The sequence below is a fragment of the Curcuma longa genome, unplaced genomic scaffold, assembly GCF_044706935.1.
Source record: "Curcuma longa cultivar G26 ecotype Majalengka, Jawa Barat unplaced genomic scaffold, ITB_CL_G26_1.1 contig_17489, whole genome shotgun sequence".
NCBI classification, from domain to species: Eukaryota; Viridiplantae; Streptophyta; class Magnoliopsida; order Zingiberales; family Zingiberaceae; genus Curcuma; species Curcuma longa.
Genome location: NW_027430599.1, coordinates 1 through 61,450, shown reverse-complemented (window position 1 = coordinate 61,450; position 61,450 = coordinate 1). Strand labels below are relative to the sequence as shown.

Genomic DNA, 61,450 nt, shown 5'->3' with positions numbered 1-61,450 from the left:
GGAACATGCATGGCTTAATTAAACATAAACAAGTTGCATGGCTAAATGTTGGATGGAGATAAAATACACAACGCATTAACGTTGCATGAACGTTGGATTAAAGAAAAGGATAAAGTTTATCCTTTTATCTCCAATCAATGTTTAAACATTGCATGGCTTAAATCAATGTTTGAGATTTAAGGCTATCTTCGATCAAAGATTTGGATCGCATCAATGGATCAACGGTCAAGAGAAAGTTCATCTATAATCAACGATCTAGATCTATTCTCTTGGGCTATAAATAGACTTAGAGTTTTAGAGTTAAGGAATCAATTACTTTTGTAAATCTTCTCTCTAAGTCTCAGTGCTATAATTGTAAAGGCTTCTCCGCCTAAAGGAGTTTTTGATTGAGCATTCACTACCTTGGAAGCAACGATCCAATTGCAACCAAGTTTTTTTAAAGACGAGTGTCATTCTGCTAAACCGTCTATTCACCCCCCTCTAGCCGGTCCAACCCTATCCTACATTTAGTTTCTCTCCCTTGTTGAGTTTAGCTATGATGTTCTTAGTTGCCATGATCTACCATAAATAAACATATTATTTAGTAATTCAGTGTAACTTATATGTATGTAATTTATAATTGACTCAATATTAATTTGAGCTGGTCTACAAAATCAAGTGATAACCTTGTTACCACTCATCATTCGTATGATCCAATCAGAAAAACATTGATCAATACATACATTCTATTAAATGAACCAATCATTTATAAATATAAACTAATCATATTCTTATGAACTAATCATAACTGTTTTTCTTAATAGATAACACTGTTCGTACATAACAACAGTTTTATTACATTATTATATGAGCTTAATATTGTCCTTTGTCATGACAGTCATAACAACTGAACTCTAAAACATGAGACAAGCTAACACCACTCCCACTAGGATAGACACTAGTATAGTAGTAATCAATATGTGTCCAATCTGTCTAGGCTCAACTAATGCACTTTCTGCTAGAACACTTTGAGGTGGACCAATTGCAAAATTTTGTACAGAATGCACAAAATGATCCTCCTCAGGTTCTTCCTCTGTATCTTTTTCAGAATCTTCTTCCGGGAACTCAAGGTGAAGCAGCTCTATACACAATTGTGCATATGAGATTCTCCCTTCGAAGAGCCCCCATATTTGGTGTGCTATCACCTTTGGACTTCCTGACAATGAACGCATCAAAGCCCAGATCCTGTAATTATCGAGGATGGGAAAACCTGTTTGCTCTAGTTTCCAGAATAGTCGATCGAGTCTTCCAATATGTCCTCGAACTCCAAGAGCATAGTCATACTCAATATACTGAATCTCCTCCCTTAGTTGGTTCTGTAGCACTTCGCGACGAGTTAAGGTGGTAATGATCCTTGGCATCTGGAATTGAAAATAATAATGTCAGTACAAAATCGGTTAAATTCAATTCACATCTAAGTAAAATATTTTAAGCAATAAAGAAAAATAATTTTTTTTTATTCAAAGAGTTTCAGTTAATAGACAGATTAATTCCCTTGTCTTTATTAGAACTAATCTAATTAGAAAGTCTAAAAATTGGTCCAATTAGAAATCTGACCCAATTACCAAGAATCTAACCCAATTAACATAATCATCGCCCAATTAATTGATCACTTTTTAAATGAAATAAATTCATATGCATATCATGGTTTAGACTATTGGTTAGTTTCTCTTCTTGTGATGGTGAAAATCATGGGTTCAATTCCCACCAGTAATAATCTTAGCCTTTCTTTTTATTCTATTCCCAAAATTGGGCTTACCAATTTAAAGGTTGTTGGATTTAATTGGGTTGACCCAATTAATTGATCATTTCCAGCCCAATTAAAATCACAAAATTAGGAGTGGTATTTTTTTTAATGGAAAGAGAGAGAAAAACATAATGCCCTACAAAAGAAAAAACTCTTCCTACGATTTCTGTTGCCGCCGAACTCCTTCCCCTTTTTTTCACTGTTCATTCCCAAAAGAACGCCGGCGCTGGCCTCGCCGACACCATCCTCGCCGGCGCTAGCCTCACCTGTGCCAATCTTGCCGGCTGTTTTGAAACAAAAGCCTCCCGCATCATAGCCTCAAACGGATCGAGATTCAGCCGTGCAAAGACGGCGTCAGGGCCTCGCTCACCGTCGACGCTAGCCGGCTGGCTCAAGGGGAACACGTCCTTGGCTGAGACAGAGACGTCGTGTGCATCGCCGACCAAGAACAGAGATGGTCTGATGGTTTCGTCGACACAAATACGAGAGAAATTGTTGTTCTTAAGCAGCGATTTTTCCAACAGAAATAAGACGGAACAGGTAAAATTCTAACTAGGCTCTGATACCAATCTTGTTGGTTTTTCCTGTTGTAGCATGCCTCGCTGGGATTGCTTGCTTTGGAGGAGCGATCACGAAACGGAAAGCTTCTCAAGTTTCTCCACAAACCAAAACCCATCGATACCTTTTTTCTCACATCTTTCTTATGGATCTTGGACGCTCTATATAATACAAATCAAGAAGACGAAGGGGTGGTTTTACCCCTTCGTTTTATCAACTGCAGGTGGAAGATGAAGGGGTGACACCCCTTCATCTCTGAACGTTCAACAAATATAGTGTATCACATTTTTGTTTGAGGATATGGATATATTCAGGAGCATTAGATGAATATATAGGTCTTCGTTTGAAATCATTCCAAGTTCTCTAGGTCTATCAACTATTCTTGAATGAAACTTATTGATGGACATTCACTATTCAAAAAATAAAAAATTTGATATCTTTGAAAAAAATAGAAGTCCAAGAACTCATTTGTGGTATCAGTCATTGAGTATGATCTATTATATTGAGAGATGTCCTATGACAATCGCCTTATGGTTGTACTATTTATTTGATAAATAAAAATTTACTATTTGAGTGCACATCCTCTATATGTTTAATTGGATCTTAAACTTATTTACTGAATGTTCGCAATATGATTCATAACATGAGAGAATTTGTGATTGGATCACAACTAGTGATTATCTCTAAATGTGAAATTATGAATGTATTAAAATTATTCCTAGTCGATAAATTGATGAATGCAGATGTCATTGGTTCTGTTGAGACTTGCATGTTTTAAACTCCTTGGTTTTCTAAATAGAGTTCTCAATAGTTGGAGACATTGGATGTTGAGAGTTAAACATAAATGCTAGTTAGACGTAACTAGTTCATTGAAGTGACCTGCCATAAGATTTCATATGGTTCTATGCATATAGAGATATGTCAATGAAGATCTTAATGCAGCTTAAGTGTGAGTTTCCTTTGACTTACAATATTCAAGTCATCTTGGTCATGAAGGCTTATACTTTGACATCTTAAGCAAATATCTCCAAGGAGGTGTGAATTTGGGATGATTGGATGTAAGTCGAAATGATCGAAGGTGTTTAGATAGCCTACAGAAGGTTCACCGCTCCTTGAAAAGGAGATGTATACACTGTAGGCGTTTATCAAGATTGTTACTTGAAGTCTTTAACCAAAGCATTGCATGTCAAGAGTATAGTACTCTTGGACATATATATAAATAACTTGAATCCACAAAATAAAAAAGCAAGCTTGGGCTAGGTGTGACGTAGTCAGCCTAGTGGGGACTGATACATATAGACCATGTCCTGAACTAAGCAAGTATAAGACGGTGAAAGGAACAAGACATATCTTATTGTAGCTGCTGAAAGGTTCAAAGATGGTTCTAGAATCAATCGTTGATTTTTCGATCAATTGGGGATTCATAATGTACTGCTAGGTGTCACTTATGATTATTCCGTAATTAATGATTAGTTGTGGACGGTCAAAATAGCTGAGAACCTATTGGGTCACATACATTACAAGTTTCTTCAAATGATTTAAAATGAGTTTGAGAATTAGATTCTCAGAACGAGAGAAATATAGTACGATTAGACTAGACAAAGGGCAAAGATGATGGAATTCATCTTATAAAGACAAAGTAAACTAAATGGTTTATTTCTGATGGAAGATATTTGACAAATCGAAAGCGATGATGGGTTTCATCTTATGAAGACGAAATAAACTGAATTAGTCCGGCTTTGATCAGAGGTGCTTTGGTTATTGAACCTGTTAGTGCCCGGTTGATTTTGATGTGATCGACCAAGTTAGGTTAAGTCATATTGTGGTCTGATCCCTTTGTCTAAGTGTGAAGGAGCTTAGGAGTAGAGGAAGTCGAGCGAAAGATGCAGCAGTCAAGAAGGATGGCACGGGGGAGTGAGCCGACGGACTTGGTGCATCCGAGGGACGCAAAAGCTGCGGAAGAGTACATCGGTGGAGCGAGAAGGACGTGCGTGTTGTCTGAAGAACTAGAAGCCGAGAGGAAGGACGCTCGAGGGAGGAAAGGCCAGAGTTAGGTTTGGGTGAGCCTAACTCTGGTTGGCCAAAAATCACCCAAACGATGTTTGTAAAAAAAGTCAACTTTGTTGACTTTGACCAAGTCAAAATTTGACGTGGCTTCAACGTGCGCTCCAGCTTTTAATCATCGGTTAAATTAAGGATAAAGATTATCCTTAATCAAGGATGATTCAAACGTTGATAAACGTTTATTTTTTAAAGGATAATATTTATCCTTTATCAAAGATCTACGATCAACAGTCAAGATTAGTTTGCGTAGGTTATAAATAGGCTTAAAATTTAAAGAGAAAAATAACACTTCAATTATAATATTTTTCTTAGCTTCCGTCTTGTGCTACAAGCATCTGTAAGAGGCTTCTCTACCTACAAGAAATTTTTGATAGTAAGCTTCAACCACCTTGGCTTACAACCACCTAGGTTGTAACCAAATACATCTATTTGTATTCACCTTTAACTAGGTTTATTTCATTTAATTTATGTTAGGTTTATTTAATTATTGAAACTAACATTTATCCTTGTAAAGTTGTGCAAGAGATCCAATTTTATTTACAGGGGCAATTCACCCCCTCTTGCTGGTCCACACAATCCAACAAGTGGTATCAAAGATGGGACGCCGCAGAAGGACTAATCGTCAACTACAGCAAATTCTATGAAAATGGTTGGACCAATGATCTACCCGTTGAAGTTTGAGGGGGAGTTCGCAGCATGGAAAAGGAAGATGAAGGTATTTTTTTATAGATTATGAACTGTTACTAACAATGAAAAATGATTTTTCAGCTCCTGAAGATAGCGAAGGCAAAATCAAAAAGCCTGATTCCTGGACCAAGAAGGAGCAAGTGGACGTCATTGTAAACGGTAAAGCAGAATTTCATCTGCTAACCGTCCTCCTTGAACAAGATGTCAATCGGATCGGGAAGTACAACTCGGCGAAGGAACTTTGGGAAAAGTTCCTGGAACTGTACGAAGGCACCTCAGAGGCAAAACTAGCACGACGAGATATCCTTCGAAGCCAACTGACCAACCTCCGGATGGAAAATGGAGAATCAGTTGTCAAGTTGCATGCCAAAGTAAAAGAGTTAATCACGAGCCTTGAAATCTCAAAGAAAATGTGACAAATCGTGATGCTCAAAGGTATGCCCTAAACGCGTTCCCGAGAACCCCAGAATGGACCTTGATAATCGACGCGTACTATATTTCAAAAGATTTAGAGGTGAGTACGTTAGAGCAGTTGTTTTCTACACTAAAACTTCGTGAATCTCGATGTGTAGAAAAGAACAAGAAAATCGACGCGTACTGTAGTTGTTTTTTACAGCAGTAGATGCTCCATCCTCATACAATGTTATTCTTGGAAGACCTGCACTCAGTGCTTTTCAAGCAGTAGTCTCTATTTTTCATCAAAAAATAAAGTTCCCTATAGACGATCAAGTCAACTCGGTTAGAGGAAATCAAGCTATTTTTTGGAGATGCTATACAACCATGTTTCGTACTGATGCTAAGAAGCTAAGGAGGACTCCCCAAGAAGAAGCACATTCCCTACAAGAAGGTCCTGTTATTCCGCTACCTCAAACACAAGAAAAGGAGAAAGTACAGATTGTACCCGAGCTGGCCGACAGAGTCTCCCAGATAGCCGCCGACTTGACAAGCTGAAAACTGAGCTGATAGCCTGTCTCATTCAGAATAATGATGTATTTGCTTGGATGCCTTAAGAAGTCACAAGAATAGCCCCCAACATCATGGAACATCATCTTAATGTTCTTCCGAACGCCCGACCTATTATGCAAAAGAAGATACATTTCAGGCTTGAGAAAGATAAAGTGATACAGGAGGAGATTACCAAGCTTCTAGAAGCCAGACACATCAGAGAGGTTCAATTCCCCACTTGGCTAGCTAATATCGTACTGGTCCTGAAAGCAGGAGGAAAATGACGTGTCTGCATTGACTTCCAAGATCTCAACAAAGCTTGCCTTAAAGATTGTTATCCTCTGCCACACATAGATTAACTGATAGATTCTACTTCAGGACATGAATATATATGCATGTTGGATGCTTATCAAGGATATCATCAAATTCCATTAGCTCGGGAGGATAAAGAAAAGATTAGTTTTATCACCTTGGGAGGAACTTTTTGTTATACAGTTATGTCTTTTGGGCTGAAGAATACAGGAGCAACATATCATAGGCTCATGGATAAAGTGTTCAAACATCAGATAGATCATAATGTGGATGATATTTTAATCAAGTTAGTCCGAGCTGAAAATCTAATCGGAGACATCAATGAAATGTGTAGCACTCTTCGAAGGTATAATCTCAAACTGAATCCCAATAAATATTTATTTGGTGTCAAAAGTGGTAGGTTTCTGGGGTACATAGTAATTGAAAGGGGTATAGAAGCTAATCCTGAAAAAGTACAAGTCTTGTAAAATATAGTCTAACATCGGAATACCAGAGAAGTACAGAAGTTAGTAGGTCGGATCCCTGCATTATCACGATTCATATCACAGTCGGCTACCAAAAGTCTGCTCTTCTTCAAAATATTACGAAAAGCTGCCAAATTCTCTTGGGACGAGAAGTGTGAGAAGGTCTTCAATGACTTAAAGACCTACCTAGCCACCTTACCAGTTCTGGCGAAGCCGATCTTTGGAGAAGCTTTATGGTTATATCTATCCTCCTCGGAAGTTGTTGCGAGTTCAGTTCTAGTCAAGCAAGAAGAAAGTTTTCAGAAACTCATTTACTTCTTCAGTCATCTTCTAAAGGATGTTGAGACAAGATATACCACGTTAGAGAAGTTGGCTATGGCTTTGGTTTTGACAGTACGAAGGCTGCGTCTGTATTTTCTTTCTCATCCAGTAATAGTACTAACTAACAACACTTTGGGGCAGATACTAACTAATCCCAAAGCTTCAAGGTGATTGATCAAATGGACTACCGAGCTAGGGAAATATAATATACAATATCAGCCGAGGACAGCTATCAAGGCACAAGTTTTAGCAGATTTCCTAACCGAGACCTCGGACACCAGTGAACCTGATGTTAGATTTGAGAGGTGTCTTAAGGCATTCGCCTTACGATTATACTATTTATTGGATAAATAGCAATTCACTATTTGAGTGCACATTCCATATGTGTTTGATTGGACCATAAATTCGAATACTGAATATCCGCAATATAATTCATAGCATGAGAGAATTTATGATTGTATCACAACTCGTGAGCATCTCTACATGTGCAATTATGAATATATTGAAATCATCCCTAGTCAAAGAATTGATGAGCACGGACGTTATCGATTCTGTCGAGACTAGCACGTTTAAACTCCTTGGTTAGCCAGGCAGTTGATCTCACTGCTAGAAACATTGGATGTTGAGAGTTAAACGTGGATGCTAGTTAAAGGAAACCAGTTCATTGGAGTGACTTGTCTTGAGACTTCATATGGTTCTATACATATGTCAATGAGGATCTCAATGCAGCTTAAGTGCGAGTTTCCTTTTACTTGCGGTATTCAAGTCACCTTGGTCATGGAGGCTTATACTTTGACATCTTAAGCAAGCATCTCCGAGGAGGTGTGGATCTGAGATGATTGGGTATAAGTCAAAGTACCCGAAGGTGTTTGAATATCCCACAGAGGATTCACCGCTCCTTGGAAAAGGAGACGTATACCTTACGGCCGCTTGTCAAGATTGTTACTATAAGTCTTTTGCCAAAGCATTGTATGTTAAGAGTATAGTACTCTTAGACACATATACAAGTAACTTAAATCCACAGGACAAGAAAGCAGCTTGGGATAGGAGTGACGTAGTCAGCTGACAACCCTAGATTTGCAATGTGTCACGAGTAGGATTGCAAATTAGAATTTATAAATTTATCGAAAACCCACGAGGAATACAAACAAATGTAGTTTAGGGGTCTCGAGTCGTATTTTTCCAAGGGCTAGTAGAAACTTATTTAAACTGAGCTATCGTGTCGTTCTTTTTGGGTTTTTCGGATAAAAATGGATTTTGAGGTTTTGAAATGAAATGACAATTAATGGAATGAAACCTGTTCTTGAAGCTGATACTATCAAGCAAGAAAGCTAGAGTGGCAAAACCTAACAGTGTAGTAAATAAGAAGCAATTGCATCAATAACAAGCAAGAAACATAAAATCTAAGATAAGGTCTATCAAGCATTCAATCTAAGGCAACAATGCAAGTAATAAAATTCAAATACTAATGCATGAACTCAACACGCTTACCACTTAAACTAGCTAATCCTAATCTGATACTCAACCAAACACTGGCACAGAACAGTGATGTCTAGGAATGAAATCAGAGTTTCAGTTGATCAAATTGAACGAAATGTAAAACCAAGCTAAGCAATTCCTAAAGCCAATCTAAATTCAAACAAAAACTAAACATTAACCACATAACCAAGTTAACAAGATTTCTAAGAAATGAAGTTCAGAAATGAAATTTTAGAAACTAAGTGTGCAGATACAAAATCAGAAACATCCCCCAATTCTTCTTCCTTGTTCCCTCAATTTGGCGTCAACAAATGGTCTAATCCAACAATGTGGCTTCGACAATCCATATGGAGTCTTCAACGTGGTCTTCGGGTGGTTTACTCACTACCCAAATGCTGAAAACCCCTGAAGAAACCCTCTACGGTACAAACAGAGCTCGACAGTAGCTCCTTGAAGCTGCAAAAATCGGATTCCATGCTTCAACTTGCTCTGATCGATCAGATAACTATATAGGAAAACTCCACGCTCTTCAGAGAACCCCTCGAAGGATTGCAGTGTCGGATTGTGCTGAGGTTGGCTTGAACACGCCGAAACAGGGTCGCTGCCCGCCAGAGAAACTCTCTCCTTTGCGCCTCATCCAGCTGCTGGAATTCACCCAATCAACCGGCTAAAGACTCCTCTAGGATCAAGGAACGCCGTGGAAGAGATTTGGGACGACGAGAGCTACTGTAGACGTACGTCGCTGAGCAGAGCTTCGTCGCGGGCGAGAAGATGAACAGTGGCGCAGCCGCTGTTCATCGATTAAAGCCTTGGTTAATCATTGAATCTGGACCGCCCATTTTGAATATGATGGTCTGGACTTGATCTAGGCTTTAGGGCAGTCTAGGGCTTCCAAAAATTTGAGGGATGTTGATCAGATCTGAGTTAAGTCATGCCCTCCATGTGGGCTTGATCAATTTGGGCAAATTGACTCGATTTGATCGCGATTGAGCTCGATCTTGATCCGATTTGAATCCTAAAATCAATTAAAACCCAATTAATATAAAAATTACCATTAAATCATGAAAATTATAATCAAGCTTTAGATTATGCAATATAAGACAATTACGATCAAATCTATTCATTTAACAATTTATTTTCATGCAAAAATCTAAAATTGAATCGATTAAAAATGCATAAAACCCTAACTCATCATCAGCCTAGTAGGGACCGACACATAGACCATGTCCTAAACCAAGCGGGTATAAGACAGTGAAAGGAACGAGACACGATTCAATGTAGCTGCTGAAGGGTTTAAAATTGTTCTAAAATTAATCATAGATTTTTCAATCAATTGGGGATCATGATGTATTACTAGGTGCCACTCATAATCGTTCCGTAATTAATTGTTAATTACAGACGACCAACATAACCGGGAACCTATTGGGTCACATGCACTATAAGTTCTCCGAAGGACTTAAAACGAGTTTGAGAATTAGATTCTCAAAACGAGAGAAATGAAGTCTGATTGGACCGGATAAAGGACAAAATGATGAAACTCGTCTTACGAAGATGAAATGAATGAAATTGATTTCATTCAAATTAGATGTTGTTTGGTTAGAACTAAATGATTTAGTTTTGAATAAAAATTGAACCAACTTGATTTGATTCATGATGGAAGAGATTTTGGCAAAACAGATGCAATAAGGAGTTTCATCTTGAGAAGACGAAACAAATAAAACTGATTTAGGTCAAATCAGAGTTCGTTTGATTAGTGAAATAAACGAACCAAAATAAATCCGATTTGCTACAGTATTAATCTGAATCGAACCCGATCTAAGCTTAAATCCTAATTGGTTTGGTCTGATTGATTTTCAATTGTCGATTTAGTTTTGTGGGTTTTTAGGGTTTTTACCTTTTGATTATTTTGGGCTGTGGCGGCAACATAAAAGGACTGAAAAATCAAAAAAATAGGGTTACTCCTTAGATCGCGATGAATAGCAGAGATTCCCTGTTCATCGTCTTCCTCCCTGCGCCTCTTCCTTCCCGCATGAGCGCCGACGTCTTGCACTCCGTCCGACCACTTCTCCAACAGTGACGCACCCGTGACACCACCCATCCTCGCGAGTCCCCTGTGGATTGGTGATGTGCTCGCGACGCCGCCTGCTTCACACGGTGAAGACGGCTGATTGAGACTTGGGGTTTCCGGTTCATCCTCCCCGTCGAGCACTTGCTTCTGCCCTGCATCGTCTCCGCGATGCCTCCTACGCTCCGGCAACACCATCCGCAGCCACGACGCCGCCCCAAGCCATGACATCGCCCATCCAGCTGCCATCTCACCTTCGGCTGGCCACGCCTCTGAGCTTCGGCGGTTGCGCTTCTCTGCACGATCGCGATTGTGGATCGCATTTCTTCCTTTCTCCTCTTCGGTTCTCTGTGCAGGACACATGGGAGAGTAGGATGGAGAAGAGAGGCTCTACTTCTTGCAAAGGAGAAGTGAGGCTCTGGTTCAGCCGTGTGGGAGAGGAGGAGGAGGTGGCGAGAGAAACTAGAGATCTGCTGGTTCCTTTGTTCTGGCCGCGTGGGAGAGGAGATAAAATTGTATTATCTATTTTGGCCGTGGTTGTACGGGAGAGGAAAGAAGAAACCTGTTTTGTTTTTCTTTTCTCGAAGTGATTTATGAAATCATTGCCGGAATATTATTTCACCATCGCTATCGGAAAAAGTTTCCAGTTGTTTGTCCTAATCGGTGATCAACGGTTGACCACTAATAAACTACATTGGGAATACGATTCTCGATGATAGTTAAAAGATCCAGAACAATCGCGACACACGTTGTTGCGTGGTTTCCGGAATTAGACTATTCTCTCGACTTGATTGTCATCGATCATCGGCTAGTACCGAAGATGATGACACAACTCGTGGCTTTTGAAGCCGTCTAGATGAGAGCTTGGCGTGGATCACCAGTAGAGACGGAACTCCGACAATGACGCTCGATTGATACCAATCCTGCTCAAACATCATCGGAAAGGTACGCGCAGAATTATTTAATTCTCTATAAATTCTAATTATGTATTTAGAATAATCTTTTATTATTCTAAAAATTTTAATTTTCTGCCATGTCTTGTACTTATTATTTCCTGCTTATGCATGCGTGTGTTGTTTAATAATTAGCTATAATTATTTGTTTATTTTCGCTGCGCACATTTGAGAAACGTGCAAACATGCGTATTGCATCGGGACGATCCCAACACCTGAGACATGGAAGGTATTCGTAGATGGATCATCCACCAAAAAGGGAAGTGGAATTGGAATTTTGTTATGTTCTCCTAAAGGAGACTTATTATCGATAGCCATAAAATTTTATTTTAAAGCTTCTAACAATGAAGTCGAGTACGAGGCATTGCTTGCTGGACTACAGGCAGCTCAGCATGTTGGGGCAACACGAATAATAATCTGTACAGACTCTCAACTCGCTACTCAGCAGATAAAAGGAACCTTTGAGACCCACAATGATAAGCTCCGGAGACATGCCGAGGCCTTTAACAGACTGAGAACATCCTTCCAGGAAGTTACTATTCAAAGGATACCTCGAGCTGACAATCAGAAGGCAGACGAACTGACTCGCTTTAGTAGTTTAACCAATTGGGAACAAGAAGAGCCGTTGAAGTAAATAAAATTGCTGATTGGAGAATTCCCATCATTGACTTTCTTAAAAACGGGAGCTTGCCGACTGAGCCCGAACAAGCCAGGGTTGTTAGGAAGTGTGCAGCTCGGTTCACTTTAATTGGAGATATTTTATATAAAAGGGCTTTCTCTAGACCTTTACTTAAATGTCTGGGACTTGATGAAGCTAAGTACGTCATGCAGGAAGTTCATTAAGATATTTGCGGAAACCATATAGGAGGGAGAACTCTGGCACAGAAAGTGTTATTGGCTGAATATTTCTGACCTACTTTACAAAGGGATACAACTCGGATGACTAGCACCTGTCTTAATTGTTAGAGACATCAGAACCTTCCTCATCAGCCGAAACTATTGAAAACTACCGCTATCTCTTGCCCCTTTGATCAGTGGGGAATGGATATCGTAGGTCCTTTCCTGATATGACCTAATCAGAAGAACTTTCTGCTAATAGCTATGGATTACTTTTCTAAATGGGTAGAAGTCGAACCACTGGCCAGGATCACTGAAGATGTTGTTTTAAAATTTCTATGGAAAAACAGCATTTATCGGTGTCCTTGCAAGATAGTATCTGATAATGAACGACAATTTCAAGGACACAAAATACAAAATTGGTGCAAAGAACTGGGGATCATCCAAGCTTTTACTTCCGTGGCCTATTCACAAAGCAATGGACAAGCAGAAGTAGTTAACAGGGAGCTCGTCAAAGGCCTTAAAATAAAGCTGAATTATTGGCTTATAGAACTACTCCAAGAGACAGTACCCAGATGACCCTTTCCACCTGGTTTATGGAGAAGAAGCAGTGATACTTGTAGAGGTCGGAAAGGAATCAAGCCGAATCTTTACTTATGGAAGCGACAACAGTGATAAAAGACGTACGGAATTGGATCTCATTACTGAAACCAGAGAACTTACGATTATTAGGTTGGCAGCATACCGACGAAAGATGTGTCAAACTTACAACAAGAAGGTTATACCTCGCTCCTTTCAGGTCGAAGACTTCGTCTAGAAGAAGATCAAACCAGTAGGAGATGTCGGAAAGCTAGAGACTCAATGGGAAGGACCTTATAAAGTTACTTGGCGACTCAGCAGCGGATCTTATTACCTGGAAGGCGCTAAGGGGAAAGAGCTCAGCAGGCCTTGAAATGCCACGCATCTTCATCCTTATCGTATTTAAGCTTGTGTAAATTTTCTTATCATTTTTCTTGTAAAAATAGTTTGTGGTTACTTGATATAAGTTTTTCTCTTCTAACCCGAGTCCCGAGCTTGATGACTTTGTCTTACGACAGGCTGAAACTCCGAGCTCCGAGCTCAATGACTTTGCCTTACGACAGGCCAGAACTTTGAGTCTCGAGCTCGATAACTTTGCCTTACGACAGGTCGAAACCTCAAAGCCCCGAGCTCGATGACTTTGCCTTACGACGGGCCAGAACTTCGAGCCCTGAACTCGATGACTTTACCTTACGACAAGCCGAAACTCCGAGCCCCGAACTCGATGACTTTTCCTTACGACAAGCCGGAACTCCGACCCCCGAGCTCGATGACTTTGTCTTATGACAGGCCAAAACTCTGAGCCCCAAGCTCGATGAATTTACCTTATGACAGGTCGAAACTCTGAGTCCCGAGCTCGATGACTTTGTCTTACGATAAGTCGGAACTCCGAGTCCCAAGCTCGATGACTTTACCTTATGATAGGCCAAAACTCTGAGCTCGAGCTCGATGACTTTGCCTTACGATAGGATAGGCCGGAACTCCGAGTCTCGAGCTCGATGACTTTGCCTTACGACAAGCCAAAACTCCGAGCCCCGACTTCAATAACTTTGCCTTACGACAGGGTGAAACATTGAGCCCCGAGCTCGATGACTTTGCCTTATGATAGGTCGGAACTCCGAGCCCCGAGTTCGATTACTTTGTCTTACGACAGGCTGAAACTCCGAGCTCAATGACTTTGCCTTACGATAGGCCGGAACTCCGAGTCCCGAGCTCGATGACTTTGCTTTACGACATGCCGGAACTCTGAGCCCCAAGCTCGATGACTTTGCCGTATGACATGCCGGAACCCTGAGCCCCAAGCTCGATGACTTTGCCTTACGACAGGCCGGAATCCCGAGCCCTGAGCGTGATGACTTTACCTTACGACAAGCTGGAATTCCGAGCTCCAAGCTTTACGGCTTCGCTTTATGATAGGTCAGAGCTCTGATCTCTGAGCTTAATGACCTTGACTTATGCTTGGTCATCAATTCAGCACACACCGGTACACTCAGGTACACCATATCATACACTTATAACTCATAAAGATATCTCTTTTATTTCATAAAGCCTTCTATGCATAGGTAAGTTCGTCACTAAAGATTTGCATCGCATAGAGAACATCACGTAAGGAAGCAGGTCTTTTAGATCAATGAAAATACCAAAGGGGAAATAGAAATCACTACAATTCTTAATTTGATAGAATGATATTCAAAACAAAGCATTACATAACTGAAGGATTCAAGTCTATACTTAGGATAATAGTCAAGCAAAGTAAAGTTCGAGATAACAGAGGTTACAATTTCTAAGCTTAGGGGTATCAAAACAATGTTACTGGATTAAAGAAAGTTCAAATCAATCACATCCAACAAAGTTCGATTATACTTAGAAATATTGTTCATCATCCTTGTTTCTCTGATTCTGGTAAGCTATCCCAACCCTTTTGTGGATCTAAGAAACTTAGGTCTAAACCTTTAGGTATCAGACCACACTATAGGAATTGTTTACCCGCTCCCTCGAAACCATACTTTAACATCCTGCTAGTCTTGATTCCTAGCAGCTCATAGAATTCAGGAGAGCTCAAGAAATCATCTTTCTTCTCCTGCCATCTGTTCTCATCACCCTCCTTAAGATTGGCCAGCTCTTTATTGATCGAGTCCAGTTCAGATAGTACTTCCCCATTGTCAGAAGATAGTTGTTCTCTTTGTTTCCTCTCTTTTGCTAGCTGGAGCTCCAGGTCTTGTCTCTTAGCTACTGCCTCTAGTATCCCTCGTGTAGTTCCTCTCGCTGAGCATGGGTAGCAGTCAAGTCCGTTTCCATTTTAGACCTCTCTTCCCTGCTGGACTTAGCTTCTTCTTTAGCTTGGGTGGCCTCTTCTTGGGATAACTTCAAAGCAGCTTGAGAACTCTACAACTCTTGCTCTAGTTGACGAAGTCAAGTAGTTCGAAGCTCTGCATCTTTTTTCAGCCTTAGTATTTCCTCTGAGGTCTTCTTCACCTTGGCTTGAGAGTCCTCAACATCCAAGCGAGCTTTCTCCGTGTCAGCTCGGGCTCTAGCTACCTCCACATCTAAGGCGGGGTTCTTCAATTGATTCTTCAGTTCAGATACCTAAGCCTCAAGTTGTCTATTGGTTGAAGACATCAAAGGAATGCGGCGGTTGAGCTCTTGATATTGTTTCAAGACCTAGTCATGTTGTTAGAATACTGATCAGGTAAATATTATCCTATGAAATAGTATCAGAAAAATTATAAGTTAGGCATTCACCTTGGCCAATGAATCATTCAAATGTTCGCATACAACCTCCATGGTTAGGCGAGGTAGAACCTTTGTCTCATACTAACGGAAGTCTCCCACCGATTTCGAACCTGCTCCTCGGGAATAGAACGGCTGTGAAGAACTCTGGGCGGACGAGTAGTGGTCGGAATGGTTTCCTTGTCAGACCCTGAAGACGTAGAAGGGGCTAGAGTGGTGGCAGAAGTTGTAAAGGGGATTTTCCCCTATCATGCCTGTGCTTAGTCCTGATCTCGGGAGGTACAGACCTTAAGGGAGAAATTACTAAGGGGATTTCTTTAGACAAACTACCTTGAGTCTTTGGAACTTCAATGGGAGTCTTCCTCTGTCCTGGTTCGGTTTGGCCCTCAAGAGTTTTGGTACTCTCTTCTCTACTTCTTTTCTTTGATCTTGTTTCCCTGATGGTCTCGGATGTGTTGATCTCTAGTAATAGTTTAGGGACTGAAACCTTCAAATTGGGCACTTCTATCACTTGGTCCAAGGTCTCCTCTTCCGAAGGGCCGATAGAGGCATAAATGTGGACTACTATGGCTTCAGATGGGACATTTTACGGCGCTGTTTCTGCCTCTGCTGCATCCTCAAACACCCACCAGCTGTCAGTAGTGGTGAGGTCCCATTTCAACTATTTGTTGACCGTTGCATTCAACATGGTTTGACCTACAGCCAGAAAGAAAGAATTAGTCAGTATTAAAAGTGAACTTCATAAATAAGAAAACTTACTTAGTGATTCATCCAATTAAATAGCATTTGGACTTAGGCTAGCTTGATATAGAAGAGCTTCATTATTCACCAATAATTTTACATCAAATTTTAGGTCAGATAAGATCTCAGTGGTGGAAAGAAAAGATGATTCTAGCTTATATTGACCTAAAGTGGGTTGAGAAGGTGGTGCTGAACGCCAAGAGGTCGGCTAGGTATGAGGCTGAGGTGGCTTTATGAAGAAGTACCTACTCTTCTATCTTTTATGAGAGGTCGGATAGTTAATCAAGAAATTACAATCAGGTCTCGCAGCAAGGTAAATAACTCCGAACTCTCCCCATTTAGGATAAAAGAAATAGTGGAAGAGCTGAGAATCAAGGGGAATCTGATAAATTTAGAAGATAATGGAAGCGCTATAGATTAGACGATAGGAATTCAGAACTAGTTGAGATAGAGAAAATTAAAAATATGTGGCTAAGTTTTGGAGAAAAGGGGGTAGGGGAAATAGTAAACCCCCTTCTAGCTACTCCTGAAAGAAGGTAACATAGCTAGGAGGAGGTTCATGAGGTCGCTGATCAGGAGAGGGAAGTCTAATCTTATGGTCTAAGGAGATGCCGAACTGTTCTCTAAGTAATATTTCGTCTCCTGACGATAGAGAAGACTCTTGAGTCTTGTACGAGGGGACGAATGTGGCCATAGGTAAGACACAAAACCTAAACCTCATGGATCAGACGCACTAGGTCGAAGCGGTAGAGCTAGAGTAAGAAAACTATGAAGGCAAAGGGGACAGAAAAAGCGAAAAAACCTAACACCTAAAGCTCACCAAACAGCTAGAAGAATGAAAAAGACACAAGGGGTGGAGAGAATGATAATCGGAAGGACAGAACTTACTAGATGGGAACGGAGAAGTCGAAGAAGGAAGACAAGGGCACGAAATCGAGCAAAGCGCGCAGGACTAGGGTTTAAGTGTCGGTAAGCACGGAAGAAGAAGGAAGTTTGAATGGCAAGTTAAAACTAAATGGCCATCGGATCTCCACTGTTGGAAACCAAATTAAAGGATAGAGTTAATTGATAAATAATTCAAAAAAGCATACGATGATATCTTTGATTCGACTAAGTAAGGTTAAAACTCGCCAAGTAGCCTAACGCTTTTGGTTTAACTCGAGTCCAGTCAATCGGACTTCGTCTCCTTTGACTAGACTAATTCGGGAGACTTATGATCTGGCAGGATTATTTATCGATGGCGTGGACGTTGGATAAAAAGGAAATAGAAGAAAAATGGAGTAAATATAAGTATCAATTAATTATTGGAGATTATTTCAGGAGCTAAAATAAACCCCCGACCTCCTGCTCCAGTCTCGGTATGCCTCCTTAAGCATGTGTTGGCCTCCCGCTTGGGTCTCGATATGCTTCCTTAAGCATACGTCAACCTCCCTCTCTGGTTTCGGTATGCTTCCTTAAGCATACGTCGACCTCCCTCTCCGGTCTCGGTATGCTTCCTTAAGTATGTGCCGCCCTCCAGCTCCAGTCTCGGTATGCTTCCTTAAGCATACGCCGACCTCCAGCTCCGGTCTCGATATACTTCCTTAAGCATGTGTCGACCTCTCGCTCTGGTCTCGGTATGCTTCCTTAAACATGTGCTGACCTCCAGCTTCAGTCTCGGTATGCTTCCTTAAGCATGCACCGACCTCGATCTAGCTCCGATCTCGGTAGGCTTCCTTAAGGATGTACCGACCTCCCGCTCTGGTCTCGGTATGCTTCCTTAAGCATGTGCCGACCTCCAACTCCAGTCTCGATATGCTTCCTTAAGCATGTGTCGATCTCCCGCTCCGGTCTCGGTATGCTTCTTTAAGCATGTGCCGACCTCCCGCTCTGATCTCGTTATACTTTCTTAAGCATGTGTCGACCTCCAACTCCAGTCTCGGTATACTTCTTTAAGCATACGCGACCTCCAGCTCCAGTCTCAGTATACTTCCTTAAACATGTGCTGACCTCCAACCTCGGTCTCAGCTTCCCGATTCACAAGCCAACTTCAGGACTTGGTCTTAGTATGCTTTCTACCTCGTATGCTAACCTCAGGACTCAGTTTGGCTCTGCGTCCGGGGTTAATCTTCGAGAAGTGATATTTATCTAGAAATATGATCGTTCTGTATAAACCGGAGAACAGAAAGCTAATTCTTCCAAAGAAATAGGAACACTTTCTTAAATAAAAATAGACAGAATCTTTATAAAGGAACACATATATTAGAATATTTCTTTGTTAATATCTCATAGATCAATTACTATAAAAAGGTAATACATGTCTATGGGTATAGATACACACATAAATCTTAATTTTTCTAAATCTTTTATAATAATCAATTCAATCTCATCCAAAATAAATTTGAGGGATTATCTCTGCGTAACATGTAACTTCATCCCGTTATTATTTTGTAAGGAATAGCTCTGCCATACACATCAGCAAGAATTTTATCTATTTCTGTCTTTCATTTCATTCATGAAAGAAAGACAAGACAACCGAACTGTGGACTGACCTGTTGATTAGGTTAGAGATTGCTGATTTGATTATACGTAACATGCTAAATACTAAATACTCACGAAAATTAATGAAAGGTGAAAAGGAAGTTTTTTTCCGGATAAATAGTAAAAAGAAGAGAAATATTATGAAAAAGAAATATATGATTTAATCAATTTAAAAATAGACTACGCATTCTAAATAATCCATACAATTAAATACGTGATTCGATAAAATACCGACTGTTGAAAGGTGATTGATTCAAATAAAACAAATTCGTAAATTAATAATTTTAAATATGTTAAAAAAAGATAACTTTTGAGAGGCAAAATGAAACTTGTCCACCAAGACTCGTCTCCTCACCGTCGTGGTCGCCACTGCGGGTTTTCTTTCTCCTTTTTCTACTTAAAAGGATCTCCGCACCATTCCGCTTCCGATCTCCCACCAAATTTCCTCTCCTTCTCCTCCACCCTGCCGTAGCTGCTGCTGGAACCGAAGGTCGTCGATGGCGGAGCAGTTGACGGATGACCAGATCGCCGAGTTCAAGGAGGCTTTCAGTCTCTTCGACAAGGACGGAGATGGTAAGATCTCCCTCTCCTTTCCCTCCTTTTCTTTCATTTTCTTGGACCTCCTTCCTTCGTTTCTTCGCAGTTCACTTATCTCCCGAACGGTGGCCTTGTTCCTCTTATCTTTTCGATGGACCCGCTGTTGACGGATCGCGCTTTCGCCAGCCCTGCTGTAGATTAGTTGTTTTTTTTTTTTTTTGCTAGATGAACCTCGCTTTAGGGATCTGTCTTGATGGTGCTCGATGGATCTCGCTGATGCTTTCCCCGGACTGGGTTGCTTAGATTTCGCTTGCTCTTTCTGATCGACCTGTGATAGACAGATCGGCTCGTGACCAGTTTTCTGTTTCGATCTTTACATAGTCGTGGCCGTTTCCTACACCATGAATTGACTCGGGTTAGATATTATTTGGCGCTGTTAGTAATCGTTTTATGCTGCTTGATTATGACGATTATTAGTCAATGATAAAGTTGAAAAATTAGAAAAAGGTTGAAGCAAAACAAGCCTCATCAATTCGTTAAGATACTAACACTTTTTTATTATACTTTTCAGTATGCGAGTGTCAGTCGGAGTTCCATCCTGATTTATGTTCCTTTGACAAGAAAGGATCTCAGTTGAGTGTTTGAATAATGAACGATCATGATCCAGTCTTATCTTGTCCACTCCATTTTACCTTTTTGTAGTCATCACTGTGCTATATTCTGTTGACTAGCATATCTGCTCGAGCTTGTTTTGAATTCCTTTATGCTAAGGTGGGTCCTAAAATTAGATTGGTTCTCCGTGCCTTGCATTTTTCAAATCCCTCCACTTTAGTCTGTCCGACGTAGAGTGACTGAAAGTTTGGGCCTCTCCATCAGTTCCAGATGCAAAGGATAGTGGACTTGAAAGACAGCCAAGTGTAAAAGGAATGAAATATAGTTCTGTAGAAGGTAGCACATTTCTTGCATCAGTTTTGACGTGAAATACTTAATACTCGACTGGAGCTTCCTTTGTCTTGTCTGATTCAACTAATAATTTATTTTTAGCATAGAAAATGAGGGAGTGAATATTAGAACCAGTGATTGCATGTCCATATTTGAATAATAATGATGTTATCTGGAATCTGAATGGAGTTGTCCTACTTACAGTTTCACATTTCGGTTCTCATTTTTCTGTAAAATAATAAACGGTTAGTTGATAAGGATAATATAAAGTTGAATACTACATCTTATTGTGTAATCAATGAATCTGAATTTATAACAGATGAAAGTATGGCTTGATACCTAAACAATTGTAAACATAAAATAAAACTTAGTGTGATACAAGTATGAACATCTTGTTCTTCAATACAATTTAAACCTTGAAATAGCATACTATGGATATAAAGAAAGTGCAATCACAAAATTTTTTCTACTAACATAACAAAAGAAGAGAAAAAACACATTGTAGGCCTCAATTTAGGCGTGACTGATCTCTATAATATTAATACAACGGACAAAACATAAAGGAGTACAACATGATATATTGCATGCTTAAAGAACGAGTACAAAATTCAAGTTTTATATAATAATAAGATAATCTATAACAAAATATCAAATACTTATACTGACTACATGGTTGGCTTTAATGTTCTTATTTAAAATTTGTAAGCCCCAAATTACTTGGCCATTTTGATGGTAGTAACAGAGTACATAGAGCTAAAGATACAAAAGATTTGGTCATTATTTTTTGAATTTAGAGCATCTCCAATTTCAATTTGTATCCTGTTTCTGCATTCCTGCATGGAATCATAAAGCCACTGAAAATTTAAAATCGATGTCAAAGGTCCATTAGAGCATTAGAGATATCATATCACTGGAACAAATTGTTTGTTTCCTCTTTCCTACTGCTTGGGAGGCCTAGGCCTGCGTGAGAGAGAAGTAGCCGGGTTAAGTGGAATTTGTTTTCCTCTGAAAAGCTCTACCATGATTTTACATCGCGACAAATGTTGAAAATGAGAAAAAGCTTTCCACCCAAGTTCATCAGCTTTCAGCATGCTTAGTAGCTCTCTTAGAAGATGCATCACCTTAAAGATGAAGCCTCTTTATCTTTGTTTTGAGTGTCCTCTCAAAGAAAGTTCACTTACATTCAATTTAAGTGGTCATTTATTTTTTTAAAAAAAAATTGTGCATAATACTAGCAGTAACACTTGTAATTTCTCAAGTTCACCATCCTTTTTATTTTTATTGGGTTGCTAGCTTTTATGAGCGACATATTGCTTAATTGTCATCATACTGTAATCATATAACTTCCTGTTCAACTATTGGATAGAATAGTCATGACATTCATTTTGTTTAACTAGAGCCCATAATCCTGGTTCTTGTATAAACTATTTCAATAATTTCTTGTATGGATGAAACTTATCAGGTTGTATCACAACCAAGGAGCTTGGGACTGTGATGCGATCGTTGGGGCAGAATCCTACAGAAGCAGAACTGCAAGACATGATCAACGAGGTTGATGCTGATGGCAATGGAACTATTGATTTCCCAGAGTTCCTTAACCTGATGGCACGCAAGATGAAAGACACCGACTCCGAGGAAGAACTCAGGGAGGCCTTTAGAGTGTTCGACAAGGACCAGAATGGTTTCATTTCCGCCGCTGAGCTTCGCCATGTCATGACCAATCTCGGGGAAAAGTTGACTGATGAGGAGGTCGACGAGATGATTCGCGAAGCGGATGTGGATGGTGATGGCCAAATCAACTACGACGAGTTTGTTAAAGTCATGATGGCCAAGTGAGGAGATGATTCCCATCAACGTGACTACCATATAAACCGTCCACAACTTTCATGGCAGATATGTACGTTGTGTTTCTGGCATTTCTCAATTTGTAATGTTTGTACTTGTTTGGTTATCGTTGTCCCTAGGCGCCAGGATAGACGATGCTTAATTTCTTCTTGCATTCTGTTGATGGCCGTCTTATGTCCTTGAAATTTTATACAACTTCTTATGTTTATCTGCCTTGCGTTATCCACTAAGCTTAGAAAGGACCATCTTTTTCTTTGATCCTAATAATTAGTTGTATGTTTGTCATAGATATGCGTAGATTCAAACATTTGGCAAGGGATGAAGCTCCATTATCACAATTGCTGAATTAATTCTCCAAATCTAGAACAATAATTAACTAAAGAAACTCGTGAAGTTTCTCAATAATTTGCCGTATTTTCTCTGGATAGTATTGCTTGCTCTATCCAGAGAACTTATTACAGATCAATTGTCAGTTTCTAGCATTAATAATGGCATGCTAAAAATTTATCCCACTTGGAGTTTGGATCATCATCATCCTTTGTGGTCTAGTTACTTGGAGAAAATAGGAGAAAGAAAACAAATGGGGCACTTGACGATTACAGGATAAGAGCTCTCTTCTCTGTTCGGTATCAGCGACACATATCCGAATCATCAAATGGATGCAGAAAAGATCTTATTCCTTCGTTTAGTGTATACAGGGAAGCATCATTTTAGCATAGAGAGCAAAGGAAACGTAATAATAAAAGAATTAGATAAGGAGAAAAGTGCATGGTGTTCAAGAATAAGGACTAGTTCATCTTGGTTTGCTCCAAAAAAGGGCAAAAAAAAAAACAATCGCACACTTTTGTACATAGCACAGTAGATTCTTTAGCTGCCTGAAAGTTGTGATCCTATTTAGCTTGCTCTTGCCTGTCCTCGGATATCCAAACAACATCCTTGAGGCTGCTAGATAGATTCTTGTAAAACTGCAAAGTAGAGAGAAGTGATGGTAGAGACGACCAATCTGTCGAAAGGAACAACCAAAACACATTCGTGCCAAAGGCAAAAGATAACTGGAAAAGTCATGTTTATTGACATTTAGGAGAGTTAGGGTAAGATGCTCAATTTCAGTACTCGGTGCTCTCATTCATAAGTCAATATGATTCATGATTCTAAGATTTAGAGGTATCACTGCTTTTGTAGGTTTTACTTGATGCACAATGTATATACTTATTTATACCCTTAATCGGCAGATCATGTGCAAAGAAACATTCAGGTTTCATCATCACTCTATATTGAAGTTTGTTTCCATATAGTGCAGTATGTAGATCCTCCACCACCACCATAATACAAGCTTTAACTGATGCTAAGAACATGGTGTAGGTTTGTCTTAATAATCCCAGAGTGTCTTCTTTAGCTTTTCTTGATAATTCGAGTTTGCTTTTATAGAGATTTATCTTGTGTTATCTTTGAAGAATGCAATGGCAACTTCTTGCAAGTTCAGAAAAATGCTAAGAACATAGATGAAGTTTCAGTTTGTACCTTGTGGAATTCCAAAGTGTCGCCTTTAGCTTTTCGTACCTCGACCATATGTAGAGATGGGGCGACTTGAAATACCTACAAGTTTGTTGGAACAAACATTAGCAAAATGGAATCTTGGCAAAAAAAAATGATGCATCTTTAGGGTACCTCAGTAGCAACTTTGAGATTTCCCTTCCTTCCAGCTTTTATATTTTCCAGCCTCATCTGAATAAGCATCGCTAACAATGAGAAACTGCAAACCGAGTATACTTTTTATGATGTACTTCACTATATTTCTTGAATCATAACCATATCGAACCCACCCTATTAGTCCCAATTAATTGTTTGAAGTCAGTTACACATATCATTTATGCTTAATGCTATGCTATATTACTACTTGTACGCAGATCTCTTGAATCATTTTTCTTTTTATAATACGGACCTTGTAGTTCTTCTTCTGAATATTGAATCCAAGTGGCTTTGCAACCTCTTCGATCTTAGTAATAATCTCTTTGGCTGAGCTAGTGGATGTGAATCTTGTTTCTCTTTTAAATTCCTGTTTCAGTTTAATTTCCAAATGTGTTAAGATTGGCATTGCATAAAACATAATTGAAATATGGTTCGACATCTGAACCTGCTCTTGGTTGAACAAATTGCCAAGATCTAACCCCTTTGACATCGAGATCAGTTCAAAGGCATTCATGGGTGTTGGTTCCTCCTCTTTCTTCTCGGTTACATGATGTTCCTGTAACAACAACGCAGATAAGCTTCACTCGATATGATCGTGCTCTTTCACGAAAGCACAAGTTCAAAATGTTTACTAGAAATGTCGGCGGAAGTTGCCTTCGACTCACTTCACCCACATCATCTGAATTTGCAGCATAGTTCTCCTCGAAAACAGGAGGCTCGTAATCTTTCTTGAACCATTCATCCTCCAATATCTCCGGAATAGTAACACGCTGCAATTAGTTTGAAAGAAGTAGGTGATTTTTACAACTCAAAGTAATCGAAAGTTCGAAGATGAATGAACATCTATTTCATCCATTTCATCAATCAAAGTCCTTACAGTCGATGGATTTGGGTGGAGGATTCTTGCCAACAATCTCTTGGCACCAAAGGAAAGCCAAGATGGGCATGTGAATTCAGCAGATGAGATCTGCAGGTACAATGAACAAGTGTAACTTTTCGAAAATGCAATTCGATGTAGAAATCCTATCTACAATGTAATGTAATGCTCACTTTTTTGTACAAGGTCATAATATTAGAATCCTCAAAAGGCAAGTAACCTGCAAGCAACACAAATAGGATGACTCCACATGACCATAAATCTGCAGTTGCTCCATCGTAGCCTCTGTCGTTGAGAACCTAATCACTCGAGCAAAATTGTTCTAATCAATTACACTTTTGATCTTTGAATCAGGAGAAAAAGATTTAATTGCTACAAGACAATTATCTCAACCTCAGGAGCAACATAATTTGGAGTGCCACAAGTAGTATGAAGCAAGCCATCATCCTGGAAGAAACACCAAATAGGTTCAAAGTTTCGATAAGAAGTTAGATGAAGATGAGGAGACAGTTACAAGCTTCTATATATTACCCTGACTTGCTGTGATAATGCACTTAATCCAAAGTCTGAAACTTTCAGGTTACCGCAGGCATCGAGTAATAAGTTTTCCGGCTGTGGAAATGCATTTTACACAATCTGATTATTGTTGCTTGATGACTTGAACCACTCATCATAACAAGTGTATGAGGTTAGTGAATTTACTTTCAGATCGCGATGGTAAACTCCCCTGCTATGGCAATAATCGACCGCATTGATAAGTTGTTGGAAATATCTTCGTGCTTTGTCTTCCCTCATCCGACCATGGTTTACCTTCATGATACAATTGTTACACAACATTAGTGTTGAATTCCATGGCCTTAGTGATATATCCACCTAACACTTGAAGGGAGTGCTAAAACATAAATTAGTACTCTCTTTCTTGATAGCTCAAACTTTTGTTAGCTAACCAAATTCATGGTCTATTTCAGAAAGTATATATTTTCTTTCTGGAAATTTGATCTTACTATTTTGTCAAAAAGCTCTCCTCCTGTAGCAAATTCAAGTACAATAAAGATCTTTGTTTTGCTTCCCATCACCTGAAATAGGTAAAAACATTTATTAGCTAGATTAATACACATATTCCAGTGGCAACCGTGTGTGTTTATTGCCTAGTTCTCCTCTTAGATAGAAAGGTCCAAGAACCAACCATAAAATGTTAGGTTGAGGGGGAAAATGGAACTGAAATGAGAGCATAGAATTGTTTTTTTTTGGATCAAAACTTTGTTTTGTGGCATAATTGATCTTTTGAGCATCATCTTTAAATAAGTTTCAATCACTTGAGAGATGAATGAATGGACCACAGGACCATAGTTGATGATTAACTATCGAAGAACTACAGCAAGTGTAGGAACCTAAGGGAAAATAGATGTCTTGGAAAAGGCTTTTGAAGGCAACCTCATTGATGCGAACGACATTAGGATGCTTTATTAACTTCATAGTGGCTACTTCTCGCTTGATCTGCATAAAGATTGTAGAGTTAGTAACCTCGAAATTCGCTGGATGCGATCAAGGAATACTTAGAAAGCTACTTCTGTGGTGACGATCGATATTCAGAAATACATTTAGAAGTTTTCAATTGCATCTATGCAAGCTCAACTGACTGAAATCTATTGGAATCATGTTACTGCAAAAATGACTAACACATAAGAAACTGTAAACTTTTATGACAAATTTAGCCACCTGTTCGACTAATTTGTATTTGAGAACTTTCTCCTTGTCGAGAATCTTGATAGCAACAGGCTCTCCAGTTTCGATATTCCTTGCAAACTGGACCTTGGCAAATGCTCCTTCTCCGATCGTGCGCCCGAGCTCATATTTACTGATTCTTCGCTTGCCTTTTGTTGTATTCATCCCTTGTATCTTTGGAGTGCTTTTAAGAGGTATGAGCTATGAATATATATATATATGCTTTGTTCAGTGCATGCCAATGCCTAATGTCCCAAAATTTCTTATATCAGAGAACACACAGAATTAAGCTAGAAAGAAAACAAGAAGATTTGGCAAAATACCAAGCATGATTGATAGCACAAATTCCAGAAAAAGTAGTTAAAGCAACAGATTGATGATAGTGAATGAAGGAGATGTTACTGTGAAACAACAGGAACCTGATAAAATGGCATTTGAGCTGAAGGCAATTATACAAATGGCAGAAAAAACAGTAAGATCTTGTCAAATAGAGGAAGAAAGTTTGATCTTTGAGGTTGCTACCACATGATTCAACAAGGAAGAAGAAATAATGTTGCACACAAGTTTTCAAAATCACCAAGCAACGTAATAAGAATACCAGAAATTTCCAGTCTTGGCAGGAAGAAGAAGCAGCCAAACAACCTTTGATTCATCAAGGAAAAAGGGAAATAGAGAGAGGACTGGAACCTACCTTCTTACCTTCCCTGGAAGCAAGAAAACAAATCATGAAATGACCAGACGATGATGCAAAACCTTGAAAAGACTTGCGCCAGCAGAACAGCGAGCAGTGTGGCTGTTGATAGTCACAGCAGCTTCCTCAAAGTGAAAAGAAAAGGAAAGAAGCAAAGAAAAAGGCAGCAGAAATGAGAAGGATCTGGCAAATGCCGAGGAGGAAGAGAAGCATGTGGTGGTCAGGTCATTTATATGGTTCCTGCCTTCGCTCTTCACTGCAGCACTTTTTGTTGTTCTCACTCACTGTTTTTACAGCTTTACCAGGAATCACAGCACGGTGAAGAAAAAAGCTGCCAATCACATGCTTTGCTTGTCTTTCATCTGTGCAATCTTCATTGGTTCATCACTCAGTCTGGAAACGGCGGATGAACTACATGCAGCTCCATCTTTTAGAGCGCAAACACATTTCAAAGACTACAGTTGAAGAAGATTGAATCATTCAAGTTACTGTTGCGATTAAACATTTGTTATTGATTTAATGGAGCTATGCTTGTTCCATCAACCGATCGATATATTGTTTGCTTGCTGTGAAAAGATTTCCTGAAACAAGTAATTAACCATCTAAAGTATTCTCTTAAATAAGCTCGTAATTGTCCCCGTGGCCCATGGCCGCGGTAGGACATTCAGGTTGTCATCCAGGCATTCGCGGTTCGATCCCAACTACGATATATTTATAAGAATTTTTTTTCAAATAGGGATCGCAATCAAAGGATGCTGGGCATCTGAGTTGGCCACTGTGTGCGCTTCCCGATTTACCCTGATGGTTGATAGGAAACTTTCGTGGAACCGGATCGGGATCACCCCTAGGAATTGAGTCAATGCGACTAATTAAAATTATTATTTTTTAAATAAACTCGTAATTGATTCTTATCTTGACCTAGTCTTTTCTTAGAGCAGATATTTTATGTTGAATTATATAATAAATTTGAAATAATAATTTATTGCATACCTCCACTACAGTGAGTTTGAGTTTCTTTTTTAATTTTACTTTTTCTTTTTTTAGCAAAAAGAAGCGGAGGGGTGGAAATGATGAAGAAGTCAAACTGGTTCTTGTTTACCCGTCGCTTTGACCAATCTCTTGACGGGTGGGCCAGTGCGTATCGGGTATGAAGAGGGTCCTACTTCGTTGGGACCCGCATTAGTGTTGGTCTACAGTGGGGTCCGGATAGCGTGGAGAGGTGAGTTGTGGGTCTCATAATTCGCGTGTTCGACAGATTTAGCGAAAACTACTTGCCTTGCCGAATTCTGTCACATGAAATCAGACCTGCTCTATTAATTGAAGGAGTTAGTGGGCCCGCAGCGGTTGTGAGCGGCAATATGATTTGGGTCACCGTGGGACCCAGATATTTTGCGCAATTAAAAGGCAGGTAGCATTTGGAGTAACGAGATGCGGTAATCGAACCAGTGCAGAAAAGGATTAATTTCGAATAATTTATTTAGAGAATGAAAAAGGATTTATTAATTAAAATTTTCTTTTCCTTTTTCTGAAGCGCGACAAGTACAACCGAACACTAACGAGCGACGAGCGACGGCGGAGCAAGAGGAAGGAAGGAGAGAGAGAGGAGGAGGAGGAGGAGGAGGAGGAGGGCGAACTCCAACGACTGTTACTTGAGGTTTTACTTCTTTGACAGCGACGACGACGAGGGATGCTCGCCTTCTCCTCTCCCTTTTTGCGGCGGAAGAAGCCCTAAGTCACCATACCCAATTCTGATCCGTTACTTCTTTTAAATGGAAGGTTAGACGTCGTTTTTCGTTCGATTCTCGGACTTTGCGTATGGGAAATTGTGGTATTTGTTAGATCTGCCGATATGTACTGCCCCTGTAATGGTCCATCCGCTATGGAAATTTGAAGAATCCATGACCGAATTGGTGGTTACATTGAGCTTGTTGGGATCGGAAAGTTAGGACTTGTTTCTCGCTTCGCCCTCACTTTACTTTTTCGTTTGACGTCAGTGTAACTTATTTTCCTTGCGAATTTGTGCCCACACTATGATATCACAACTCTAGGCGTCCCCAGGCCTACCAAGAACCTTGGCATCGTGAGACACTGGTAAAGTTGGCGTAACAATAATTCCTTTCGTTGAAAAACCAATCAATAGTCCCATTTAATCAACAAGATTCAAGGTTCGCCATCAATGTAAAACCTGAACTAACTAGATTAATAAAGATAATAGGAAGTTCATCTGTGGAATTTTATAGACTATTTAATGTGGAAATTAACCATAATAAAGTATACTTAAAATGATATGCCAATGAATTTGAGGTCCTGCAATCTTGATAAAATTATTAAATGCTAGTGAATAAATCTCTTTTCATTTAAAATATAAAATTACTAGTAATGACAAATGAAAAAAAAATCTCAATTTCTTGTGTCCATCTTCACTAACATATCTTTCTATGGAGTGGGCATTTGAATAGGGGTTTGACATCCTTATTCTTTATACTTCAGGTATTGATATGACTATTCATGTTGGAATCTCATGGATATTCATACTATTTTTCAATTAGGTGGCATCTTTCCCTTTAAGGGTAATAGATGTACTATTCTCGTTTTCTTAGATGGATATACTCTTTGCTATTCATCCACAAAACATAACCTATGTATAAGGTTTATGTATAGAAATGGATATCTATATATTGTCTGTTTCAAAATACTTTCTTAATGGAAATGATAGTTAATTGACAAATTGTTGAAAAATAATATATATATTAATTAATTAAAATTTGATTTACCATAAGGGATACAGAGAGGTTGCACAGTACTCTTGAATCTTTTCTTCATTTTAATCACTCAATCTGTGCATAACGCCATTAGTATCTTCTTGTTCAATGCACCATCATAACCAAGGTTCCATTATTTGCATTAATAGACTTGAACCTTTGGCAACATAGTGGGGACCCATTCTTGAGGCTTTACATATGAGAAGTTAGTGCCGTGCAAAACACATATTTTAAATATTATAATTTTTCCGTAAGCATGTTCCTCTTCAAGTTCTTGTGGCCATCCATCTATTATAGGTATTTGTAATGAAAGTGAAGTTGGACTAGACCTTTATGATCTACCCTATCTCCAATTGATTAGGTAGTTCCCACCTAGAACAAGAAACTTTCTTGGTGAAAATTTCTTCATACATTCAATTTTAAGCCCATGGTTTCTCTAAAAGAAAGAATAATATTAGTGTCTTATGCAAAGTGGCAGATCATGATGGAAGAGAAATAAGCAGAACAATTTCATTCTATGTTAGTGACACCTTTCTCTTTTATATAAAATAACGATCTAAGAAATTATTGAAGCACAAAAAAGTGAATATAACTGGTCTCAAGAGCTTTCTTTATTAGAAGATCTGAAAGGAAACACATTAGAATTGCTTCCTCTTTTATTGTGTAGTATCAGTGTGTTCGTTTGCCATCCTAATTAGCTAAGAAACAAAGAAAAATGCTTAATTTTTCTAATTGGTTTATATAGGTACATTTGAATTCAAGAGTGTTAACCTTCATTAAATTTATGTTATTACACGAGTAGATGGAAAATTGGATCGTTCACTTGTCTGGTATTCGGTGTTTTATCTGCATGTTGACTTTTAACAACTCATAAGAATTTCTTGTGTTTTAACCCAATTTTCTGGTGCGAAGTGATCCCTAGATATGTCTATTATGGTACTGTTAGCTACAAGTTGTTGCTTAGTTTTTATTTGTTAGTGGAATGTTTACTCTTTCATTCCGAAGCTTAAGCATTTCCTACCCATTATTGTTGCCAGGTCGGCCCCCAGATCCAGACCGTAACTCAGTTGAGTCTGGGCCGAAAAGATATAGTGTTTCATCAAGAGTTAGACAATGGGGCTCATCATCTTCCAGTTATAAGGATTTTCTTCAGAAATTTGTGGATAGTGAAATATTGACAGCAACCCTTGGAGATTGGCTTTCAGGAATGTCTGAGGAATCAGAATTCCGGAAGCCAACTCTTGATGTTCCATTCAAACTTGGAGAACTCCAAAATTTTGATTATGCACTTGAAGGTGTTTCATTTCAGCAGTTGATACGAATGCCTAGCGCTGTCTATGCATCAACATCTGATGTGGTGGAAGCTACAGCACATCTTGCCATTGAAGATTTCTTACATGCTAGTGTGAAGGGATTGTGGGAGACTTTTTGGAGTCATGATGAACCAGTGCCTTTCTCAGTGGCCTGTATACACAGCACAAGTTCGAAATTTTATCCTGCTGAAAAGGCTATTGCTAGAGGAAATCTTGAAGGTATTTGTGCAACTGCTATTTTGCTACAAAGCAGTAGGGATTACCATGGGAAATGGGATCAAATTGTTGAGTTGGCTTTATTGAGGCCTGATGTTGGTATCTTAGTGCAGAATGATCAGCGGCCTTCCTCATCTATTCTTGGAGAAGCACTTTTCTTTGCACTCCGTGTGTTGTTAGCCAGAAGCCTTAGCAAGTCATCTACTGTGTCCCATAATGCAAACTGTGTATTTTTGCTTCTTGTTGATTCACAATATGGTGGGGTAGTAAAAGTCGAAGGTGATGTTACTAGGTTAGATTTTGATGGCAGTGATGTGTATGAATCTGCTGCGAAATGGATTGAGAAGCATGCAAAAGTCTCAGTTTCAACAGTTGATCGCATCTGGAACAAGCTTGGGAATGCCAACTGGGGTGATATTGGAACTCTACAGGTTCTTCTTGCAACCTTTCATTGTATGGTTCAGTTTTGTGGTATGCCAAAACATCTACTTGAGGATTTGGCCACAGAACATAGTTCTCGCCTCCAGAATCGTAGAAGTGAAAGGCAATTAGTTGATGTGCATGCTAATGGTACTGGTTTGTTCCGTTTCCAGAAACAAACTCATTCCTCTGAAATTGTAGAAATCAAAGAAGAATCTGTAAAAGTTAATTTTGAAGAATCTCTGAAGCTAGAGAAAGGATCAGTTGTACGGATGGAAGACTCAGGGTGTCAGAAGGGTTTTGAGATTGTTGAAATAATAAGAAATAGTGATGTTCGAATCTATATTGTCACTCCTGTAGAAGAACCGGGGGAGAAATTTATGCTTTATGTTGGTTCAGTTACTTCTAATTTAGAATCTGCTTGGGAGGACATGGATCTATGGTACCAGGTTCAAAGACAAACTAAGGTGTTGACTCTAATGAAACAAAGAGGTTTAGCCAGTCAGTATCTTTCTCAAATTGTTGCATCTGGAAGAATGATTCACTCTGGCCAGTGTAACAAATCAGCTTCAGGTGGAATTTGCAGTCACCCTTGGTGTGGTACCCCAATCCTTGTGATCTCTCCTGTCGGTGAGACTGTTTCTAATTTGACAAGAAATGGCTTATTTGGACCCGAAGAAGCTCTCCGATGTTGTCACGATTGCTTATCTGCTCTCGCAATTGCATCTTCGGCCGGAATAAAACATGGTGACATCCGTCCAGAGAATGTGATCCTTGTCAACGATGGCAAGAGGCATCCATTCTTTTGCCTGATTGGTTGGGGCCATGCTGTTCTTGAAGATAGGGATCGTCCATCGTTGAATCTTTTCTTTTCCTCGACATATGCTCTACAAGAAGGGAAGCTGTATGCGTCATCTGATGCAGAAAGCCTCATCTACTTGCTATACTATTCATGCGGTGGAGAATTCCCAGAGCTGGATTCGGTTGAATCTGCACTCTACTGGAGAGAACAGTCTTTGTCGAAGAGGGTCATACAGCAGAAGCTTGGGGATATCTCAGCCGTCCTGAAAGCTTTTGCTGATTATGCCGATACACTATGTAGAACTCCTTATACGCTCAATCACGACATATGGTTGAGGAGGTTGCGAAGAAGCATTAACAACGAAGATCATGGTAAAGAAATCAGCACGTCAAACTAAAATTTCAAGGCAACCCATTGGCAGGAGACCCCCATCTATCTCTTTCAGGGTAGTGGCGATCGACATCTTCTACTGTGCACAAAGTTGCCTTGTCGTCATTTGTTGCGCAAGATTTAATTAGTTCACATATTTGCTCGAATTGTTGTGTTCCAGTCACTACCACCACCAGCTCAATGCCCTTCCTTGTCATCAGACCAAACCAACGCGATCGATCTCGGTGGTTTCGGAAACAACCTTTTGCCTTTTGCAGTGATTTCATCTGCTTCTCGTTTTTACACTAGTGTAATAATTGTAGTGACTTATTAGTCCACGAGTGTCGTCTCCAGTTTCAACCACACCTTCCTCCTCCTGTAAGTAACTGTGCGGAGTTTAATTTCTAACAAATACTAACAAGATTGTATTCTCCATTTACCTAGCTCCATGTAATTTATCTTAATTTGGCTAGGTTAATTAGAATATCTTGTTTAAGATAACGTGATATAATTCTTAGGAATATCTTTATTATTTTCAATGTCTAAAGATTCTGAATAAAAATAAGTATTCATTTACTTATCATTCATATGCTAAATATAGAAATATATAGTTAAAAATTTGATCATAAAGTTGATGGTTCCCATGAAAATTTAAGATATCAAATTTTTTTTGTTTTTATCATATAGCTTGGTAAATCCAAATCTCATGGTAAAAAATAAATATGGCGTATTAATCTATTGACACATGGTTGGTGGAAGAATCATAGTTTCTCTTCTTCTCCCAACCACTATTTCAATTAGATGAGCTCGACTTAATTAGTTCTCCTCTCTTCACTCTCTTCTTTCAATTTTTTCCTCTTCATTCTACACCAACGAGATCTCTTTTCCTCAAAAGTAAGTGTTTAAACCAAATCCAATTTTCAGTTTTTTTTTCACGAAAAAGCGTTTATTATTCTGTATTGTTCAATGTTGTTTATATTTGTCTGGTTAATTTGGTATGTAATAGAAATGATCAGTTCTTTTAGTTCTGAGCAATGGGTTAGAAATCTATATCCTTATCTAATGTTTTGCACATTGTTTCTGGAAAATGCATTGCGCGATCTACTGATCATCTCGAAAAGAATTCTCTTTTTTTTGTTCCCTCCATTCATGAATTGTTTTAGATTAATATGAACTTTATGATGATTTGAAGGAAGGTAAAAGGATCATGCACTTCGATTGTATGCCTCAGATAATAGTAAGTTTCTATTTACGACAAATGATTCATATCAATTCGGTTGATCATCCTCTTCAGTCATATGTATGCAATTTGATCATTTCTCTGTCCATTCTCGATGCTGTTGAGGTTGAATGATCGCACTTGTTTCACTACTTTACTTTCATGTTGGTTTGTTCTTACCTGCACATCGATCTCGCACGCAGAAGGAAATCGAAGAAGTAGCTAGATTCAGCAATTGATGAGGTTGAGGAAGAAGTGAAAAAAGAAAGATTTGTGATGTGCTTCAGGAAGACAAGTTGGATATCTGTAATATGCCATCTTCTTACTCTTGGTTTGGCATGCTTCCTGTTCTTGCTGCACAAGTTCCTCCCTTCTCTATTCGCTCTAGTTCTGAATTGTGTCCCCGTCATCGTCTGCACGATTCTTCTCCTTGGAATCCTTTTGAGCTACAGCGAACTGAACATCCCCGGCCACGATCAAGATGGTAGCGCAGCGGAGACGTCGGTGAAGCTTTCTTTGGTTGCAAATGGCCTCGGCGCCAAGAGTGAGAGAAAGCTCAAAGGCAAAGCTCATGCTGGAAGCAGAAAGGAGATAAGAAGAACAGGAGTCAAGACAATTGTGCTCGGCGATGTGAGGCACAGTGCAGATGGAAAAGATGTAGAACAAATTAGCAAAGTCGATCAGATAGATGCTACTTCAGTTTCATCGAGTTGCTGCGGCGAGGAAGATGTGAGCAAGAGGAACTCTGTTCAAGGTGATGAAGATTCTGTGGAGAAGCAAGAAATGGAGGATGATGAAACAAAAGCGGAGAGTGGTGGTGGTGGTTATGATTCTTGTGTTGGTTCTCCTTCATGTCATGTCGATCACAAGGGTGTTTCTGTTTCTTCGGAGTGCGAATCCGATGAAGCTTTGAGCTCCGATAACTCGGCGGCAACTGGCATACCGCTGCTCGATGAGCTCGACCCGCTTGTCTCCGGAAAGAATTCTGACGGCGGATCGACTGTGTCCTCCGGCGATCATGAAACCGGAGATGGTAGTGTGGAAGAGGAAACTGAAATCCAAGATGATGAAGATGATGATGAGGCACAGGAGGAGGAGGAGGAGGAGGAGAAAGGTGGAAACCCGGCAACTGTGACATGGACTGCAGATGATCAGAGGAGCCTCGTGGAGCTTGGCAATTCTGAACTCGAGAGGAATCGACGTTTGGAGAACTTACTCGAAAAGCGAAAGGCGAGGAAGATCCTCGAGAAGAATCTAATCGACTTGGACGACGACACGGAGGAGAGGCTGCAAGCTCATGGCCGACTTCTCTCGATCAATGCACCTCGAAGGAATCCATTCGACATCCCTGAGCTAGATGAAGTTCCAGGCTCAGCTCCTTCCATGCCTCTGCCGAGGCAAAACCCGTTCGATATTCCATTTGAGCCAGCAGTCGGTGAAGATCACTCGAGCCAGAAGAAAGATTTTGTTGCAGTTCCACCTCGTGATTCTTTCTTCAGAAGGCATGAAAGCTTCAGCGTCGGCTCGATTTTCGAGTTTCGACATCCACCCATGGCATTCAATAAGCCTTTCTTTGCTGCAGAAAAGATTGGATCAGAGAAGAAAGAGTATGAAGGTCCTAGCAAACTTAGTTCGATGCAACAGTTCAGTTCAGTTGCCAATCAAGAAGACAATGCAACTCCTGTTAAACATGATCCAGAAACAACTGAGAACAAAGATCATGCAGTTCCTTCAAATGAAACGGAAACGGAAGGCGATACCAGTGAAGCTTCAGTGCTAAATTCACCACCCACTTCATATGCAGAACGAGATGGAATGGTCGATTTAAATGAAGAAGAGTACGAGTCGAGTTCCTCCAACACATCAGATGAAGAGAAGAAAGGGACAGAGCACAATGGATGGTGCATCCGGATCGAATTTCGTGGACATTCACAACAACAACCATGTCGAACCTGTTTATGATTCAAGTCCAACAGCAACTGAACGATCACACTCCAATTTAGCAATCGATGATGCTGAAGCTTTCCACATTTCTGGTGATTCAAATATTTCAGTTTTGAATTTCTCATTCCCCTTCAGCACCGATTATACCTCATCTTTTGCATCGCAGATAAAGGAGGAAGTCCCCATCGGGAAAGTGAAACAAATGCCTCATCGATCGCAACGACTACAAGAACAGAAGAAAGTGCACAGGAACAACCAGAGGATGGAATTCCATGGGTGGCACCCCCAAGCCTGGCACATGTAGACGAGAATGAGTCGGTGTCGAGGGAGGTATCGATGATCAATGAGTGCGATGTGATCGGCGATGAACTGACCAGAGTTCATGAGGATTTTGATGGTCCAGCTTTGGCACCTTTACCAGATCAAGCAGAAATGGAGGGGAGAATGCTGCACTCAAATTCATCAGCTGCTGTGGAGAATGATGAAGCACAAGAAGAAGAGAAGATACATAGCTGAATCTGAATCTTGTAGTCTTAGTCCATGCATGCCGCTTAACTTTGTGTTACATACACTCTCGTTCATTTATGGCATTTTCCTTGAGCCAATGCAGCCTCAATTGCTCATGCCCAAAGATTATTTAGAACAAGGAACTACTTTGGTTTGTGGATCGACTTTGGGGAATTGTATGTCCCTTTGAAGTTCTTGTTCTCCATAAGTTTGTGGATGGGATGGATGCTGTTGCGCTAACAACAAGCAATCTGGTGATGGAGTGGATTGAAAAAGGAAAGAAATTTCAGGGTAAAAGAAGAAAGAAAGAAGAAGAATACCAAGAGGAAGAAAATTTTATTTATTTTCTTTCATTTTGGATGGATTTAAAAATATTTTAAAAAGAGGCTTTCCTAACTCTTTTCTAAACATATTTTAAAAAGAACAAATAATTATTCCCATAAATTAAAACTTTCTTTCGGGTAGACTGTATACTTTCCTAACTCTAACTCTTTGTCAACTTATCTAACTCTTTATCAACTTAAAGAGGCTTAATGATGGCAAACAGACAAGCTCCACCATTAACAATGCCAAAGTCACAAACATGCTTGGCAATTGATTTATAGATATATACACACACAATGATGTTTGACAATTGAAAGAAAGAGACCATTATATTAATCATGATAAGTAATGACGCTACATTACTGTTGGACAGTCAATCAACTCACAACTTCTCTATATTTCTAAAGAGTGAAATAAGTTGCCCTCAGGGTTACGGTGCAACGGTTAAGTCTTCCAACAAATAACCAAACATCTCATATTCGAATCTCGATATGGTGCATTGTAAGGGATTTTTCCTTTTCCTCTGTGAGTGCTTTCCGTTTTAATATAATAGCGGATATTATACAGTTGACTTACCCAGAGATTTAAGAAAAGAAATACACAAAACTTGGACAAACATGAATATACTCCCAGTTTATGATAACATTGGAGTAAGAATACAACACATTATTATCAAACTAAAAGAAAATAATATTGGCATTCAGTTACAGAAATAATTAAAAAATCAACAATATGATTTTTGTAACTAGATTTGCACTCCTCAACAATATCACACAACTACTACAAATAGAAAGAAATGACAGCCATCAAGCCATGACCCAAATACAAGTAAAAAATCACTTATTACCTATAGAAGAGCGAGACAAAGAAGCCTTATCTTAATACGGATAAACATGTTAGAAAATTTAAACCTAAGAAAACTTATACTAACACTATAACATGTTTCGCCAGTAATGAACTAGGTCACTTATCCACTACTTGCCCAAATAGGAAAATTTTGTATACTAGAGAAGCAAAAGTAGTAACATGTACTAATCTAGACTTAGTAGAAGTTCAATCTAACGTCTCAGATGCATCCTCAATTTACTCCATTATTTCTATAGATGACATGGAAAAAATTTCATCTTCTTCAGATTACACCCTAGTCAATTCTTTCCTCACTAGCCCTTATGGGTTAGCTAATAAATACGGGAATACAAGTTCGCAATTCCAACAAGAATTAGACACTTTGACTACTTAGTTCGACAATCTACCAGCTGATAATGATCTAAATCTTATGTATTCTCAATTCATACCCCAAAATCTAACAGACCTAAGATTTGATCAGTGAGATTGCTCGCATGACTGGATCATTCGAGAAGGAACCAATAATGTTTCCTATTTTATTTGTGGATTCTACCCCTCCATAAAAAAGTGAGGCACTTGTAACTCTGCCGAAAGTAAATTTGCAATCTTTGCCTACAACAAATCTTTAATATCATGATTCCTACAACTCACACGGTTCGCGGCAATACATGTAATGCACTACTTAAAACTCGTGTTTTAGTTTTAGAAATATGAATTAACATGTATGAGGCTGAAGTCGCTAGCCTTAAAATCAATACTTTAGATACTTTTCCTCTTCTTGCTAACAAGGGAAAAGGACTAATGATCTTGATCCTAAAGTCAAAACCTATATGGTGTTTATTAAAACTCCAAGTATCTATAATACAGGACATGCAGTGGACATTGGGGTCCAATGTCTTGTCAATATTCATGGATACAAACTTACTCTACATGCTTTTCTTGACAATGGCGCTACTAATTCCACTATCGATGAAGACACTTCAACTTCTATCCTTCCAACTCATTTTATCAAATCCACTAATCAACCATTAGTTAGTACATAATTTGATGGCCAAAAACTTACTTGTCATAAGTTTGTTAAAAATGTCCATCTTCGTTTTTATACAAACTATAATATGTTTAGCCACCCACTCCCTCTTACTCAATTATAGGTTCACCCACTTCCTCACAAGAATATCCATCTTATTTTAGGACTCAATTTTCTTATTGCCCCTGATCGAGCATTGCTCCTTATTAAAGATTATGCTTTATTTTTGTTCGCACCTGTTATCACTCCTATACTCTTCTTTTACCCATCAGAGATATCCACTGGGAAGCATCATGATGGCCCTAGTACTAGTACTAAGGTATGTCATTGCCCCCACTATGGAATCATGTACAATCGAATCTAGCCAGTAGGAAAACTAGCAATACTTGGCAATAAAAGCTCGATTAACAAATTTGATGACTTTGACTACTTTGAGATTGTACTAGGCTATTAGGAAGCTGAGATCCCCATGGACCTAGTTAATCCAACTTACTTCACTTAATTAACACTGAGGAAAATTTAGATCCTTTAATTTCTAGGTTAGAGAAACTAGAAATTATAGAGGAAATTTTAACTAAATATTGGGAGAGAGATAAAATATACTGTAAGTTATTTATAATCAATCTTAATCTCACTATTAAAGCACAAAACTTAAAATATACTATTTGAGAAATTGAAGAATATACTATGCATATTAATGAATTATTAAGTCTTGGCATCATACAAAGATCTATATCTAGACATAGAAGCTTGACTTTCATAGTAAAAAAAGAAGCAGAATAAAAATGAAGACAATCTAATGATATTTAATTATAAATGTCTAAATGACAATTATTATGAAAATGATTATAAAATACTAGACAAGGATCAACTTCTAAATAAGATCTAGAACTCAAATGGCATTCTAAATTCGATATGAAATCTAGATTTTGACAGGTCAAGATGCATCTTGATTCTATAGAGTAGACAACATTCTCTTGTCCTAAAAGATATTTTGAATGACTGATTATACCTCTCCAACTTAAGATAGCCCTCCAAATCTTTCAACAAAAATGGATAATATTTTTAGAAGGGTATCCACTTTTACTTATGTCTATATTGACAATATTATGATTTTCTCTAAAACCAAAGAAGAATACTATGCACACCTTCATATGTTTTTTAATTTATTTGAAAAACACAAATTGATAGTTTTATGAAAGACTTCTCAATTATGCAATGCCTTATATAAAAAAATATGGAAAAAATTAGCAGGCCTCTGTATAACAAAACTTAGTAACGAGACAAAGATATTTTAACCAACAAGATATCAATTTGGTTAAAGAAATCAAAATTTTAGTTAAAACTCTTTTAGTACTTACATTACCCCTCGATTTAGACTATCTAGTTATTGAAATAGATGGATGTGAAGTAGGATGGGGAGGAGTCTTATATAGGAAAATTTTGAAATATGACCCAAAAACTTTAGAATCACTTTGTGACTATGCTTCAAGAAAATATAAAGAAAAGGACACTTAATTTCATTTGATTATGAGATCTTAGTAGTAATTCACTAACTTGATGCTTTTGTATTTTTTATTTGCAATAAGTAGGAAATCACTATCAGAACTGATTGCAAAACCATTGTTAAGTATAGTCATCAAACTAAGGGAATTAGAAAAGGTCTAGGTGTCAAAAGATGGAGAAAATTTATAGATATTATTATAAATAGAGGATTAAAAATAAATTAAGAACATATTACAAGTATTAATAATTCTCTGGATGATACACTATCCAGACTTTTTCGTTAAAATTTTTCTTCTCTCTTTACAGGAAAAATACAATATAAGACTTAAACTCCATATTACCATTGGTAATAGCGAAACGATAAACTTTTGGCTCATCCATAATATCAATATGGACCGACGGAAAAAGGTAAAAACTTTTATAGGAACAAAAACTATGAAGTTTGGAAATCAAGAATTTCAATCGCTCATAAGAAGAGAAGATCAATTTCAGTTTGAATCCAAATCAAAACTGGACAATATCCAGCAAGGCTTAATATATAATGTTTGGAATATCCTAACTGCACCCAGAATTTCAAATCATAAAATTATAATTATTAATGCATTGTCTAACTACTTTCTTATAACAATAAAAACCCAATGGAAAAAAAGTTTTCTTGCTATGTTGTATTTACAAGAACGCAAATAAGAATCTATGTCAATTGGGATGAAGTCAAAATTATCATCTCTGGTTGTGAAAGACCATCTTATAGTTTTATGCCTTTTGACTCAGTTAGAGCTAAGACAAATCCTAATTTCTATATTAGCACTTTATTTAAATCTAATGAAAAAATTCAGCCAGATCAAACCTACTTAATGACAGAATCTGATAGAAGAAACTTCTAGTGCTTTTCTAAATAGGGTTTCAACTCTAAAGAACTAGATGACTTTGGTGATTTAAGTTTTGCTGGTCCCACACCAGTCGCCAAGCTATCACAATGGTCAAAGAATTATCAATCACTTGAAATTCTTCGAACAAAGGCTAGAAAGACTTCTGGAAGCATTTTAACTAGATAGATGAACAATCTACCTGAAGATATTTCAACTTATATTAGAAGTCTTGGGGAAAATTTAACTTTCCAAAAATTCTTAGATTTATGTGAAGTCCTTAAATGGTTTCATGAAAATCCCACTACAGGCGTCACCATAATAAAGCTGAATTCAACTATAAATTGAAATGTCTCAAAACATTTCCTCAATGCTCTAATCTAGAAAAAAATAATTCGAATGCAGATGTTAATTACTTTATTCTTTTCAAAAAGTCAATATTCATTTTGAACAATATGAATAACATCACTACAGAGGACGGCTCATCACTCCTTTCACAATTATGGATTTTAGATTTCTAAACAAATTATGGGCACAAGATATAGAATCTACTAAAAAATTCCCCTATAAATTTGACACAATACTAAAACATGCTTTAGAATTTGAAACTTTCGCAGCATGCAATTTTGAAAGTTCTCCACCTAAATAGATCAATCTTTAAATTGAGCCAGCCAGACATTTAATCAAGATAGATGTGCAAGGAGTTAATGTATAACTTCTAAACTTTAAAGAATTTCCATTTGATCTAGAGCTCGAATGGACAGCAAGCACAAAAATTGAAGACTAGCTAAAGCACTGGATCGCCTCTGTCCAAGGAAGTTCTTGGATGTGAGACAAATACCAAGATCCTTTTGAATTTCTACTAGATGGAGAAACATATACTGAAAAAATATATTGGTAAAAAGAGATAGGTATGGTTTTCTAATATACATTTAATACTTAGCATTATACTTTATATCAAGTCAATCATAAAAAAATAAAGAATGGATAAGCAAAAATATGACTGGCTCATCCCAAAGACCATAAACCATACCCCCATCAGTAACACCCATTGAAGAAGCGAATCTTATCAATATGATGGAAACGTAATAGATGACATCAGAAGCTCAATAATGCAGCTGAAAGAACTGTTCAATGCATTATTAATGTTACTTTTCTGTCCACTAAATCATTATTTTGTCCACTAAGTCATACAGACTTTTGTACTATCTAAGGGTTTGCATACCTCTATATAAGGATCAACTTTTACTAAGAAGAAGGCATTGAAGAAGCAAGAAGAAGAAGCAAGCTAGTTCTATAAACATTTCCTGTAAATTTTCCTTTGAAAATTTTCTTTGTAAGTTTTTAAGTTCTTGTATTGTATTTTCTAGCATTTAAGGCAACTTAATAAACTTTTAGGTCAAGAAGGCTCTATTATTTTAAATTTTTTTATCATCCTAGTTCCTTAGTTGTTTTCTTAGTATACTCATAGAACGGTAACTATATAAGGAATGAGATTATAACAATTGTGTATTTCTGCTTATAGACCTATGTGGGCTAAAGTAAGGCAAGACCCAAAGTAAGACCTGAAAATAATCGAGGGTAAGAAGGAAATACTAAAGAAGGATTATCTCATACGACCGAGTCATAAAAAGAATTATTCCCTATGATCGAATAAAATCAAGAATATAATAATTATTAGAATATATCCTTTAAAATATCTTTTCCTTACTAATTGGTCAATTGACCGAGTCATGTAAAAATACTATATATTGTACTATTGTTTTAGGGTTCAACGGACAAGTTAATTATTCGTTTATTACTTCTCTCTTGTGTAATTTAACATGGTATCAGAGCCGCCACCAATCATCTCTTTCTCTTCTTCGCCTTCTACACCTTCTCGACTGTGCTAAGGTTCACGGCCAGCATATGGAAATTATCAAAACAGCAGCTAAAGAAGAAAACTGGTGCAGTGAGCAGAGAGAAAATTGCTGCTCTCACATAGGATCAAACTGCAGACCTTCAACTGGTGACCTCTTCTTCTAACCATCATCCTCAAGCTGTGATCTTACAGGACTGTAGCAGCCATTGCCTTTGTTTGGGAGAGGCGACGTCCTTGCCAGCATCGTCGTAATTATTTCCATGACGCCTCGTTATTGGTAGACTCCTTCCGCTGCCGACGCCCAAGCCACAACAAGAATCTTCAGATAAATCCTTCTCTTTAATTTTTATTTTATACAATGTCAAAATTTTCATCCCCATCATCCACCACAGAAACAAGCCTAGCAACACATCTCTCTTCATTACCCATGAACGCCCTATCTTATCTACCAATCAAACTTAACAATGATAATTATTTGCTTTGGAAGATGCAGTTTCTCTCACTATTGCGTGTTCATGATCTACTTGAAATTATTGATGGCACCTCTCCTAAACCAAAAGAAGATGGTCCAAATTTTCTTATTTGGAATAAAAAGGATCAACTAATTATGACATGGTTGATTTTGACGCTCAGTGAGTCGGTACTTCCTATAATTGTAGGGCTTGATAGCTCTTGTCAGATATGAGAAACTCTTGCTCAAACCTTTGCTTCATGCTCTCAAGCACGTGTTCTTCAACTTCGCATGCAATTACAATCAGTGCAACGAGGAGATAAATCTATTAATGAATATATGCAATCAATCAAGACCATCACTAACAATCTAGCTGCGATTGGTCATCCAATTTTAGATGAAGATTTACTAATCCATGTTCTTGCAGGTTTGGGACCTCAATTTGATAGCTTTATTCCGAGTGTGACTACTCACGTTGATCAAGTGTCCCTCGATACCCTTTATAGCATGTTATCCTCTCATGAAATACTCCTACAACTACAATCTCAGAGGATGCCGGATTCTCTTGCTCTTTCAGTTCACACGACTCACCATATTGATGGTGCTAACCATCATCAACATAATCAACGAAATCAAGGTGGAAAAAATAGAGGACGGGGACAAGGACGAGGACAAGGTCAAGGACGAGGTCGAGGGCGTTGTCAGATTTGTCTCAAAAATGGTCACTTTGCTTCTCAATGTTATAGGCGATTTGATTCAAATTTTCCAGGAGGCCTTTCATCCTCAAATCCAAATCAAGCATCATCTTCAACTTCATTGTCTCAAGCAGGAGCTTTTTCTATTACAAACAATCCTTACACAAATTCTTCGATCTCTGGATGGCATCCAGATTCTGGAGTAACTCATCATGTCACACCAAATTTTGGCAATCTTGCAAAGCTTCCTCCTATCATGGTCTTGACACGGTACAAGTAGGCAATTGCTCAGGTTTGCAAATTGCTAATCTTGGAAACACATTTTTTCATTCATCTGGTCAACTCTTTCACATGCGCAATACTCTTCATGTTCCCTCCATCACTAAAAATTTACTTTCTGTTCGTCAATTTACTCTTGACAATAATGTGTTTTTTGAATTTCATCCTCATCATTGTCTTGTGAAGGATCCGACAACTGGAACCACCCTGCTCAAAGGAGAAATTAGAGATGGTCTCTATTCCCTTCAACCTACATCCACCAAAGTCCTTGTTGGAGAACGCACAAATAAGTCCGCCTGGCATGCACGACTTGGTCATCCATCTTTACGTCTCGTTCAAAGTATCATTAATCGGTATAACTTACCAACTTCTTTAGCATCTTCATCACATTCTTGTGAAGCATGTTTGAAAGCAAAGAGCCACAAATTACCATTTGTCCCTCCTTCTCATGTGTCTAATTTTCCTTTAGAAATAATTCATTCTGATATTTGGGGTCCTGCTCCTATTTTATCAAATCAAGGTTTTTTTTATTATGTGGTTTTCATTGATGACTTTAGTAAATTTACATGGGTCTTTCTTATGAAATGTGAATCTGATCTTTTTGATATCTTTTGTCGATTTCAGAAACATGTCGAACGTTATTTTGGTCATAAAATTCTCTCTCTCCACTCTGATTGGGGTGGCGAATATCAAGCACTTCATCGTCATCTAGACTCTTTTGGCATCTTTCATCGAATCTCATGTCCTCACACTCCTGAACAAAATGGTTCCGCAGAGAGGAAACATCGTCATATAATTGAAACTGCTTTGGCTCTTCTTAATCATGCATCTATACCTCTAAAATTTTGGGATGATGCAGTCCTAATTGCAGTTTATCTCATTAATCATCTACCTACCCCATTGTTTCAACATAAGTGTCCCTTGGAAAACCTCTATAATTGGCCTCCTGATTACATCTTCTTACGTATCTTTGGTTACGCATGTTATCCGTGCCTACATCCCTACTCTAAACATAAACTAGATCCTCATTCTCAACAATGTGTTTTCCTTGGTTATAGTAATTTGCACCATGGATATCGTTGCCTGCATATACCGATCGGACGTATATATATATCTCGACATGCAGGGGCGGATCCAGGCGAGGGCTGGAGGGGGCTGAAGCCCTCGCCAGGATCGCCAGTGCCGCCTCGTGGCCCAGCCGCGACCAGCGTTTTCACCAACGCCGCGAGGGCTGGAGGGGGTTGGAGAGGGCTGGAGGTCTGGAGCAGGCGAGCAGCAGGGCGATCGGCGACCAGCGCTTTCACCAACGTCGCCTCGTGGCTCAGCCGCGACCGCGAGCACAGCGCCCCGCGCCCCCGCTGGAGTGCAGAGTGCTCTGTGCTGGTCGTCGTATTCGTCAAGCGCTCGCCCTGTCGGGCGATTAAAATACCGCAGGTATTAGGTAAGCAGGTTAATGATGGGTAAGAATATAGGGTTAATGGGTTATAGGATGGTTTCTGGATCCGCCCCTGTAAGAAACCCAATAAACGTGAAACCTATTCCTCAACCGCGATCTTCGTCGACGCCTCTGTTTCTTCCTCATCTTCGCCCGACGTCGCCGCCCGGCCGCCGCCTCTCTTTTGCTTTCCTCGCGTCGTCTTCCTCACCAGCCGAATCCATCGCCGCGGGCCGCCGACACCGTCGCTCCTCCCTTCCTCGTGGTTCCTCCTCCGTCCGACGCCGGCGCCGTCGAGCTTGCCCCGCCGGTGGTCAGCAAGGGCGATTTGGAGCCTTTGACTTCGCCTTTGATTGCGTCCAAGGAAGTGCTGTCGGTTGGAGGCGGATTGGCAGCAGTAGATCAAAGAGGAAGATAGGTAAGGGTTTTGGTAGATTTAGGGTTGTATAGCTTTCAATTTTCTAGGATTTTGATTAATTTTTCCTTCATAGCTGGTTGCTGTGATTTGAACGGAATTGGTGTGGTTCTGCCGCAAGGAGAAGGAGGAAAAGGCTGGATTTTAGGTCAAGGAAGGCTAGGACTTCAAATCTGGTAAGTTCTTATTGAGTTGGTTGGATTTTTGAAAGGGTTGGATCCTAATGCGTTGTTGTGTGTCGGCATGATGAAGCTGTCTTGTTTTCTGTGAACAGAACAGTGAGATTGCGACTGTGAAAAGGAAGAAGAGAGGAAGAGGAATCTAGGGCTAGATTGGGCTTCAATCTGAGGTAAGCTGCGAATCCATTCTGAGGTAAAATCTAATTGCTTCTAGTTGATTAATAGAGATAAACCTTGAATGTAAATTGGTTTTAGTTAGGAAGTTTGATGCATTGATCAGAAATTGATTAGGGTTGTTAGAGCTTGATAAGGAGGGATTTAATTTAATACCGATTGATTTAGATTAGATTGATATGTAGCCGCTTAACCTATTCTGGAACGGAAATAAGGAATTGCACAACATATTGGGTATGTGGATTCCTTTTTAGTGGTTTGACTTGCTGTTATGATGTTTTTGACTTTGTAAGCTGTGTCTGATATATGTGTTTTTTTATTGTATTTCTGATATAAATTGATGGTCTATCAGCCCTATGTCTAAGAATTTTGATGTGTATTTGGACAGGGACATTATGTATACCTCATATATCCCTAATTTACTGGGGAGATTCTGTCTGTTTTGAGATTAGGAGAGGATGAGAGGTAGTTGGCTGAGTGATCTGCATTTTGAGTTATATGTATTTTTGGATTTTTGGATCAGGATCTTTTCCTCCCGCACATTTATACATTTACTTTAAAAAAAATTTATTGATTCCTCTATACTGTAGTGGAATGATATAATTTTATGATTTTAGAGTGTTTTGGAATGATTATTATATTGTAAAAAAAAATTATTAGCCTTCGCCAAAAATTATTTCTGGATCCGCCCCTGTCGACATGTTATTTTTGATGAGTCTCTATTTCCTTTTGCAGCCACTACAACACCTTCATCCTCAGGAAATAGTGGTCCTTTTTTGATACCACCTAATATCCCATCAGGATTCTCACCGGTTGCTCATCCGATGAGACGCCCTAATGATACAAGAGGGGATGACATCCTAGGTTCTGCTCCAGAGTTCTCTTCTACACCATCAGAATCACCCCGAGTGGCTACTCCGTTAAGAACAAGACGCACTAACAGAAAGGATAATATGTTAGAACCTATATCGTGCCCAATTTCAGAAGCATTACCAGATATTATACTCTCTAAATCTGGATCATCAGATAATACAAGTCCGTCATCTAAATCTCGATGTCATCCTACTGTTGTCTCTTCACCATCCACAGATGATTCAAATGATGATGCTCCTCGTCGTACCTTGCCCTTAAGTGATATCTATGCACATTGTCCACCAATGGAAACTCGACATCCCCTTCCGCGAGCTTTAGTGGCTTCTTCAAAAATTGTTGAACCAACTTGTTTTTCACAAGCGAACAAGGATCCGAATTGGCGTAGTGAAATGGCTTCAGAGTTTGATGCACTTCTTCGCAATGGAACATAGAGTCTAGTTCCACGCACTTCCTCCATGAATGTTGTGGGCTCAAAATGAGTTTTTCATCTCAAGCATCGAGCTGATGGTTCTCTTGAACGATACAAAGCTCAACTTGTAGCCAAAGATTATCATCAACAATCAGGTATTGACTTTAATGACACTTTTAGCCTTGTCGTCAAAATTACATCTGTCAGATTACTGTTATCAATAGTTGTTAGTTCTAATTGGCCTGTACGACAATTAGACGTTTCCAATGCATTTCTTCATTGTCATCTTGAGGAAACTATATTTATGGAGCAACCACCTGGGTTCCTTCATCCACAATTTTCATCTCATGTTTGTCAACTTAAGAAATCCTTATATGGTCTTCGACAAGCCTCTCGTGCATGGTTTCATCGTCTATCTAGTTGGTTACAAGGTCAAGGGTTTTCTGGATCTAAGACCGACTCTTCTCTATTCTACAATTGAAATGATGGCTCTATGGTATTCTTTCTTATTTATGTGGATGACATTTTAATTACCAGTAACAATCAAGAAGGCATCACAACTTTATTACGTCTTCTCCATCAAGAATTTCCTATTCGGGATCTAGGCATTGCACGTTTTTTTCTTGGTATCGAACTTATCCCACCAGTGTTGTCAAAATCGCGAGTCAACTCGGCGAGTTTACGAGTTTACGAACTTTGATTTCAATTTCGTGTTGAATCGGCTTAAAATCAGACCCCCTATGTAAAATCGGTAAAATCGTGAGTTAACTCGCTAAAATCGGTAAAATCACGAGTTAACTTGGTCATAAGTCGAGTTTGAGTCAAGCCGGTTTAATTGGGTTAATGGGTTTGGATCTGGACAGTAGACCCGTTAGGAGAAGAGATAAGGAACCGGTAGGGATTTGGGAAGCTACAGTGGCATCCTAAATCGCGTCATATCCCGATCGCGAGCGGCGAGCCGCCTCCTTCTTCCTCCTCTGCTCCTCGCGGCGAGCAACGAGCAGCAGCGGATCCATCCTTCCGCGAGTAGCTGAGCCATCGGTGAGTGGAGGGCGGTCTGAGCCAGGGTCGGCAGCGACAACTTAGAGAAGGAGGCCTCGCGGCGAGCAACGAGCAGTCGGACGGTGACAAATCAGAGAAGGAGGCCGATCGGTAAGAATCGGAGCTAGATCTTGATTTATGGTTGGGTAAGCTTAGATCCATGGATTTTTCTGGATTTTTCAGAGTTAATGGTGTGATCCGATTGTGGATCTTGGGTTTCGATCTCAAGCAAGAAGAAGAAGGGAAGGAAGAGGTCGGGAGGCCGGAGGTAAGGGATTTCTCATTTCTCAGCTAGATCTTGGTAACTTGGTTGTTAGGTTTCTTTGGATTCTTTTCGATTCTTCTTAGTTCTTAGATCATTCTGGAATCTGGATTGCGGATTGCCTTCAATCTTCATTCCACAGTTTGGGAGCTGTAGAACTGACCCAGGTTGGATTTCTCATTCTGGATTTCTCATTTCTCAGCTAGAAATGTCAACTCAAGGATCATCTAAAGGGTCATCAGATAATTTGAAAAAGAATGCTTCGGGTAGTAGAACTGACCCAGGTTGGGAGCATGGATATGATGTTGTTGGTAATTCAAGAAAGGTGAAATGCAAGTATTGTGATAAGATTGTAAATGGTGGCATTTTTCGTTTCAAACATCATTTAGCTTGCACTCGGAGGGATGCGGAGCCATGTATTAGTGTTCCTGATGATGTGAAGAAGAAGATGTTGTCCCTTGTATGCAAAATTGCTCAAGCATCCGAAACAAAGAAAAGGATTATTTGTTCTAATGAGGTTTCATCAGACAGTGGTGAAGAGCTACAAGCAAGTAAAAAGAGAAAGGGAAAAGCAACAATGGAAGAATTTATCCAAGTTAAAAAAGGTAGTTCTCATTCTCAAGTCACAATTAATCAATTCGTGAAGAAGGACATAAGAGAAGAAGCTTGCCAACAGATTGCCCGGTTCTTTTACACATCTGCCATTCCCTTTAATTGTGCAAAAAATCCTAAATTTGCAAAGATGTTTGAGTTAGTTGGGAAATATGGTTGTGGGTTTAAACCTCCATCTTATCATGAGTTAAGGGAGACATTCTTGAAAAAAGAAGTAGATAGAACAATGACTTTGCTTGAAGAGCATCGATATGTGTGGAAAAAAAAGGATGTTCTATTATGTCTGATGGATGGACCGACAAGAAAAGGCGATCTATATGTAATTTCTTAGTGAATAGTGAGAAGGGGACGATCTTTTTGCAATCCACTGACACATCTGATATCTCAAAGACGGCAGATAAGGTTTTTGAAATGTTAAATGAAATTGTGGATAAAGTTGGTGAAGAAAATGTTGTGCAAGTAATCACTGATAATGCAGCAAATTATAAAGCTGCTGGAGAGATGTTGATGTATAAGAGAAAATGCATTTTTTTGGACACCATGTGCAGCTCATTGCATTGATTTGATGCTTGAAGACTTTGAGAAAAAATTGAAAATCCACGAAGTCACAATTTCAAAGGCAAGAAGAATTTCAACTTTTATATATTCGAGGACTCTTCTCATTTCTCAATTAAGAAAGTGTACAAAGGGAAGGGATATAATTCGGCCTGCTGTTACAAGATTTGCAACTGCATATTTGTCTTTGAATTGTATTAATGAACTTAAAAGTGGTTTGCAACAGTTGTTCACATCTGATTTTTGGAAGAGTAGTCGATTTTCAAAGATACAGGAGGGAAAGTTTGTTCAAAAGACCATTTTAGATGGGAGGTTTTGGCGTAATGTAGTTACATGTCTGAAGGCGGCAAGTCCTCTCATTAAAGCACTTCGATTGGTAGACTCTAAAGAACCTGCTATGGGTTTTATTTATAAGGCAATGGAAGTTGCAAAGGAGAAAATAAAAGTCAACTTTGGCTGTGAGAAAAAACTGTAAGCATATATGTTTGAATCAAACAGTTTGATATTAAATTTCATAATCATATACATCAATTTATTGATTAATTAATTTGATATTATATGCGATTTCTTACAGTTATGAACCGGTATGGAAGATTATTGATGAAAGATGGGAAAATCAACTTCATCACCCATTACATGCTTCAGGTTATTTTTTGAACCCTGTGTATCAATATAGCCCGGATTTTGAAGCGAAATCGAGGGTAAAAAATGGACTTTATGACTGCATGGAGCGAATGATAGAGGATCGAGATGTGAGAAGCACAATTCATGCACAACTGGAATCCTTCAAGAAAGCAAAAGGGCTATTTGGTCGTGATGCAGCAAAGCTAACCTTAGGTAAAAAATCTCCTGCAGAGTGGTGGGATTCTTTTGGTGATGATTGTCCTGAATTGCAGAAATGGGCTATACGTATATTGAGTTTGACTTGCAGCTCGTCTGGATGCGAACGTAATTGGAGTGCTTTTGAGATGGTAATTATTATAAATCATCAAAACTCAACTATGGTCTCTATCATGTCTATATGATATATAATATAAATAATATTTCTAATGAAATGATATGGTTATAATTTTTGATTGTTTGATAATTTATGCAGGTTCATACAAAAAAGAGGAATCGCTTGCATCAGAAGAAAATGAATGACTTAGTATTTGTTTACTATAACTTGAAGATGCAAAGGAAGAAGTCTAAGGAAGATAGTAAAACTCCAACCACTTTTGAAGAATTCCCATCTGATGATGAATGGATAACTGAAGTACCTAGATCTGTAGGATTGAATTTGGTGGATGAAGATGATGATGTCATTGTCAACATAAATAATGATCCTTTAGAGCTAATTAATCTTGTTGATGATGTAGATAATAGTGCTCATGTAGCCATTGAGAGTAACATAGGTGATAAAGATGCCATAGGATGTGATAATGAGCTTGATGGTACTGATGATTTTGATGTTGAAGATGAAGATGAAGATGAAGATGGAGGTGATGATTTGGATGTTACCATGGATGATTTATCTTAGTAGTTAGTACTTAGTAGTAAATCTTTGTTTGATGTTTTATTTTATCAAATTTGGACAATGGAAGTTAAAACTTATTTGGTGTATTGACTATTGGACTATTTTTGTACCTTTTCATGTTAAATTTTCATGTTTAGTCTTGTTTTTATATGTGAAAACATGAACACAACTCTTTTTTGACATTTTATAACTCTTTTTTGGATTATCTGTAAACTCGTACGAGTTTACGATACGAGTTTGTGCACCCCTAACCGAGTCGACACTGGAATCGCGAGTTTGACAACTTTGTATCCCACACAAGGGAGGTTGTCTCCTCTCTCAGAGCAAGTATATTACTAGAATTCTTCAAAGATCTAAAATGGATGGAGCACGCCCGATATCAACACCAATCACCATAAACAACTTCTCTGCATCTTCTCTTGCTATGTCTGATTCCAAAGTTTATCGAAGCATTGTTGGAGCTTTACAATATGTTACTATCACACGCCCTGATATTACTTTTGCAGTAAATCGTGCTTGTCAATTCATGCATGCTCCCACAGAATAAAATTGGGAAGGAGTGAAAAGGATTCTTCGTTATCTCAAAGGAACTATTTTACATGATCTTCTCTTATATCGTCAATCATCTTGAGACTTACATGTCTTTAGTGATGCGGATTGGGCAAGCTCTCCTGAGGATAGACGATCTACAAGTGGATATGCAATATTTCTTGGACGGAACCTTATCTCATGGAATTCGAAAAAGCAACCTACAGTTTCTCGTTCAAGTACTGAGGCTGAATATAAAACTATAGCCAATACAATGTCTGAAATTATTTGGCTTTAATCACTTCTTTCTGAACTTCATCTTGGTCAAATGTTGCACCAAAAATTTGGTGTGATAATATTAGAGCCACATATCTTACTGCAAATTCTATCTTTCATGCACGTACAAAGCATGTGGAAATTGATTTTCATTTTGTTCGAGAACGTATGGCAACTCAACCGCTATTTGTTTCTTATATTTCTGTAGAAGATCAAATTGTTGATATTTTTAAGAAGTCATTATCTAGACAACGTTTCAGCAAATTAACAAGCAAACTCAATGTTAAAGATCTCTCGTTGAATTTGTCAGGGGGTAAAGAAAGATAATCTCATACGACCGAGTCATAAAAGGAATTATTCCCTATGATCGAATAAAATCACGGATATAATAATTATTAGAATATATCCTTTAAAATATCTTTTCCTTACTAATTGATCAATTAACCGAGTCATGTAAAAATACTATATATTGTACTATTATTTTAGGGTTCAACGGACAAGTTAATTATTCGTTTATTACATCTCTCTTGTGTAATTTAACAAATACAACTACAAGTTCTCATTTCCTTAAACATATGAGGCTTGCTAGAATAGAAAGAAACAAACATCTGAAAAAATTGCATCTTGCAAGATTGACCTAATCTCATACAAGACAAACATATTTCATTCCTCTAACCTTACCTATAGAGAAGATCTAAAAAAAAAAAAATCTAGGATAAGCTTTCAAGCTTATTTCTTTGGTTACTCTTAGATAACTCGCTTTGTCAAAATCCTCTAATTTTGTTGTTCTCAATATTTTCCCAATATTACTGTTATAATAATGGTATCAGGCCCTTGTCATTTCTAGGACTTTTCAGTATATGATTCCTTCTAATTCTCTACGAGAGAATAGAAGATTGGACTACTTGGATTTAACTCTACTCGCATAACATGAATTCTATTCCAAATCAGCTTGCTATCAATTGAATGAGTAATACTCAGGACTCCCTAAGCTCTTCTTTGATTATTCAGCACTCTCTAAGTTTTCACCAAACTCTTTTTTCTGAGTTCCTCAAACTCTCCACCTTGAGATCTCCCATGTTGTTCTCTTAGTCATCATTGTAGACCCCATTGTAAGAGATATAGAAATATAGAAATAGAAGACGTATGGACGACCATATATCCTCCCTTAAATTTTAAAATACTAATAAACTGTTTATCACCTCTCACTATCGAATTTCTTGCTCCGTCCCTGTCCTCAAGTATAAATATACACTCTCTAATATTTTTGTGTTAAGTCTGTAGTGCTTTTTCCTTGTATTCACAGGTTTAATATAAACATAAAATTTTAAAGATATTTAATTAACTCTTAACAATTGAGTAATATTTTAAAATAAAATACAAAAATGAGCTCAAAGGCCTAGTCCCGGGCTTGCCATATTGGCAAACCAAGCCTGGCTCGAAAGAGTTGGTTCACTGGTCGGACTCATCGATCAACTTATTGTCGTCATGCCACCATGCAAGCATAGTGGCCATGTTGGCATGCATGTGTCGTAAGAATAAGAAACCACGTAAATGAGACAATATATCATGATCAAAATTTAAGACCGATCTTTATTTTTTTGAAATCATAAAAAGATCTCCTTTTTAATTTTTTTTTGTCAAAAGAATGATCCACTCCATCAATAATTTATATATAATTATTTAACTGTTCTTCATTATACTATTTTTATTATTATCTTCTATCTAAATCTTAAATTATTTAGATACATTATAATATTTACGAAATCGTAACTGTTACATATGTAATAGCAACTACAATTTTATAAAATGTAATTGCTATAATATGAATGTTAAATGAATAAACTGAATCTACGTTATAACAACTACAAAATCATAACGGCTACAACAATTATATCTCATGCCTAAATATCAATCGCTACGATTTCATAGTAGCTACAATGTAAATAATAAGTAAACAAGATTGAATCTACATTGTAATAGCTATGAAACTGTAACTACTACTACGTGAACAGGGCCGGCCCTGGCCCAGAACAACCAGAGCGACCGCCCAGGGCCCCCAAATTAACAGGGGCCCTAAAAAAATTAAACAACCTATATGTTGGCGAAGGTCAGGTCGGATGGTCCATAATTGGAAGGAAAAATAAATAAATAAGCAAAAGGTGCCTTCGTTATTTGTGCCCATAATATTTTAAACCCTGCGTTTATTGATCCAACGGTCAACGGATGTAGATATTCAGTAATATTAATTTAGGTATTATTTGCATGTCCTTTAATACGTAAATGCATTGGATAAGGCACCAAGGGACCAAGTGGAGTCCGGGCCCCTCGGCTCACTCTGTTAACAGATGGTGGGTCCCTCCTCCCCTACTTTTTTTTTTTTTACATATCTTCCGTATGCTCGAATGGATAATTATTAACGGCTGGCGAAGTTTAATGTTTGTGTGGATTGATGATCATCGCTCTTTTTTTTCATGTATTTATAGATGATTTTTCAGGAGTAATTAGAGCGTCACCTGTTTGCTCAGTCCATAGACACCTTCGTCCTCTGGAAAAAAAAATCTTGCCGTCCCCTTTTTTCCGATATTTTCCAAGTCAACTATTTTAAACCTTGAATCCAAAATAAAGTCAGAAAAGATAAACAACCATGAAATTAGAATTTGGTTGGAAAAACAACCATGGAATTAGAGTTTGGTTGGATTGGTTGGAACGATAGGTCAAATAAATCCAACTTTTAGGAAGAATTTTAAAGAGTGTTTGATCCAACTAATCAATAAAAAATAGAAAATATTGAAGGTCACTGAAATTGTTCGGATAAAGTTGCAGTTCTTTGTTTTCAGTTTTTTTTCAATTCCATTTCTGAATCTACATGTTTTCTAACATCATTGTTTGATTTTTCGAAACATCAAAGTATTTTTATGTCAAATAAAAAATTGTTATAGTAGAATGGTTCTAAAAAATGATAATTAATTTTTCAAAAAATTGATAATTTAAACATAACAACAACTAATTAAAAATTAATTGAATTTCTTTGTACTGGCTAGTACATTAAAGCTATGTATTTAGTTTTCCATTTTCACATAAAATATAAAAAAATTTATTTTGTTTAGAATAATCAGATAACGTTTTAGCATGTTAACAATCAGTTGAATTTGTATGGATCGATAATGGTTATCATTTTAAATAGAAAAAATTATTTTTTATTTAAATATTATTTAAAGTATAGTTATAATTTTAAATAGAAGAAATTATTCTTTTTTGCCTTGTTTGGAGTATATTGTTTCGTATAAAATTTTTTTATTTTAGAACTCTTATTAATTAAAAATTATAATTTATCAAGCTCTAAAAATTAAATATGCTACTGTCAGGGTCCAAAATTTATAATTCGCCCAGGGCCCTTGGACAACCAAGACCGGCTCTGCACGTGAATATTTTTGAACATGTTAGGTATGCATTATAACAAATACAAAATCGTAATTGCTATAATATATTCAAAATTTAGACGAAAGAAAAATAATAATGGATAGTTGGATAATTATACATAAATTGTTAGTGGGATGGAATACTCTTTTGATAAAAAAAACAAAAAGATACACACACCTTTGACGATTCCAAATAAAGACGCACTTTTGATTTTTTTTTTTTTTCAAAATTTAATTGGGCAAAAATCAAATAGGCAGTTATCATTTGCATTTTTATGGGATGGACTTTCCATTTTTAAAGTCAAATAAGCACCCATTTGATTTAAACTATTTGAAATGCCCTTACAATCCCTGATTTAGTGTAGAAACTAACGGCTAACTTCTACAATAATAACTTTATATTATTTTAATTTTACTTCTCTACACTATAATTTAATTAAAATAATATTTTAATGAACAAAGTAAATAATAAATATTCCAATAACACTCACTACATTTTAAATAAATATTATTTATCACAATTGACTATGTAAAAATTAATTATAGAAACTAATTACACGTTTTAATAATAAAATAATATTAAAAAATTTTGGACAGTTCAAATTAAATAGAATATCCATTTGACTTTAATTAGAAATAAGATCATTTAATCTAACTTTAATTAAAAAGTATGACATCATTTTGATTTATGCCCAATTTAATTCATTGCAATTGTCATCCTTAATTGTGACAAAAGATGATACCTTCACCTAACTCCTCCGTACTAACTCAAGTGATATAGAAAAGAAAGTAAATCACGAAAGACTTCGCCCCAACATAATGACCCTCTATAGGGGGTGAGACATCCGCTAAGGCATTCCGCAACCCTGCACTTTTGAAAAAAAAAAAAATCGTGAAGGACTTTGCCCTTAGCAACAATAACACCTGTAAAGGGAGGTGAGGCAATCAACGGAGTTCCACACCCATTGAAAATAGACCCCTGGCCTATTGATGGCAATTCAACGCCCTTGTAAAAAACCATTTACGCTTACCCGTGGGGGCAATTGTCATCCCTAATTGTTTCATACATAGAGGGTTCTTCAATAACAGGCAAGATATGTGGTTGAGGGTTACAACACTTAGTAACAACAACTCAGCACAATGGCCTGCCCCTTAGGCACCTAAATATACATCACTCTGAGGTTGAAGAAAGGTAATAGTCAAAGAATGATGCAAATTTTTCTGACGTCAAAGTCAGCGAATGAAGTTGATATGGTTGTTTCCTTGCGCTTCAAATGATGAAGTTTTCAATGACCTTTCTGGTTCCTAATGCCTACTTGTGGTTGCAGGAATTCTGACTTAATTGAGACCATTGAGCTAACAAATGCATCCATCCATGCACTCAGCTCAATTTGCACGCGAAGATTTTCCGTCAGATTCTCTATCTGCTGGGGTTCTAATTTCTTGGTAACCGAGTATGTTCTTGCAGAAAAGAGACGATGAGGATGAAACACACGTTAGGGTGAGTATTCAAGCTCTTTCATGTTAATTGCTTTTCAAACTTCAAATATGATGCCCTATCTGAGCCCATTAAACATGTATATGCATAACCATGATGAGTTGCCATTTGAGTGGTGAGGAAACCAAGAACAAAACTCAGATTCAATCTGTTTACCCAAGTGTGGAGGTGAGGAAAGAAGAGAGATTATATTGCTTGATTATATAAAAAACTTGATTATATTGCTTCTTCTAGTCATTGGATTCTTCCATTATCAACTATTTTCTACAAAATAACTCAAAGGAACCAATCAATCGGATCTAGTTCACTTTGATCAATGGTAATCTTATTTCCTTATTTGACAGGTATTGGGAGAACGAAAAGGTGAGGTTGGCTTATAGGCCCGTCCACATGAACACCTTGGATGATCAAGTGGAGACCTTCCCACCAAAAGCACGCGTTTACTAAAGCTCGAATGGAAATTTTCTGGAAATTCGAAAGGGTGATAATTGGGTTTTAATAATGAAACAAACTCTGGAAAACAGTGTTAAATATATCAGTGGAAAATGCTGATATAATTTGTCTGATGTGTCAGAGAAATCCTGAAATGCATGGACTTTGTAGCCGAGCTATCTCTTTGCCTCGAATAAGGATGGACTTGTAATAACGCACAGTTTTGATTCTCGTTATGTTCTTCTCTGAGCCTTGTATCATTTCTTGAACTGCATGAATTGTAAGATGGGCATAGGGTTTTGCTAGTGTAACAATGCACCCTTTTTTTTCTCTTCTTCTTGTTTTCTTGTTTCAAAAAAAAAATAATAATCCCAGTTGTGGTCGGTCTGAAAGTTTTCCATAAGGTGAAGCTCGGCGGCCAATCTAAATTTCAATTTTTACAAATACGCGTAGCTGGGGATCGAGCTGCGGGTTAGAAGCAATTGGTTGTGGTCGAAGAAATTTGCTTTCCATCCAATCATGTGGTTATTTTAAGTATGGTAATTTACGGGTATATCTTGTAAAAGATTTACTTCTTTTAAAGTTTATTTTATTACTTTTAATTTCTATATTTTTTTTGAGGGCATCTAATAGGGATATATGTGAAGAAATATATCTAAATGTCAAATATCTTTTATTGAAGGGAATATTTCTCAAGGTATTAAAAATCATCCGGTAAATTTTTTTACTATTCATAATTAAATAGTCCCCTAATTATTATATTATAAAAAATTAAATATTAAATTTAAAAATTATAAATTATAAATATTTGATTGGTGATGATGTGGATGTTAAGATTATAAATATTTAAAAGAAATATTTGATTCATAAATATTTGATTGGCCATGACGTGGATGTTCTGAGAAATAAATTAAATTTAAAAATGTTTAACTATTTATTAAATTATTATTACACGTCTACAAGAAAATTGACATAATTAGATTGTTTATGGAATTATTTTTGTTATTTCTTGTAAAAAACTAGCAGCGCGCCAGGTAGGGATCGAACCTACGACTTTCTGCTTAGGAAACAGACGCTCTATCCACTGAGCTACAGGCGCTGTTATTAATGTAAGAAATATTTAATATTATATAATTTAACTATTAATTGAAATGGCCATTTTAGAATATGTATACTATTATTATTGTAACGAGATTCATTAATTATTTATATGCATCAGACTTACAGCAGGAGCCTTGACCTAACGTATACATTTATCACATTTATCTCTGTAGCTAAATATATAAGTAAACTATAACCCCAACTTATATTATTGATGTTGGTTGTGATAAAAGATCAATCAAAAAATTTTACATAGAAATTTTATAACTTATAATTTGATATCCAAGAGAATTGATGTATTCTTTCTTTTTCTCTTTATTTATTTTATTTCCATATCTTTTTGACGTGGAGACGAGGGAGTTCACGAGATTAATTTGGCATGGTTTTTGACCAATTTAACCATGATATTAATTATCTTAATTACAGGTGTTGTAATCTTCAATGTAATTAATCAACTAATTATTTAAATGGATCATCGGATTGCTCTTGAAGACAGACACGTTAGTTAATTAATGTTGGATATATAATTAATTGTTTATAGGATTAAAATATATATAAGTTCGAGTTAAACAAGATACCACATTTCTCTCTGCCAAACTCTCCATGGATATATATGAATTTTTAATTAAAGGACGGTGAAGTTACCTAACATTTGCTCTTTTACATCATCATTATTTGAGGAAGAAAAATGGCATGCACATTAAATTCCAAATTCAGCTTAATTATTCAGCCGCAAAGAATTTCACAAACTTCGAGGACTAAACGGACTAGAAAACAAAAAATTTCCTATACAAATTCTTATTTTTTATGACGTGGCAATGTTGTCCATTTAAACATTCACAATCCACTCTCATTATTATATTCTCCATCTCATTAAAAAGTATAAGGTCCACTGTCACATATTCATTATAATAATATATATATTTTTAACATTAACACTCATTATTTATGAGTTCCACTATCCACTCAATCATCTTAAAATTATACCATATTAAATAAATACATTTTAAAAATTATAACTATTAAATAAAAATTTTTAACACTCATTAATATATTTTAAATACATTAATTGATATTTATAGATAAAATTTTAAACTAGCCGTTAAAAAATAGACATTAAAAAACTAACTATTTTATTCAATTTTTAATTTTAAAATTTATAACTTTTTAATAAAAATTAAAACGGACCATTAATAAAATTTTATTCAATTTTAAAATAGACGTTAAAATTAACTATTTTAATAAATATAATTAAAAAATAAAAAATAATACACGTGGAGTGGGCCAACCTCTTGACTAACCCACTCCGCTTTTAATTGAACGCGTTCAATTAGAGAAGTGTCATAACACCTCTTCGTAATAGTGTTCAATACTAATGGAGTGTTATAATACTCCGTTAGAGTATCCATTATGGATGGGAAATATATCTAGGGTTACGATGTAACGTTAAAGCACTTCCGTTCCAACTTATGACATATTACGAAATTAATTTTCTTCAATAAAAAAATAATTTTGGAACGTTAATTGTGAAGTGATCATCATTTATATTTTTTAATTTACCTTGATGATTCATATGAAATTTTTATAAGATTCACCTGATTTATCATTTGAAGAGTTGGATGCCTAATCAATATTCCATTACTGGTTGGTTTATAGATCAATTTCGTTAGCTCATCGATTTAATTTGTTAATCTTAATTAGTTGAATGACATGCATAAAATTAGTTAAATTTCTTTTTTTAATAAAAAGAAAATACATTGAACGAATTCTTTTTTAATTTAAAACACAGTAGAAAGTCGTCGTCGCCCTCGCCCTCTTCGTCGGTGCCAATTCTTCTACTTCTTCCTTTCCAGTTGCCTCGACTCCTCTGTTCGACAAGCTTCGGAGATCGCATCATCCCTTGCTTCCTCTCCTTCTCTACTGCTGGATCCGGTGGAGTTCGCCGCCCCCTGACTCATGGCGAGGCGT

General features: G+C 37.7%; 3 protein-coding genes, 1 non-coding gene and 2 pseudogenes across 5 annotated transcripts; 4 read left to right on the top strand and 2 right to left on the bottom strand.

Moving 5' to 3' along the window:
* Positions 1-19,381: 19,381 nt before the first annotated feature.
* Positions 19,382-22,573, top strand: LOC141816631 (calmodulin-3). The gene is made up of 2 exons (XM_074704377.1): positions 19,382-19,614; positions 21,983-22,573. Exons 1-2 carry the CDS (start codon positions 19,539-19,541, stop codon positions 22,354-22,356), a joined length of 450 nt encoding a protein of 149 aa, XP_074560478.1. The 5' UTR covers positions 19,382-19,538; the 3' UTR covers positions 22,357-22,573.
* A 682-nt stretch (positions 22,574-23,255) lies between these two features.
* On the bottom strand, positions 23,256-26,821 carry LOC141816630 (CBL-interacting protein kinase 32-like). 2 transcript variants are annotated; one of them, XM_074704375.1, is made up of 14 exons: positions 26,651-26,821; positions 26,366-26,428; positions 25,936-26,007; positions 25,634-25,741; positions 25,463-25,543; positions 25,325-25,378; positions 25,105-25,230; positions 24,932-25,021; positions 24,720-24,824; positions 24,500-24,610; positions 24,269-24,421; positions 24,034-24,090; positions 23,887-23,961; positions 23,256-23,330 (listed from the first exon to the last, which is right to left on the bottom strand). In XM_074704375.1, exons 1-14 carry the CDS (start codon positions 26,819-26,821, stop codon positions 23,256-23,258), a joined length of 1,341 nt encoding a protein of 446 aa, XP_074560476.1. The 2 variants fall into 2 exon arrangements, with proteins under 2 accessions (XP_074560476.1, XP_074560477.1); XM_074704376.1 differs by having other exon boundaries at positions 24,308-24,421.
* A 2,148-nt stretch (positions 26,822-28,969) lies between these two features.
* LOC141816628 (uncharacterized) lies at positions 28,970-33,592 on the top strand. The gene is made up of 2 exons (XM_074704373.1): positions 28,970-29,123; positions 31,147-33,592. The coding sequence occupies exons 1-2, from the start codon at positions 29,117-29,119 to the stop codon at positions 33,255-33,257; spliced, it is 2,118 nt and encodes a 705-aa protein (XP_074560474.1). The 5' UTR covers positions 28,970-29,116; the 3' UTR covers positions 33,258-33,592.
* Positions 33,593-34,724: 1,132 nt separating this feature from the next.
* Positions 34,725-36,908, top strand: LOC141816629 (uncharacterized; annotated as a pseudogene).
* A 12,842-nt stretch (positions 36,909-49,750) lies between these two features.
* Positions 49,751-52,303, top strand: LOC141816632 (uncharacterized; annotated as a pseudogene).
* Positions 52,304-59,407: 7,104 nt separating this feature from the next.
* On the bottom strand, positions 59,408-59,480 carry TRNAR-CCU (transfer RNA arginine (anticodon CCU)). Its single transcript has one exon. It is a non-coding gene; the product is annotated as a tRNA-Arg (tRNA).
* Positions 59,481-61,450: the final 1,970 nt, after the last annotated feature.

Bases quoted from the DNA above. Each gene is read 5' to 3' on its own strand.
- LOC141816630 (XM_074704375.1), bottom strand. From the start codon at position 26,821: ATGAATACAACAAAAGGCAAGCGAAGAATCAGTAAATATGAGCTCGGG. The intron at 24,825-24,931 runs GTAAGGACTTTG...AACTAATTGCAG, and splicing joins TCCACCCAAATCCATCGACT to CGTGTTACTATTCCGGAGAT. The intron at 23,962-24,033 runs GTACCCTAAAGA...ACAAACTTGTAG, and splicing joins ATCTCAAAGTTGCTACTGAG to GTATTTCAAGTCGCCCCATC.
- LOC141816631 (XM_074704377.1), top strand. From the start codon at position 19,539: ATGGCGGAGCAGTTGACGGATGACCAGATCGCCGAGTTCAAGGAGGCT. The intron at 19,615-21,982 runs GTAAGATCTCCC...GAAACTTATCAG, and splicing joins CTTCGACAAGGACGGAGATG to GTTGTATCACAACCAAGGAG.